Here is a 72,089-nt window from a genome sequence, read left to right on the forward strand (position 1 = left end):
ACCGACCAATCAAAACCAAATCTAGGTCAACTGTGAGGAACCAATGGCTGCCTAGGAGTCAGAGCTTTTGATGCTGACTGACATAAAAACTGACCAATCAGAACCAAATCTGGATGAAGTGCAAGGAGCCAATGGCTGCCTAGGAGGTGGAGCTTTTGACGCTGACTGGCATAGAAACTGACCAATCAGAACAAATTCTGGGTGAACTGCGAAGGCAGAACCTAAGGTGGGGGCTGAGGAGGGTTTTTAAGGGCAACAGCTGTTTGGTGTAAGGTGTAAGAAAATGATTCAATTTTTTAATAACCGGTTTGGCAGTATAGTGCATATGGCTAGCTATCAGTCCAGATATAGGGATTATGTATTTTTGTCTGACAAGAGTATCTCCTTTTACTGAAAAAGGCTTTTCCTTCCCATTTAAGCAATCCTATCCTATATAATCTATCTATACTACTAAAAGGGTAATATGCTAATTAGACCAGGTCAACCAGCCATCTTCCCGATGTCCAACTTCCTTCTCGACAAAGCCATGGTGGTGGGGGCGAGATCAAGCCAGCAGGGCAGGGTAGTTAGGGGCGATCAGGCAGGCAGAGGCAGTTAGGGATGATCAGGAAGGCAGGGGAGGGCAGTTGGGGGTGAGATCAGGCTGGCAGGAGAGAGCAGTTAGGGGCAAGATCAGGCCAGAAGGGGAGGGCAGTTAGGGGCAATCAGGGAGGCAGGCAGGTGAGCGGTTAGGAACCAGCTGTCTCAAATTGCAAGAAGGATGTCTGAACCTAGACCAGCGGTTGGACATCCCACAAGGGGTCCCCAATTGGAGAGGGTGCAGGCTGGGCTGAGGGAACCCCCCCATGCACGAATTTCATGCACCGTACCATTAGTGTATATATAAAACCCTAATATGCAAATAGACTGAATGATGGAACAACCGAAAAACCGGTCGCTATGACGTACACTGACCACCAGGGGCGCGCATGGAACATGGTGGGCATTGGCCATGGCGGGATGCTGGAGCAGGTGAGTAGGGGCACCAGACCAAGGCAGGGCACTGGTCACTGTCATCAGGGCGAGTTTTTGGTGGTTACTGAAAATTCTTTGCTCCTGCACACCGCAGTCCTGCAGGGCACTAGAACCTGCTGCCACGTTGGCCCCACTCGCACCCACAGCCGGTGCCCAGCTCTGGCCCCAATCGCTCGGCACCATCAGCAGGTGTGAGTGGCGGCTGCCAGCTCTAATTGTCCCTCAGGGCTTCTCTACCTCCCTCTGCTCCTGAGGGGCAATTGGGGCAGCAGCCACTGCTCGCAGCCACTGATAGTGCTGGCCCCACTCACACCTGCTGCTGGCGCCGGCCCCAATCACTCTGCGCCATCAGCAGGTGTGAGCTGGGTTGGCGCTGTCAGCACTTGGGAGCAGTGGTGGCAGGAGCAGGGCTGTCGGCAGATAGGGGACCAGGGGCTGCAGTGGGAGGGTCCAGGTGGGGGCGCAGAGGATGGGCCAAGAACCTCCCCTGTGCCCACTGCAGTCTCGCGGCCGGCCCACAGTTCCTTTCAAGGTGCATGAATTCGTGCACTTTGCCCCTAGTACAATTATAAATATTGCCATAGTCAATTTTAAAGATTTTTTATCACCACAAAAAAGAAAGCCCATCCCATTAGCTATTAACACCTTTATTATATCCTTCCTTTTGCTTGTTGTAGGTTTAGTTTGGTCTTCCTTTTCCAGTTTTGTAATTTGAAAAGTTAGGTTATTGATTTCAGATTTTTCTTTTTCATTAATATAGGTATTTACTGATATGAATGTCACTCCAAACACTGTTATAGCTGCACCCCATACATTTTGGTGTGTTGTGTCTTCATTTTTATTAAGCTCAAAATATTTTCTAATGTCCTTTTTGTTTTCTCATTTCACCCATTGGTTATTTATAACTACGTTGTTTAATTTCCCTATATTTGTGAGTTTACCACATTTCTTTTTGCTATTGATTTCCAAATTAATTTCTCTCTGGTCAGAGAACATATTCTATATTTTTCCATCTTTTTAAATTAATTGAGGTTTGTTTGATGGTCTAGGGAAGCAATTTTCAACCAGTGTGCCGAGCACACTATTAGGGGCACTGACCTCGTTTACCTTAGATTATCAAATAAAAAACGGCAACAGCCAACACAAGAGCTGTCCGATGTGAATGAGTAAATATTATACCTATTATTTTTGTCAGGTAGGCAAAACATTATATTTTTTGGTGTGCCACAGAATTTTAGTAATTAGCTCATGTGTACCATGAAATGAAACAAGTTGGAAATCACTGGTCTAAGGTATCATCTATACTGAATAATATTTCATGTGCACTTAAGAAGAATGTATCTTCTGGTGCTAGTGGGTTTGGAATTCTATTGAGGTGTGTCAGGTCTAAGTGGCTTATAACATTGGTCAAGTGTTCTCTTTTCTGTGTGTTTTGTTGTTTTTTTCTTAGTTATTGCATCTATTATTGGAAATGGGGTATTTAGGTATCTATTATTGTTAAATTATCATTTTTTCCTTCATTTCTTCCAATTTTTGCTTCCTGAATTTTGGTGGTAACTTATTATGTGCATATATCTTTTGAATTGCTATCTGTTGTTCAGATTTCCCTCTTTCTCTTTATAAATGTCCTTCTTTATCTCTAGTAATATTTTCGTATTAAATTCACTTTTATCTGACACTAATATAATTCCTCCAGTTTTTTTGTGTGGTTTTTATTTTCATAATATATCTTTGTTTCCATTCATTTACTTTTAATCTGTTTGTATTTTTTAATCTAAAGTGTATCTTCTATTGACACCATACTGTGTCTTATTACTTTATCCAGTCTGATAATCTCTGCCTCTTAATTGAATTGTTTAATATATTACATTTATCATTAGCTACATTAAATTTATAAGCCTGCCTGATGAAATTCATGGAATCTACTATGTAGGACATCTAGGGATAGCCTTTACAAAATGAAGCATTATCCCACCAAATACTTACAATACTAGGTGACCCTCTAAAGGAAATATAGACTGCTTTTATTTTTTATGGTCTAACTAAGGGCTCAATTTTTTTTTTCTAGGAGAGAGAGAATATTTAAAATGTGTTGGCTATATCCTCTGACAGTACTATTCAACTTTCATTGTAATGTGTAATCAGCCATAGACAAAAAATAAAACTTTATTAACAAGAACAGATGGCCCAACCATGGTTCAAGTGAGCTATGAACCCTATTCTACCTAATTTACTATCTAATCGTTGATGCTTTCCAGAATATGAAATGGATTTGAAGCTGGTCCAAGAGGCCCTTTTGACTTTAATACCCAATAGATTCATTGGTGCAAGAAATGTTTCTGCATGTGTGGATATTGTATGAAGTCTCTGACATGCCTCAATAATATAAGCCAGAGTATAATAATCAAGAAGTTTGAGATTGAAATCAAGCTATATTCTACAAGTAACTCTCTCTGTGTGTCTCTTTTTATAATAGCGTCTAAATAAATAAACCACGAGGAACCAAATAACTGTGTGCACTGAACTGCTCATCCTGAACTGGCAATAAAAAGACTCACCAACCCATTCAATTCGTTATGTGCATCATAATCATCCCTAGTATTTATTGATTATGTGGAAATGTGTGCGTGTGCATTTTCTGAGCAAATTTAGAAGGCATAATAAACTGTATGAGCAGGTGATTGATTCACAATTTCAAATATCTAATCCTCCTGAAGTATAGTGTATGCACATACATAGATGTATGGAAAATCCTCTTTATGGCTAAAGCGTTAAAAAATATTGATTTTGCTTTTCCTATGATTAAGTGGCATATTATAGACTTAAGATTTCTCCTGAATGACAGTGCAGAAGGAAAACTGTACCAGCGGGAAAGACTTAGAACAATATATCTCATCGCCCAGTTCCTGGATGGGAAAATAGCCAGTGGTATGAATTAACACGGATTTATAAACAATGGCTGAACATTGACAATGTAATGGATATGGGAATGGTTCTTCTATAACATTCAATTTTAGAACAAAACGTATAAAATAATTTTAGACAAAATTTAAGTTAAAACAATAGGCAATAGAAAACATATAGAGAGGTTTTATATTTGAGAAAGGAAAACACATGATATGCGCAATATATCAATTTCATCTTTATGCTTAGGGCACTTTAGGGACCGCAGCACAGAGACAAGGAGCACAAACAGAGAGCAGTGGGTGCAGTGGGCAAAGAAAATAGACAACTGACTTGATGGCCATGGACATGAGGGAATTGCAAGGCAGAGAATTGAGAGTGGCATGAAGTAGGAGATCCAGAAATCTGGATAAGGATTACTTTGACTCTTTGGGCAAATAATAAACTCTAAGTGGCCAGACAGAACTACACAGGATCTGGCAGAGAGCACATATGTGGTACTCTGAGCTCAACACAGAAGGCACTGGTGGAACAGTTTTTAGAAATAATGGAGTTCTACCAACCAGAAACAAAAACAATACAAAACAAAACAAAACAAAACAAAAAAACACCACAATTTTGTTAAACACTCCACCAGACATTCAGTTGAGGTGCTTGAAAGGCTAACCCTTTGGAGTATGGTTATCCTCCTCATGGAGGCAGGGCTATCTCAGCCTGCTCTAACAAATCTGGAAGCCAAGCCACAACAGTATCAAGATGAACCACCTGCCCTAACCGGTTTGGCTCAGTGGATAGAGCGTCAGCCTGCATACTGAAGGGTCCCAAGTTCGATCCCGGTCAAGGGCATGTACCTTGGTTGTGGGCACATACCCAGTAGGGAGTGTGCAGGAGGCAGCTGATAGATGTTTCTAACTCTCTATCCTTCTCCCCTTCCTCTCTGTAAAAAAATCAATAAAATACATATTTTTAAAAAAAGATGAACCACCTATAAATAAACTGCCCATCAAAACAAACTCAATACTTTTTATTAACGTAACACAAATAAAGCTTTGAACAATGGAGCATCCACAATGTCATACATACAATCAGATATAATATATGAAAAAGCAGGAAAAAAATAGTCAATTAGTAGTAGAAAAGAAAATGAGGCCAGGAGAGGGAGAAATGAGGGGTTGTTGAACTTGTATAAAATTTTAGTTATGCAGGATGAATTAGTCTAGAAAACTGTTGTACAGCAAGTGCCAATAGTCAACAGTACTGCTCTTAAAAATTAATTAGGAGGGCAGTTCTCATGGGAAGTGTTCTTACAAAAGCAAAATCCACAAGGGGACACAGGAAACTTTTGGAGCTGATGTTATATCTATTATTTCATGGTGATGGTTTCACAGGTATATGCATATGTCCATACTTACCAAATTGTATACATTATACACATGCAGTTTTTTGTATTTGATATACTTTAGTAATATGTTAAGAAAAAGAAAAATTTAATAGAAATAGATCAAGAATCACATATATTGAAACGAAGACAATTAATTCAAAAGGTGATGAAGAGGTATGTCTGAAACCCAAGGAATTCTCTGATGCTCTTCTTAATGCTTCTGTATTCAAAGGTAAACTAAAGGAATATCATAGCATTCCAACACAGGCAGGACCACTAAGATTCAGAGTCTTTTAGTATGAAGTTTTAATTCAACCTACCAGGTAAATATTCCTAGCCAATTTAGGTGTTGGCTAGGGGCAAAGAACACATGGAATAATTAATATGAGAAGAAAATATAAATATGGTACATGCATATTTTTCCTCATTATAATATTAACCACTTTTTTCTCCTTTACACTTCACTATTCTATTTAAATAACATTAGTTTTGATTAACATATACAGATGGGATTAGGACTAAATAGGAAAAGTAATTATCAACCAGAAATAGATATAGTGAATGAACTTTGTGTTTCTTTTTCTAAGGGAAATGCCGAGAACACTGTCATTTTCCAAATCAGCTACAGTGAAGTACAGTTTACATACAATAAAATGTACCAAGTTTATGAATACAATTTGATGAGTTTTAATGTACAGTGTAGTAAGCACCACCATAATCAATATATGAAATACTTTTATCACAGCAAAAGTTCCATTTAAAACTGTATAGAACAGAAGCATACTAAATCCCAAACACGGGGTAGCAAAGAGTGGGAATGTTTTACAGCTTATTTTATTTTTTCCCCAAATGATGATCTGTCCTTTCATACAAAATAAAACTTCAATTCTAAAGTTGTAAGAATGTCTAAAATTCCTTTCCCACTCCTTTGCTTATTTGTAACTTTTACTTTTTAAATATTTCAGTTTTTAACTTAAGTATAGTTGGCATATGATATTATATTAGTTTCAGGTATCCTATATAATAAAGAGGTAATATGCAAATTGACTGTCACTCCTATATAATAAACTGGTAATATGCAAATTGACCATCACTCCAACACACAAGATGGCTGCCCCATGTGGTCAAAGATGGCTGCCCCCATGTGGACACAAGATGGCCAGCAGAGGAGGGAAGTTGTGGGCAATCAGGCCAGCAGGGCAGGGCAGTTAGGAGTGATGGTGCCGGCAGAGGAGGGCAGTTGGAGGTGACCAGGCCTGCAGGGGAGGGCATTTAGGGGTGACCGGGCCAGCAGGGGAGGGCAGTTAGGGGCAATTGGGCTGGCAGGGGAGCAGTTAGGCGTCAATCAGGCTGGCAGGGGAGTGGTTAGGGGGTGATCAAGCTGGCAGGCAGAAGTGGTTAGGGACTATCAGGCAGGCAGGCAGGCAAGCAGCTGGGAGCCAGCAGTCCTGGATTTTGAGAGGGCAGTTGGACATCCCTCAAGGGGTCCCAGGTTGGAAAGGGTGCAGGCTGGGCTGAGGGACACCCCCCATCCACAAATTCCGTGCACCAGGCCTCTAGTACTATATAAAGATTTGACATTTGTATACCTTACAATGTAATTGTCACACCAAGTCTAGTAATAATCTCTCACCAAACAAACTTATTAGAATATTATTGACTATATTTCCTACACCCTTTTCACCCAATTTTACAGTGTTTAAGTATTTTTTTATTTCAAAATATATGATGGAAAATTATGTTCTATATACCAACATTTTGCAAGTTTAGTTTACAACTTTAACTAATATTAAATGATCAATATTTCCTCAATTTAACGATTACTTTTTTATCATGTCTATTGACAATACTGCAGATGAAATAGTTTTTAAGGTTTTACTTCAAAATAAAACCACTTTGCTTTGCTGGTGCAGTTCAGTGGTTGAGCATCAACCCATGAACCAGGTGGTCACAGTTTGATTCCCAGTCAGGGCACATGCCTGGGTTGTGGGCTCCATCCCCATTAGGGGGTGTGTAGGAGGCAGCCAATTAATGATTCTCTCTTATAATTGATGCTTCTGTCAATCTCTCACTCTACCTTCCTCTCTCTGAAATAAACAAAAACATATTTAAAAAATAAAATAAAATAAAGTCATTTTAGTTAATAATGATCTTAAGGATTGGGATACATTTAAATTAATTACACTAATTCTAATATTATATTGTTTTATGTACTTCTTTTACTATTGTTTTTACCTTTATAGTAATCTAATAAATTGAAGATAATATCCATGCTCCTATACATTAGTTAAACTAAGGCTTATAGATAGTGTGTAACTTGAACAAAGCCTATTAAATGGCAGAGGCAACTCTCAACCAGCTAGTCTTATTCTAAATATAATTCTACTCTACTAGGATGCCTCCATTTAAATGTCATTAGTTATTAATCATCATCTTAATGAAAAAATATTGATTCTTTTGTTGATTATGTATAAGCCCCAAGACATCCTTGATATAACATCAGCATTTTTGATAACTTGACTTGCAAAATAATTTTAAATCACACCCACCATATCATTATTTTTGAAAGTATCACTGAAGATTTTTTAGGGGGGGGTCAGAAAAAGTGCATATGATTTCATTTAAAACCTATCATTATGTATATTTTCTTTCCCAAAGGTCCTCTACTCCCTGACCCTGTTTTTTTCTTTTTCTTTGTCCAGTCTTTGGCCCTACTCCTTTGTTCCTTCTGCTCTCTTTATTACTTAGCAATCTAGCTTCCATCTGCCTTGTCAAACCTCAAGTCCAATGCACTAAATATGCTCAAAAGATTCCCTTAAAACTTTCTGGGATTTAAACATATTCTAAACAACACTCTATACTGATTAAAAGGGATATTCATACCAGCTTCTATGAATATATACCCCACATACAAGTAGATTTGGGAAAACTAATAAACGCCTCTGGTTCTTCTGGAAATCCATGATGGAAGCACTTACTTGCCTAAAGGGCACCTTTACTGGTCCTCACCTTGTGGTGTCTTTTGAGTAGTAGCAACAGGCATCATCTAACATTACTACTATCTATCACTGTGTAAGATTACCAAAAACTGAGCACCTTAAAACAACACATTTATCATCTCATGATTTCTTTGGGTCAGGAATTTGAGCACATCTTAGCTATGTCCTTTGCTTAAGTTTTATTAAACTACTAGAGGCCCGGTGCATGAAAATTCATGCACTGGAGGGGTGTCCCTCAGCCCAGCCTGCGCCTCTCACAGTCCAGGAGCCCTCAGGGGAGGGAGGCAACCCAGCGATCAGGGTAAGGTGACCCCCCCATCACACCTCTGATGCTGCCACTGCTGGCAGCGCTAGCCTCGGCCAGCTCTGGTTACCTGAGCCTCGGGCAGCCCTGGGCAGCTGGGCAGCCACCATATGAAGCTTTCCTGTGCCTCGGGCCGCTCGGGCAGCCACCACCGAGGCTTGCCTGCACCTCAGACCAGCCCTGGGAGGCTGGGCAGCCGACATCCGAGGCTTGCCTGCACTTCGGGCCAGCCGTGGGCAGCTGGGGGGCTGAGGGGACGGGGGGACTCTGGAGGCAGGTGGGCCCATCCTTGCCGCATGCCTGCCACCACAGCGGGGCTGAGGGTACTGGGCACCACCATCTTGTGGCTGTGGGTGCCGCCATCTTTGAGGGCATGACAGTCAATTAGCATATTTCCTCCTTATTGACTGTGGGCATCGCGATCTTTGCAACGGCATGAGGGTCAATTAGCATATTCCCACTTTATTAGATAGGACTAGAGGCCCGTTGCACGAAATTCGTGCAAGAGTAGTCCTTTCTTTCCCCAGCTGCCAGCACTGGCTTCCCTCTGGCACCTGGGACTGGGCTTCCCTCTGGCCACCAGCAGGCACCCGGGACCCTGGCTTCCCTTGCAGCCCCAGCTTCATCCAGAAGGTCGCCCAGAAGGAAGTCCGGAAGGACATCAGGTCTAATTAGCTTTTATTACTATAGATAATCTACATACATATTAGCTGGCACTATGGTTTCATCTGAGGTTTGACTGGGAGAGGACCTGCTTCTGAGACCATATGGCTATTAGCAGAATTAAGCATTTTGTGGGGTCTTAGCTGAACTGCCCTAAATTTTTAACTCTTATGTCTGTTTGCTTTCTCAAAACCAGCAAGGGAGATAGTTTCATCAAGCAAGATAGACATTACAATCTATGTAATATAATTGCATATATCCCATCACCTTTACTATATTTTATTCATCATCAGTAAATTCCAGCTTCAGTTAAAGAAAGAGAACCATACAAGGACATGAATACCAGGAGGTTGGGATTGCCAGAAACCACCATAGAGTTTGTTGGCCACAGTTGCTCATGTATTAGAATTGAGTGCTTCTAATAAGCAAATGTATTCTCATAAAAATTTACCCCATGGTTTTAACGCATTTTACTTATTAAAAGAGGTAATTTGTACCCAACATTAAAAATAAATAGCAGCAATGTGTGGCATGCTTTGAAAAACTAAAAGAACAAATTTAAGCAAGAATTTCAGAAAGCAGCCGAAACCGGTTTGGCTCAGTGGATAGAGCGTTGGTCTGCGGACTGGAAGGTCCCAGGTTCGATTCCAGTCAAGGGCATGTACATTGGTTGCGGGCACATCTCCAGTGGGGGGTGTGCAGGAGGCAGCTGGTCGATGTCTCTCTCTCATCGATGTTTCTAGCTCTCTATCCCTCTCCCTTCCTCTGTGAAAAATCAATAAAATATATTTTTAAAAAAAAAGAATTTCAGAAAGCAAATGAGAACAGTTTTAAAGTGGAAATGGAAGTCTCTGTTCTCCTACCCAAATCTAACTGGGTTTACAAATATCAGCATCATGGATTCAAAAATCATTACTCTACCAAATTACCACAAATTCAGCAGTTTAAAACCATGTTGACCTATCATCTCCAGTGTGTAGCTCAGAACTCCAGGCGTAGCATAGCTCAGCTGGTTCTCTGTCCAGGTTTCACAAGGTGGAAATCAAGGTATCAACAGGACTGTGCTCATTTGGGAGGCTCTGAGGATGAAACCCCTTCTGAGCTCATTCCAGTTGTTGGCCTAATTCAGTTCCTTATGGTTGTAAGACTGTGGTTTCCATTTCTTGACTGTAAGCTAAGGCTGAGTCTCAGCTTCCAGAGGCTACACACTTTCTTGCTTCATGTTCAAAGCTGGAAACAGCAAGTCAAGTCCTTTACATTCTTCATCTCTAAGCTCTCCATCCGCCTCATTCCTCCTCTGTTTTGAGTCAGGTAAAGCTTTTGGATTTTAAGGGCTCAGGTTATTAGATTGGTCCTTCCAGGATAACATCCCTATTTTTAAGGTCTACAACCATAATCACATCTATAAAATACCTACTCAAAGGTTGTGGGGATGAGGGCATGAGCATCTTTGTTGGGGCCATCTTTTTGTCTATCACAATAAACTATAAAATGACATTAAAGTCATAATGAGATTTCTTTTGTTATAAACATAAAAGAGAATGTTTTATTAGTTTGCTATCTTAGAGCGCTGCATAAACTACATGGCAGAGATATAAGAACTTTTAAGAGCTTTAAGCTGTAATCTGCTTTATTCAAGAAAATACAATTTCTCCAGAAGACTGTTTCATTGTAACTAATCTCAGTGACAACATTATTTTTATGGCAGATAAATATGAGCTGATTATTAAGCATTTTGGCATCTCCTATGAAATCTTTGAGCAATTCTTGGAGATAGAAGAAAAAAAATTGAGGAGGCCAAAATCTTTCCATGCAAAATAATCTATTACCTTAGTCACACTGGAATAGTCCATATTTCACAAAAGCAAAGGAATTTAGAAGTGTTCATTTGCTTTTGGTGGTTTTGTTTTATCCGAGTTCTCAAAGGCATCAAAGAGTCAATACATTTTGTATGTTTGTATTTGGTGGACTCTTAAGTATGTGCAGCAACAGTATGCCAATTCAGGATGAGATTCATAGAACAAAGTTAAGCACTCACTGACCCTGAGAACGATTTTAACTAAAACAGCAATAACAGCTTATGTTATCTGAATGCTTCCTCTATAATACACTGTGGGAAACACTTTCATGAATAATCACACTTAATTCTGATGGAATATTAGGCACCATCATTGTCCCAAGTTCAAATATGAAAATAAACTGAGGCTAAAATTAAAATTCATACTTCTAGTGTCTAATTGAGCCACGTGTCAAATGATGAATATCTAGTTTTAGCACCTACGACTTTCATTTTTTACCTTCTATGCACACACATACAGTGTATATAGAACATCTAAAAAAGTATACACTACCACACACATTTTAAGATATTTATGTTTGTCCCCAGCTCAAATCATGGTGCATGATGTTAAAAGTTAAAAAAAAAAAATGTTGGAATGATTAAATATGATTGGTTTTAGAAATAATTCTAAACCTTTATTTTCTTTTATGAGGCATTTACTTTTATGATTTTCATTTTATCATCTTCTAATTTTACAGTAAATTTGTGCTGCTACTTTGGGCAGGACCTCTGATTATGGCAATTTAGCTTAAAGTGAAGCCATGATTAAGATAGGTTGATAAGGCAAAACATAGTAAATGGCAAATTAAGTTATATCACCAGTCCTATAGATTCTAGAGGCCATAAGGGGCATTTTGTTAAAAGAGATGTTAAATGAGTTCCTGAAGGTTTGAAATATTTGGGACAAAATACACTGGCTGAACTCCAAGATATCAGATAATTGAACTTAGTTCCTTTACTGGGAGTAATTAGGCCTAATTTGCATAGGTAAGGTCATTTGAACAACTTTCTGGTGAAAAATAAAGCTAATTGAGATTAATGATTCTTAAACACATTGCTTCTCTACTTAGCATATCAAGGCAATATTTTCTGGAGAATAGAAAATGCTTTAGGAACTCTATTAGGAAAGCAGAGGTTATAGGCTTTTTATTCTTTCACTCATTTTATCACATAACATTGTTATAGGTTGCCATAACAGAATCCAAATTATTTTATAAAACAATTTTTAAAGCAGCCTTATAAAAACAACCATTTCTTTTTTATTTTTAACTACTTTCCACCCCTTCACCTTAATTTTTCTACACTCATTTGCTTTTTCATATATTCACACCACCACCACCACCATCACCACCACCACCACCCCCCCCCCCCCCACACACACACACACACGCAGAACTCCTACAAGTCTAGCATGGTTTTCTCCTCTTTTAAAGAGGAAGACACTGCTATACAGAGGAATGACATTGCTTACTGAAGACAATACAACTAGTCAAGCCAGGAACTGAGACCAGGTCTCTTCAACCTCCCAAACCATTTGATACCGGGTTTAGTTAGTGCAGACCATTCTCAGTCCTGTGCCAGGAGCAACTGGTAAACCAAGAGACTGTGGCTAAGAGGGGGAAATAGAGCAATGAAAGCCATTTTGGCTTCTCAAAGGAAGGGCATTTTCATGATCTGTTGCTACATAAGATCCTCTCTAATAAAACGGTAATATGCAAATTAACCATCACTCCGCTACATAAGCCACTCCCACCACCCAAGCCACGCCCACCAGCCAATCAGGGCGAGTATGCAAATTAACCCAAATCCAAGATGGCTACAGCCACAGAGAGCCAAGGTTTCCCAGGTAACAGAGCAAGCCAAGCTTTCCATAGCCGTTGCAGGCCTAAGCCTCCACTCAAGCTACAAAGTTTCAATTATAGAAGGTAAACAAATTCAAACAAATGGTGGCAGAATGGAGCTTGAGAGAGCAGGCCAGGGTTGCCGGCGGCAACAGGGGAAGCAAAGCTTTCCGCACACCCTGGCCGGGCTCACCCGCTTAAGGCTACAAAGTTTCAATTGTAGAAGGTGAATTAACTGCCACAGAAATGGCTGCCGCCCCAGAAATGGCTGCCGCCCCAGGCTACAAAGTTTCAACTGTAGAAGGAAAATAAATTCCAGATACCAGGGCCTCCCCTTGGGTTGCCAGGGGGCGTGGCGGCCTGCAAACCACCACAGGCCCCTCGCTCAGGCCGCCCCACACCCCAAGGGAACCCCCACCCTTATCTGTGACACCCTTCAGGGCAAACCAGCTGGCCCCCACCTGTGCAACAGGCCTCTATCCTATCTAATAAAAGAGTAATATACAGATTGATCATCACTGCAACACACAATATAGCTGCCCCCATGTGGTCAAAGATCCTGCCCCCATGTGGACACAAGATGGCCACTACAAGATGGCCAGCAGGAGAGGGCAATTGTGAGGCACCCGGCCTGCAAGGGAGGGCAGTTGAGAGGGACCAGGCTTGCAAGGGAGGGCAGTTGGAGGTGAAAATCCTGCAGGAAAGGGCAGTTAGGAGTGACCAGGCTGGCAGAGGAGGGAAGTTGGGGGCAAACAGGCTGGCAGGGGAGCAGTTAAGCATCAACCAGGCTGGCAGCGGAGTGGTTAGGGGGTGATCAGGCTGGCAGGCAGAAGCGGTTAGGGGCAATCAGGAAGGCAGGCAGGCAAGCAGTTGGGAGCCAGCAGTCCTGGATTGTGAGAGGGCAGTCGGACATCCCTCCAGGAGTCCCAGATTGGAGAGGGTACAGGCTGGGCTGAGGGACAACCCCCCGCCGTGCACGAATTTCGTGCACCGGGCTTCTAGTATTGCTATAAAATTCAGTGGCTATTATTTCACAGTTTCTGTAGGTCAGGAATGGAGGTGCTGTTTGGCTAGGCTCATCTAGCTCTAGCTCGAGGCCTTTCCCAAAGCAGCAATTGAGATTTTGCCCACGGCTGCAGCCATCACAAACCTTGACTGAGGGAGCATCCACATTCAAGCTTGAGGTAGCGTGGGCAGGACTCTAGTCCGCTCTGGGTTTTGGCAGGTGACATCAGTACTTGCCATGGGAGTGACTCCATAGGGCTCCTCAAAGTGTGGCAGCTGGATTATAGTCAACAATACTGTATTAAAAACTTCGAAGCTGTTGCTAAGAGGCTAGATCTGATCTTTCTCACCCCAAACACAAAATGATAATTATGTGACTTGATTGAGTTGTTAGCCAAGTTTATAATGTTAATCATATTGGAATACATTCATGTATCAAAACAACACATTGTATACCTTAAACTTATACAATGTTATATGTCATATTTCAAAAAAAAAAAAAAGAAGAAAGAAAGAAACATGACAGCTAACTTCTCTTAGAGCAAGTGAAAATTGAGAGACAGAGCAAAACAGGAGTCACAGTATCTTGAGTAACTCAGTCTCAGACGTGGCATAACATCACTTTCATCATATTCCTTTCATTATAATCAAGTCACCAGTTCCAGACTACATTCAGGGGAGGGTGTTGCCTGACTGTGTAAATACCAGGAGGTGAGAATTACTGAGGACCTTGTAGAGGCTGCTTATGACACGGCATTAGTTAGGTCAGTGTTATTGGACTCTCCCCTATCTTAACGTAACATTATTAATACAGCTTTTAAAAACTGCTGAATATTATTTCACACATAAACAATTTCATTATTGTTATTGTTAAAAATGCTAATAAATATCTAAATTCTCCAGGATATAATCAATTGTTCTGCCGAAGCATAAAGATGGGACAGTCAAGTAAGGGGTAGGAATTTCCAAACCAAACGCTCATTCTGATGCTTTTCATAGGAATTCCAGGAAGTAGAAGTTTTTGGGTTTTGTTTTGTGTGTGTGTGTGTGTGTGTGTGTGTGTGTGTGTGTGTGTGTTTTCTTTCTTGCATGCAAGGCAAAGTTTACATACAAATTCCAAAGAATTTTAATAAATAAAATATAATATCAGTATTTTTAATCTAAATAATTTTTATTCTTTCTGCCTACCCCCCTTCTTTCTTCTTACCTTCTTTCTTCTCTTTTCAGTAAAATGACTTAATTTTCACATGCATCCTTTATTTTGCCGAGTAACTCTCTAGGAATACTTTCTCTAAGCAAGACGTATTAACAACAACAAAAATATCACAGAGGCCTAAGCATGGTACAGAGCAGCTTTCACCTAAGGGTCCAACCTCACCGCCTGCTGAGTCCTCCTCTTTATAGATGGTGGAAGATTGCCATGAACTTTTATAGCTCAGGGCACTGAGTCTGTTGTTAGCTCTGCTTAAAGCCCTTTCTCTTCATCTCCATACAATTAAAACAAATGCAAACAAAAATTACTGAATTTTGAAGGCTTAGCTCAAAAGTCTACACCACAGCAAAGCATTTCCTTATCAGGACTTCACCTTAAGCAGAATTAACTACTCCCTTCTTTGGTGACTAAAAACATGTTCATTATAGCACTACCACAGTACTAACCATATTACATTATAACCAGGATTCATTTTTAATTGTTGCAATTGTTTCACTTGTTCAAAATTTTTGAGGACAGAACTTGAAAATTCTTTTTTTTTTTTTTTACCTTCAGTTCCTATGATAATGTCTTGAACTGACGGCTGACGTCTTGTTTAAGTATTTAGTTAAAAGGTAGAAAAGTCAGATATGAATTCAGTTGTGTGGCTCTGGATGGCTTTGAATGCACTAAGGATTTCAGCAATTATAGTGTTGGGAGGAGTATTACTTCCTCATGGCTTGACGATTGACACCTCAATGCCCATACAGAAGAAGGCAGGAAACACAGTAAATAACCCTGGGAAAAACAGATTATTTGTTGACACTGTTATTGAAAAAGAAAGGGAAATTCAAGAGGAAAACTTTATGTCAAAAATCTTTGTTCAACTACCTTCTGACCTTCTATTTTTGTTATTAATAAGTTATACTAATAAATTATGTTAATAATTATAAAGAATATAATTTTTTTCTGCTCAGCATTTGAAAAATATTCTTATCCCTTTCATGTCATTAGTTTTAAGCAAGGTGGATGACCTCTCTGTGTTGGCATGTGACGAGGAGTTTATTTGTTTTTAAAGCTTAATGGCTTTTTAAAAAATCTTTATTGTTGAAAGTATTACATATGTCCCCTTCCTTCCCTCCCCACCCCACCCCCACATTTTATCTCTTCCAGCCCACTCCACCTCCTGCCCCAGGCCTTCACCATCCTATTGTCAATGTCCATGGGTTATGCATATATGCATACAAGTTCTTTGGTTGATCTCTTCCCAACCACCCTCCCCTACCATTTTTTACTATTAAATTTACTAGAGGCCCGGTGCATGAAATTCATGCACTGCAGGGGTTGCGGGGTGGGGGGGTCCCTCAGCAAGGCCTGTACCCTCTTTCAGTTTGGGACCCCTCCAGGGATGTCTGCCTGCCAGCTTAGGCCCATTCCCCATGGGGAGTGGGCCTAAGCCGGCAGTGAGACCTCCTTCTCGCAGTCTGGGACCCCTTGTCCTTACAGCCCACCTGCTCTCTGCTCCTTACCACTGGGCTTGCTGCTCCTTAGCACTGCCGTGGAGGTGGGAGAGGCTCCCGCCATCACCAATGCACTCGCCAGCCATGAGCCTGGCTTCTGGCTGAGCAGCGCTCCCCTGTGGGAGCGCACTGACCACCAGGGGGCAGCTCCTGTGTTGAGTGTCTACCCCTTGGTGGTCAGTTGCATCATAGCAATTGGTCGTTCTGGTAGGTCCACCGTAATGGTCACTTAGGCTTTTATTATATAGATTAGTGTGACATCTACACTAATAAAAAAGAAACATGCAAATTGACTGGCCCTCCGCTACGCCCACCAGCCAATCAGAGCTAGTATGCAAATTAACCCAACAAAGATGGTGGTTAATTTGCATACACAGGCACAGAGCGAAGATTGAAGACAGCGTAGAAGGAAGCCAAGCACTATAGAAGGGAGCGAAGTGGCGGAGACAGGAGGGAGCCGAGGCAGCAGAGATGGGAGGGAGCGAGGCAGCGGAGAAGGGAGTGAAGCCCGACTCGCAGGAAGCCCTATTCTTGCAGGAATCTTCCTGCAAAGGGCCTCTAGTTGGGTAATAAAATTATATAGGTTTCAAATGTACAATTCTATAACACATTTTCTGTATATTGCATTGAATGTTGACTGCCCAAAGTCAAATCTCCTTTTGTCACCATACTGGGTGTACTGGTTAATAATGCAGATTTTGTAATCAAAGAAAACATGATAATTTCAAGAGAAACATCAAAAGTGCTTTACTCAAAGCACTAGCTACACATTTCCCCCATCTTTCGGGTAATTTGTGGATACCGTCACAATAGAAATTTTCTTGTTTTGAGGAAAACCATTCAGAGACCCAATTTTCCACTTCTTCTTATGTTTTGAAGTGCTGCTCAGAAAGTGTATGTGCCATCGATTGGAACAAGTGGTAATCTGAAGGCGCAAGGTCTGGTGAATATGGCGGGTAGGTTAATCCTTCCCAGGCAAGACCTTTTAACGTGTTTTTAACTGTTTTTCACACAACTCTGTATTCAGCTCTCTCAGGTATTGCTTTTTCTTTTAAAAGTTAGTGAATTGGTCCACTGTAGGCCAGACTGTAACATATCCTGAATTTTTACAAACATGCACTTATGGTCTGGGCTTCTGAGACTTACATTAAAATGATAACATTTTATTGACCCCTTGATTACTTTATATACCTGTCGCTTTGTGTTCTTAATTATAACAATTAAAAATCTGTCTGCAGTGTTTCATTCCTCAGACTAAGTAGCTCCAGATGTTTGAGGTAAACAACATTCTGAAGATATGTGATTTATTTTTCTTTTATGTAAGAATTGGGATTCAATTTTTTCTTTATTCGGCACCTTTTATTCATAGGTGCGGTTTAACAGTTATTATCTTCCACCCACCATATTCAAAGATAATTGACAAAACAAACCTACATGCTAAGCTAATTAAAATATATTCTCCTTTAGTTTTTTCAGTGTGAAACTATAAATAAATAAGTGATAATAATACAGATAAACTGATTATGTTTCAGTTTAAGCATAAAATTTTGAGGGAGGTTAATGGCTACACCAAAAGCAGGTCAGTTTCACATTTAAAAATAGTTCATAACAGATAAAAAATGATCTTTAAAGTTAGGCAAATCAAAGTAAGATAGTGAGAAGACAGAAAGACGCTAGGTAGTCAGGAATTGGGCCAAGGGGGCAGGGAAATAGAACAGGGCACCCAACGAGATGGAGGTTCTTAGACACCCCAATTGGGCGGGGAAGGAAAGGTGTCCACAAGAAGCATGAGCTTTAAAATGTGTGGGTGTTACTAAGACAGACAGCTTGCAGATAACCAATCACAAGACAATAAGTCATAGAAACCAGTCCTAAGAATATAATTGAGGCAAAATTCTTTAAAAGGACCAATCACAAACTAACCAGCATATATACAAAAAAAATGCGTGCACTTCTTCCTCTCTCTCTCTCCCTCTCCCCCAGCACAGAGCACAGGAGACACCTGGCATTCCTGCTGTGGGGGAGGGAGCACATCCCCTGTGCCCATGTGGCTTATGGCCATGTGGGCCTGCACACAGGGACCATTAGACTTGAATTAGCTTGGAGACTGAACTACTCCCAACTGTGACATGGAGAAGAAGCTCTGGACACTGGCCTGCTCCTGGAACCCCAGCTGCACCTTTTCCAGGACTGGCTTCTCTCAATAAACTTTGCCTCCATTAACCATTTTTTTGTCTGCGACTCCATTCTTCAATTTTGTGAACCAATGAACTCTGACTCAAACACCCACATTCTGGTTTCAATAGGACTAGTGCAGTGGTCGGCAAACTCATTAGTCAACACAGCCAAATATCAACAGTACAACGACTGAAATTTCTTTTGAGAGCCAAATTTTTTAAACTTAAACTTCTTCTAACGCCACTTCTTCAAAATAGACTCGCCCAGGCCGTGGTATTTTGTGGAAGAGCCACCCTCAAGGGGCCAAAGAGCCGCATGTGGCTCGCGAGCCGCAGTTTGCCGACCACTGGACTAGTGCATTGATCTGGCTCTGTCAATTACAAGTTAATTTAAGGTTAATTTTTCATTAGAAAATTAGAAAAATAATAGAATCCATGTAAAAGCCATTATAAAGATAAAATATATCTTGCAAAATAATAGTGTTATTACTTTCTAGCAAACACCAATATATTAAGCCCTTACTATGTGATTATCAATATTGTATCAATACAAAAACATATAGGTCTTTTTAGATATACTGGGGGCTCAGTGCACAAATTCATGCACCTTGAAAGGAACTGTGGGCAACGAGGTTGTGGTGGGCACAGGGGTGGGTCTCAGGCCATCCTCCGCACCCCTGTCCAGCCCCTCCCACCATGGCCCCAGGTCCCCTGTCTGCTGGCAGCCCCGCTCCCGCCACCACTGCTTCCACGCGCTGACGGTGCCGGCCCTGCTTGCACCCACCGATTGGGGATGGGGATGGCCAGCCAACCACCCATGGCCCCTCCCCCCAGCCAGCCCCGCCCCCTGTCGCCCCCCCACCAACCCCAGTTGGCTGTCCAACCTCCTGCGTCCCCTCCCCCTGGCTGGCCTGGCCCAATCAACCTCAATCGGGGTGGGCTGGCCAGACCCTACCCATACTCAAATTCATGCACTGGGCCTCTAGTATAAACTATAAACTTTGAAGATAATTATATTTACCATAATAAACATTTTATCTTTCTTAAAATGTTGTTACTGGAATAACCTATTTTATTATCAATTCCTTTTAAAAACAGTTAAAATAACTAGAAAAAAATTGTAAAAGTAAACATCTAATTAGTGAGAAATTCTATTTGCATAATGCTTATTGCATATATTATAGCATTACTGTTAACACTACATACTGCAGTAACTCATTTATCTTTATTTTTTAATAACTCATTTATCTTTCAAAACATTGTTGACATTGGAGAAAATATCATGAAGTAAAGAAATGTGATGTGGGTTATCTAGAGCAGCAATTCACTGGTATTCTAGAAAAAGGGCAAAAGAAAAGGAAAAAAATAAGTTATCTGAGTTTCTCCTTCTTAATCTAGTTTCCATCATTTAGCCCCATGTATAGATGGGCTCATCAGCAGCCATGGTTTGGAATAAACTCTGTGTTAAGCAGGTCATCTTTAGCAAAGACATCTAATTTGGCACCGAGCATCAGGCCAGCACTGCTTTTGATCCTCCTCTGAATATAACATGAGCTCTGGCGTTGCTTTATACATACCTGTTCTTTTCCCCTACCTGACCCCCTGACTTCCCCCAGCCACCCTCTTGCTGGAGTGTCTGTCACTGCCCATACCTTAGCACTAATGACTCATTAAAAACACTATTAAAAGACCTAAAACTAAAACCAATTTTCTATTTCCTCTAAGGATTATCTCAATTAATCTCATCATGTTTTATGTATCTTTTTATATCAATAACCATCAAAATAATCAATCTTCCAGGTCAGCCATCATTATCTTATCGCATGTCACCATAGTTTTAATTTATCCTTCTAGCAGACATTACCTTCTACTCTAATCTTATCTCCCCACAAATCACACTATGTCCCCAGGAACTCGTAGAATACTATTTATAAAATCTCCTGTATTAATTCTCCAGTTTCCTATGTTTTTCTTGCTATACCTGAACCCAAGCTGCCCACTAAAGAAACTGGGTCCAGCCTTCACAAGGTGATACCTACATCATTTTTCTCCCCCACATTACCTACGACGTGGTCTGAAGATGTGCCGATTATTCTCTGTGCCTCTACTCCCCCAGTTCCATCATTTTACTTCTCCAACCTCAAAATATACACGTGGTTTGAAACCATTCGACATCTATGAAGAAGATACAGCCAATACCCCGGGTGCCTCTGCTCCTTGTAGCTGATCACTTCTAAACATCTTTTTCTTCACATTTACTTCGTTTTTCTCCTGGACGCTCATAGACAAATGTAAGGACACCATCTCAGAAAATAGCATTTCTAGCATCTCATTCTCTCAATAGCACCTCCTACATTTCCAGCTATTGTTCACTCCTTCTAGCATGTCTAAATTTCTTCAAATTCTTGGTGAATTCTAGTTGACATCCACCTCATGGGCTTTCCTCATTCCTTAAACATCTTATATTTCATAATCTATTACTGTAGCCATTTCATTACAGTCTCTCTTCATTGGCCTCTGTCTCTTCTTCATGCCAAGAACTCTAGTTAAACTAAAATCTTTATTCTAAATTACAGAATACATCAATCAGGCTACACCAACTCACATGAATGTATGTACAGGAACACACAACTAAGCAGAACACTCTCACTTCACTTTCAAAGCCACAGATTTCAAGTGAGCTCTCAGAAGAGATCATACTGCCCTAATAGTTGACTTCCTCACTCTGGTAAAGGCGCCTGACTTGAACATCCCAGCATCTTATGCTTAGTCAATGACTTCCCTCCTTACTTCTCCAAGAAAGTAAAATCAACCTAATTGTTCATAAAAACTTCTTCATTTTGGTACACTATATTGCTATATATTTGGCCTTTCCTCCTTTTGCAAAGTAGGAACAGCTCTTTCTGCCTACCTCCAAATTTTTAAAAATTCACTTAGTCCTTAACAATTTGACTCTTGTACTTATTTCTTTTTCTTTTGCATCATTGTTTAGGTTTTCTACAGCACACATTAAATGTATTATAAATACACTAGAGGCCTGGTGCACAAAATTTGTGCACTTGAGGGGAGGGTCGCTCAGCCCAGCCTGTGCCCTCTTACAGTCCGGCAGCCCCACAATCGATTGCCCCACAGAGGGAGGCCCCACCCACCCGTCATAGCGCCACCACCAGGTAGACTGGGCCTCCCTCTTTGGGGCAATCATGGAGCCCCCCCGATTGATCGATCGCCCTGCTGGTTGGTGGCCTGGGCCTCCCTCTGCAGGGCAATCATGGGGCAATGGCCAGGCCCCCGACCAATCGCATTACACCCACCTTAGCTGGCCTGGCACCAGTGGGTGTCATAGTGTGGTCGTCCAGAAGGTCATCCGGATGGTCATTCTGCTGTTCGGTCATTTGGTCCATTTGCATATTATGCTTTTATTATTATAGACAATAATTCTTCAATATTATAAAACATTCCCTCAACCGTATACTTTAGACAGCTCTAACAATTGGCCAACTATCTGTTCCATTTTATAGGCAGTCTCCACAAAAGTCGTTTGTATTTACTGCTTCCAAATCCCATGTTCCATTCTGTTTTTAATCCTCTCTAATCAGGCTTTCATTTCCTTGTGACATCATTCTATTTAAGACTATGAATGGCTACTATCTTGACTCAAAAGGCATCATTCTTACCAAGTTCATCAATGACTTCACTCCAAATGCTTTCTTTTCAAGTTTATCAATGACTCCCAATTATTGATATGTTTTCATCTTACCTAGACTCTCAACAGCTTTGACAAAATCATTATTCCCACCTTATTAAAGCACTTTAATGTCTTAGCTAAACAACTCTATTAAACTCACAGAACCTTAGTTTCTCATTTATAAATGAGGACAATTGCCTTCCAAGATCACTATGATGTTTCAGTGAAGTAATATACATATCTATCTACCAGGGACTGGCTTAAAATGGACTCAGTCAGGAGAAGCAGATGTAATAATAATGAAATCCTCAAGTATTCTAATCTGGGCTTTATCTATGCTTTATGAGGTGCCAGTTAGCAGAAAGCATTCCTATTTTACATACTCTTTCAAACCCAAATCTGAGTACAAACAGAGAAAAAAACCCTGGAACATAAAAATAAGTATTTATTATAATAATAAACGAATTCTACTGTTGACTTAATTTTTTTTTTTTTAACAAAGAAGATAATTAAATCACACTACCCATCTTCTCTAGTAGAACAGGAGGAATATTGCCCATGTTCTCACCCCCATGCAGAATGTGGCCTATTGTCAATGTGGTCCGAAGGATATTTTACCATCCACCTAACAGATGATAATGAAAACTTAATTTTTTCAGACAGTGGAGCAGAAACTTAGTGCTGAGGAGTCAGTAATGAATTCCCTGAATACTTTCATAAGCCTCTGCACTCAAACTGTCTTAATTCACCGTGTTTTGGTATTACTAAATTTATTATATTAGCGATTTCATTATAGGAAAATTGTTAAATTGGTTGTTCGTATATAGACACCCTTTCCTAAAAGGGAAAATACAAAATGCATATATGTCAAGTTTCAATATGTTCTTTCATTGACATCCTCCAGTACAAATTGCTAATATACCCCCAAATACACATTTGTGTGGTTTATATTACCCATATGTAGCTCTAATTCTAATCTGTATGTGTGAGAGCTATGGATACTTGAAGTCTTTCATGAACTTCCATTTCATTCTTTATTATTTCTTATTAAAGGTAGACTCCCTAGACTCAACCCATTACAAGAAATTATGTCTGTTATTTCCTCCATCCCTTTTAATCAATTGATGTGATATTCACATCAATGCTGAAATAGGAAATTAGTTTTATAGTAGTAAAGTCATTATATGATAATTATTTCTTATGAGGCTATAACCTTGAAAAGAGAATAGTAGAAAGCAGCTTTATTGCTTTAAAATCCAACATATGTATGATTTTTTTTACAGTGATCAATCTGCATTTTATTTCATTTGGGACATAGCTCCTCACTCCTTTTCATAAGCTTCGCTTTTATTCACTTGACCTCAGACATAACACAATCTCTTGAATTTCCTTTTTTATTTCACGTGTAGTATCTTCTTGATCTTTGCTGAATTTTCCTCTATTTTCTGAACTTTAAGCTTTAGAAAGCCTCAGGGCTGGGTCATGTTCTTTTTTATCACAACATCCACTCCCTGAGCAAGCTGATTTACCTACTCCTTTCACTTTAAATACTATCCATATGAAGGTGACACAAATTTTGTTTAAAAACATATTTTTATTGATTTCAGAGAGGAAGTGAGAAGGAGAGAGAGAGAAACATCTGAGAAAGAATCATTGATCAGCTGCCTCCTGCATGCCTCCCCACTGGGGATCAAACCTGCAATCCGGGCATGTGCCCAAACGGGAATCAAACCCAGGACCCTTCAGTCTGCAGGCCGATGCTCTATCCACTGAGCCAAAGCAGCCAGGGAGGTGACACAAATTTTAATCTCTAGCTCCTCCCTACTACCTGAGTTTCAGACCCTTATATTCAACTGACTATTTGATAGCTAACATGTGTAAAACTATACTATTGATTTCCTATTTCTTCAATTATACCTCCACATTGGTGGCTCTCCACTCATTAAATTTTAACACCATTCATGCAGTTGCTTAGGCTAAGACATTTGATTTCATCTTTTTTTTTTTTTACACCAGTGCTCTTCACCTCAATAAGCAGCAGTACCACCATTTACTCAGTAAATGCATCATCATTCAGTACTATCTTTTGCAGTACCTTGAATTAGTCTCCCTGCTTCCATTTTTGTCTACTCCCATAGCCACAGTTATCCTTAAAAGGAAAACTTGCCTTCTACTTTTCCCTTTCATTCTATTCTGACCACAGGGGTTTTCTTATTGCTCCTTGAACTTGTAAACACAACCTCACCTCAGAGTATTTGCTAACCCTTATACAGAATACACTCATCTATTAGATCAAGGATACTGAGTGCTAATCTCAATGAAGTAAGGAGGTTGAGCTGAAATGAAATTTAAGGGATTGCTTCCTTAATGGAGAGATCATGCCTGGTGTCATCTTTGATTGACATTGGGATACAAGCTCCTTCTCTTATTGTTGGCTGGTGAAAGTTCACACAATTGACCATAATGTTCTATGTTACACACTTCAGTTAATACTAACATGACGCATGACTTCACTTCGTTAAAATATCTGCCCAAATATCACCTCACAGAAAGGCCTTTGCTCAAAACCTTATATAAAATGGCACATTTTCTATCCCTTTTCTCAACTTTGTTCAGCAACATATCAATACGACTTAGAAGAGTGCCAGGTTTATAAAGTTATTCAATAAATATTCATTGAATAACTCTTATTATTTTTGTTTATTTTACAATCATTTATGTTTTATAAAATCCCTATAATGTTATGTATTCAATGTGAATCTTTATCAAAATGCATAATTAAGTGTAAATATTAATAATCTCTGACAGTATAATCATAAAATGTTCCATTAATGTAATCTATACAAATTTAAAATAATTTATTTGAAAATTGTCCCTGAGACTTACAATTTCTACTTCAAACTGTCTTCTAACTTTTGTATTCATTTTAGACACAAACAAAATTAAATCTTCCTTTTCTTTTATTTTTTGTCATTTTCTTATATAACTTTACGCATCCCCTCAAATTTGTAAAGAAGAAAAAAAATCACAAAGCTCTGAAAATGTCTGTCTTGTTCTTGATGTCATCTAATATTCCAAATGATTATACTCTCATGCACCAGGAATGTTTATTAAACAATATCAGTTCTACTGACCACAACCAATTGGAAAAACAATCAATAGATAAGCAAGAGTCAATTATTTATGTATTTGATATATTAGAAGCTATTATTATCCCAAATAAACACAATCATATGTTAGAAGCTATTGTTATCTTAAATAAACACAATGAAATGTTTTATGTCTTTGTCTGGTTTACTTTTTATAAGTAATGCTATACTTTTTAAAAAGCAAACATTTTTGTCACAAAAAGATTAGCAACCCTGCAAACTTGTCATGTACCCTCACTTTCAAAGCTTTTTATAGAAAAAAACTAGAGGTCCAGTGCACGAATTCATGCACAGGTGGGGTCCAGCCGGCCTGCCCCCGATTGGAGTGGGGAGGATGATCCGGGGAGGGGACGCAGGCAATTGGCTGGCCCTGCCCCCTGGTCGAACTCCCAGTCAAGGGGACAATTTGCATATTAGCCTTTTATTATGTAAGATATTTTAAATTACTTTGGGGAATTTCAAATTTTTTAACTCCATACTAAATTTAAAAAATAAATGTAAAAAAAAGTTGACATTATTCAGCTATGAATAATGAGGTATTAAGCCATGAAAAGACATGGAGGAAACAACGCATATTAATAAGTGAAATAAGTCCATTTAAAAAGGCTACAATACATATAGACTACATATAATACTGTATGATTCCAACTATATAACATTCTGGAAAAGGCAAAACTATGGACACAGTAAGAAAGATCATTGTGATGGGGGAGCCAGGTGGGTGAAGTAGGGGGGTGCAAACCACAGAGGACTTTTAGGGGAATAAAAAAAATGGACATATGTCATTATACATCTGTCTAATCTATAAAATGTACAATACCAACAGTGAATCCTGAGGTGAACTGTGAACTGTGGGTGATTATAATGTGTCAGTGTTGGCTCATCCTTGGTCAAAGAATTTACTCTTCTGGTTTGTGATGTTACTAATGGCAGAGGTACCCTGACCAGTGTGGCTCAGTTGGTTGGAGTGTTGTCCTACATGCCAAAAGGTGGCAGGTTCAATTCCAGTCACGGCACATACCCAGGTTGCAGTTTGATCCCCAGTCGGAGCACGTATGAGACACAGCCAATTGATGTTTCTCTCTCACATCGATGTTTCTCTCTCTCTCTCTCTAAATCAATTATTAAAATAATATATATTTTTTAAATAATAGTAATGGCAGAGGCTACACATGTGTGGGGCAGGGAGTAATTGGGAAATCTCTCCGCGACCTCTCAGTTTTGTTAAAAACCTAAATATTCTATTAAAAACAGCCTTTAAAAACAAAGTTTACTGAAATTAAAAATAAAAACTAGGATAAGAATAATCACTTGTGATTTTAGTTACTCTTTTGCCATATTTTTTTTTGCAATTTTAAACAGTTTAGAGACACTGCCTTTATTAGAAAAATAGCAATGCCATGTCATTCAGCCTTGTTTTGTTACAACATTCATGAGGAAAAGAAATGAATTTCTGGGGCAGGAGGCAGGATGGAGAAGGTCAATGGGGAAACAAGGGGGATATCCACAATACTTTCAACAATAAAGATAAATTTAAACAAAAAGTGTGTGTGTAGGGGGGGCAATAAGAAATGGATTTCTGCCACACCACTGTCTGTATGGAGTTTGCACCTTCTCCCCACGTTTGCATGGGTTTCTCTGGGGGCTCCAGTCTCTTTTCACATTGCACAGATGTACACGTGAGCTGAATTCTGTCTCCATTGTCCCCGTCTGAGTGAGGGTGGATGGGTGTGCATGCACCCTGTGACGGACAGACATCCTGTCCAGGGTTGGTCCCACCTTGCACCCCAAGCACTCAAGGATGGGGCCTGGGCACCTGAAAACCTAAACTGGAATAAGCAGGTTAGAAAATAATTATCTTACTAGTTTTTATTAATCTTTTAAAAATGTATGTAGAGCTAACATTTACTTAACTGTTTAATATTATAATTGTTTGGTATTTTTATTTAGAAGTTTGGTGATTTTTTTATGACCAAAAATAGTCGTAGGCACTTCACTCTTGTTTATCCTAAGGTGAAACTGGATTTGTTATATGTTGTTTCCAAAAGCCTATCAAAGACATTAAGTGAGGGATAACTATATTCCTCATTTAATGTAACTGAAAAAAATTGAGGCAACAAAGGTAGAGGAAGCCATTAGAGGATCTAGAAGATCCATCTCAGACTAGAGCACCAAGGTGAGTGGCTCTCAATGGCTGCTCTGGAACTGTAAATCCCACACCTGCATAGCTGTCTGGCTGCAACATACTCCAGAGAATAATGGTTTCTCCGTTGATTTAGCCTTCCAGATATTATCCAGTGCCTCTCCTTGGCTGACTCTATCCCAGAACTTTACTAGGAAGGGGATTTATTTTACTTTACTGGGAAATGTAGTTTAGTTGTGTTTCTGAAGAGAATTATTAAATACTAGAGGCCTGGTGCACGAAATTTGTGCACTCAGGGAGGTTCCTCAGCCTGGCCTGCACCCTCCCGCAGTCGGGGAACTCCGGGGCTCCCACCACCGACGCTGTGCTCGCCATTGGCCTGGCTTTTGGCTGAGCGATGCTCCCCTTGTGGGAGCTCACTGACCACCAGGGGGCAGCTCCTGCATTGAGTATCTGCTCCCTGGTGGTCAGTGCACATCATAGCAACCAGTCATTCCTCTGTTCGGTCTATTTGCATATTATTCTTTTATTATATAGGATAGTGGCAGTGATTTTTGACTTTACAGCAGACATTTCAGGACACTCTCAACACACACACACAGAGAAAGGGGAGGGCGGGGGCGGGGGGGCGGGGGGGGAGAGAGAGGGAGTTGTAAATTTGTTCATCAGATCCAGATACCAGAGAAGGCTTGTCTTGTCTGGAACCTATCTTTCTGTCTTGTCCTTTTTTTCTCCCTTGCTTCTTTGCAGAAGGAACTGGACTAAGTCAGATGAGAAACCACAATACGCCAAGGGGTAGAAACAGAAGCCTCACCCACGTAGTTGCATCACTTTATCTTTTAGATGTTTCTAATTTACTGTGGTTCTTAAAAATAATTTGGGTTCTTGAAAAAATCAAAATGTAAGAAGTAAACAGATTTGAAATTTGTTATTAGAGTCTTTGCTCTTTGTATGCTGATTCTGGTTAGTTGGAACTTAGAGTTAAATGGAAGCATCTGACTTCTACATACAGAGGCTACATTTTGGCCTAGGAATTTTCTCAAAGGGATGCTTATTGTTTGATAACCAACTGACCAAGTGAAATTCTTTGACTTGTAACCGAGTAAACAGAGAAAGAAAACCTTAAGTTCAAATAATACCCCAGATAACACTCACTAAAAAGTTTTTGCATGTCTCCATCTGGAAAATACTATGACCCTGATTTCCAAAATTGTTAAGATATTCTTTTCATTCCTGTCTTCTCTTTGCAAACCCTAAATCACTTAACTTATTCAAAAGATTCACAAAGGCCTGTGGGAGGGAGAATCAAGTCGAATCAATGTTTTACCAGCAAACTTCGGGGGGGGGGGGGAAATTGATCTAAATCATACCTTTTCCTCAGTGCCACTACTTAATTTCTATTATTCACTTGAATTATCTTTGCAGCCCAGCAAGAACTATTATGAAAATTATTTCTAATGTAGAAGAGAGGGTAGTCCTTCACAGAAAAGACATCATTATATGATAATCCACAGAATAGTAATAAGTATTGACAAAATTAAACATCAAAAATGTATTCCAAATCATGTAGTAATTTTCATTCTAACAGTTACATTTCAATTCTAAATTACTTGAAAGTCCTCAATTCCTCTTAAGTGTAGAAGAGTGGTTTTAAGCCACAGACAACCTTGCCACTCCAGCAGACACCTAGAGACGTTCTTAGTTGTTACAGTGTCAGGGGAGGTGGGTGTCACTGGCATCAAGTGGGTAGAGGTCAGGAGTGCTGCTCAATTCCTCCAATGCATCCCCCACACAGAGAATTATCTGTCCCTAAATGCCACTAGTGCCAAGTTAAAACACCATAATCTACAGTTAGAAAAGAAAATAGCACAAAGTTCAATGGTATTATTCTCTTTTAGAACTGTTGTCTTTTTCACTCTATGCCTTCCAACTTGTTTTAGTGGGATATAGTAAATTAAAGTATAAAACTGAATTTTTTAAAGTAAGACATCATGGTGAAATACAATTAAATGTTACTTTAAAAATTAATATGATGTTAAGTCTCAGAGGGAAGGGAAAAGATCAACCTAAGAACTTGTATGCATATATGCCTAACCCATGGACACAGACAATAGGGTGGTGAAGGCCTGTGGGTGGGGGGTATGCTAGAAGAGCTGAATGGGGGAAAGGGGAGCATATGTAAAACTTTTAACAATAAAGATTTAAAAATATGAAATAAAAATATTTATATTTTAGAAAAAAGTAGACATGAAAGATAATTGTTTTTTTCTAACATCTTTCTAAAATTTTCATGTATTTGTCTCTATTTGAAGAATTGTATCTTACCTAATAATAGACAAACATGTAAATTGATCATACCTCTGCTACGCCACCAGCCAATCAAGAGTTATATGCAAATTAACCCAACAAAGATGGTGGTTAATTTGCATACACAGGCACCTAGTGACCAGGGGGAGGGGGGGGCAGGACACAGGCGTTCTGCCCCACCCCCGGTCCCTCAGGGCCATTGGGCAGTGTGGGAAGATGGGGCCAGAGCGGAAAGAGGCAGCTTTGGGGCCTGAGCAGAAAGGGGCGGGGCCGGAGTGGAAAGGCAGTGCCAGCAGCCAGGGAAAGGAAAGCCCATTCCAGCACGAATCTTCATGCATCGGGCTTCTAGTTTTGAATTAAATAGTAATTATAAATTTTATCTTATATATATGTCTCTAAAAACATAGAATGTATTTTAAAGAATCATAAATATTCATAACTTTCCAATAATAAAACAGTAGTCATTTATAAAATCTTTATGAAAATATTAAACAGTTAAGAGGCTATCTGAAAATATAACTAAGTTCAAAGCCAAAGGGAAGTTTGAATTAAAGATTGTGAATGGAAGCGCCAATTATAGAACCATAAGGCCAGAGGAGGAACCGTTTACTGAACATAACACTGATTTTTCTGGAGAGAGTCACTGTAAAATGAGTAATATTGTCCTCAGCAACCTTCTTTCAGTTATTTTCCCTTCTTACACAACCAAATCCTTTCCAAGGAGACTTGACTCACTAACACCTTTCCTCTCTGCCTGTATGCTGATTTCACTAAAATATATAACCCTCCTTGCTTCTCTTCTCCTAAATTCTAGACATAAAACTACAACTGGCTAGATAATCCAAATGGAAACACCAGAGAGAATTCAGAACATGGGTCAGGCCTGGCTTCAAGGGCCACTGACCTGGGCAGTCACACAGAGGCCCACACTCAAAGGAGCACATTCGTTTTGCACCAGATCCCAAGTTGGCACTGTTCCGCATTCTCCTATAGGTCAAAGTCTAAATCCATCTTTCAAACAGACCATTTCCTCCTCCTAGCCAACAGCCCTCGGGACATCTCTTTCCTCTATGTTTTATGCCCTCCAGTGGGTATGGTTTATTATACTATTTTTCTTTTTTACTTGATACTGTTTAAAAAAACTCTTGAGTTAATTATACATTCGCTGGAAGTTGCAAAAGTAGAATAGAGAAGTACTGCTTAATCCTTCACCCAGTTCCTCCCAATGGTTACCTTTTTCCTAAGTAGAATACAATTCCAAAACCAGGAACCTGACATTGGTATAATGTGTGTGTGTATAGCTCTAGATCATTGTGTCATGTATAGATTCCTATAGCCACCACTGCAATCAACGTGCAGAACTGTCCCATCATCACAAATATCTCCTTGATTCTATCCTTTAGTCACATACCCCTCCCTGTCATCCCTCAACACTGGCAGCCATACTCTGTTCTCTATCTCTATAACTTGTCCTTTTTAGACTTTGTAAATGTTTCTATTCATGTTTTCCTACTTCAGATTATCTAAAAATGAAGGATTAGCATCAGGACACCCACTCAAACACATAATTTCCCTTTGTCTGTGCACCCATAATAATTCTCTTAGAGGCTTTGGTTAAATCAATATCCAGAGTGCATATTATTAGCCAAGATGAGTACTATTCACAGAGAAGCCACATTTTGCATGTTGGATATATTTGCTTTCTTATACTATTTTTTATTTTCTCTTCACTTAAAGATCTGAGTCATATTAAAACACTTTATTTGAAACATCCCTTCTGAAGACGTTGTCTTCCCACTTTAACCTGGCTGTTTCACATCTATGCTCTAAGGGCTCTCCCTCCAACATCATCATGGGGATTCCCTTACCCTTTTCCCTGTTAATTCACTTGTTTCATAACTCTATGAGTATTTATTTCTTTGTTTACTTCTCATTTGGTAATGCATACTCTCCAGCATTTTCCTGAGAAGGAGAAACAGAAGATAACTATTTGGGAATCTTGGGTAGTGGCTATCCCAAGTTGGCACTGTTCCGCATCTACTCCTGCCACCTTCCAATGCGCTCTCCTTTACTGCAGAGCCAAGATAATTGAAAACACTTCACAGATTCCTTTGCAGGGAGGGTTCTCAAGATAATTCATATTTTATCAATCTGCTGCACTTTTTGTCAGATTTCGTTACTAGAAAGCTTTACTTCAACTGGTTCTTGTTTTATTGTTTGTTTGTCTTGTTTTGTTCTTGTTTCTTGGCTTTTTCTGTGTTTCCTGGTTAGCATGGTCAGAGGAGATTTGGGACTTTCCATAGCATGGTGAGAAGACATATCATTGTCCTGTCACTCGTTTTATACTTGCCCATAGAACAGTGGGTCCAGTGTAGTAGTGAATCCAGGTAAAACAACAGTGGTCACAGTCACTGGTGAGTATCCAATCTGCCAGGAGCAGAATCCAAAGCTCAGTGGCACTAGGCACTGGTGTCAGCCCAATTACACTGAACACCTTCCAAAATGTAGAGGAGAACAATTTGTTTTCACTCTAGTGGGCATTTATTCCAGGTATGATTTTCCCTGCCTGCCAGGTATCTGCTGGCAACACCATCCAAGGACTTACTGAACATCTGATTTGTTGTTTATTAAACCTACAAATCATTACTATTGACCAAAGAATGAACCTTAATATATAAAATAGCTTGATATTCACTGGCCATTCCTTGTGTCCCGGCATCCAGAAAGAGTTGACCTGAAACATGTGGAATCGCCTATTGAAGAATCACATCCTATAGTGAGCCAAGAGATAGCACAAGTTTAGTGTCAACCTAGAAAATTTGGTATATGCTTTGAAGCTGTGACTTTAATATGGTACTGTCTCTCCCACTACCATAATACAGACAGTGCTCGGGTTACATCGGACTCAACATAAGTCGTTTTGTGGTTACGTCGCCATCTCCCCTTTATTTATAAAAAAAAAAAGTTCCGTCATTTCAACATATGTACATATGTGCTTTATGTTTTTTATTATTCATTTACCACAAGTAAAGGTCAGGAATTGTTTTCTTTTAATTTTTTTTTTACTGTTTCACTTCATTACTGCTGTGTATGTGCTCCATGTGAGTGATGTAGGTACTTACGTAGGTGGGTGCCGACTTAAGGCGAAAATCGCATTACGTCGCACCTTAGGAACAGATCTCTGACATAACTCAAGGACCTACTGTATATGCATCAAAGAAAAAAGTTTAAGAAGGGAAGAGAGACTTTTCCCTATGATAAACTGGGAAAAGTTTTGCTTGCAGTTTCAGAGGTTTTAAAACCTCTCAAGAAATACACCAAATTTTTCACTGAATGTTCACACTGCCTCCTTTCTTATAGGTACTCTTTATGCCACTGATCAAAAAGAGGAAAAAAAAAAGATATTCTATCATTTGTGATGATTATCCAGATGATCAACAGGAAATTGGGATTGATGCTATACAATAAGAAATACATTATATCTAAAACCTAACTCCCAATACCTATAAGCTGGTGTTCTGAATGAGACCAAAGGTAATATGGAATGGATAAGAAAAGAAGAATGTTATGAACCAAAAACGCAGCTTTATGACTAGCTGCAGAAATGAAGATTAAAGCAAGGCCTCATGTTTCCCTTTTTCTCTTTCTGCTCTCCATTTCTACTATTTGATGGTATATTTTGTGATGACTGTGGTTAGTTTTATCGTTTATTTCGTGGTCTATAGGTTACCAAGTTGGGATTTTGACTGAACCAGAGAGAAATAAATGCTAATAAACATGGAGTCTATGTCTGAAGGATTTGGGTCTTTCCCTCTGGGGCGATTATGAGCACATTTGTGTTTGAGCCCGGGATAGCTGTACTACGTCATACAGGCACACATTGGTGATGTTGATCATTTTAGATGCTTAAGTGTGGGAAGATGCTTGTGTATGGATGTGGATGAGGACTACCATAGAGGAGGACTGTAGTGAATTGACACACAGACATGGAAGTCAGAAGTAATGCTTTGACCGTCTTCATACTTCAGGTGGCAAATAAAGTCACAAAGGAGTTTAGATCTTTTTGGTATTGCTCTTCCTGTGACCACATTCAAAAAGGTTTTAGTAGACAGTCTCTATTTTCATATTAACAAGAGTCCAGAGGTTTCTGGCTCTGCATGATTCTAGAGCCCACAACTTTCCAACGGAGCAGGCAGAGTTGTGAGATTGTGAAAGTAGCTCCCTTGATTACTTGGTTTTGTGAGTTAGTGTAAGAGTTAATTTTATGTGTTGAACTGACTTTGCCACAGGCCACCCTGACATTTGTGAAGTGTCTGCGAGGTGCTGGAGGATGAGATTAATATTTGAATTGGTAGATGGTGTGAAGCAGATTGCCCTCTCCCGTGTGGGTGGGCCTCATCCAATCAGTTGAAGACCTGAATAGAACGAATGTCAGAATTTCTCCTGCCTGCCTGTCTTTGAACTGTGAAATTGGCTTTTTCCTGCCTTTGAACTTCAACTGAACCATCAGCTCTTGTTTGGTCTGGAGCCTGCCAGCCTTTACCCTGGAACACCTTTGACCTTCCTTGGTCTCCAGCTTGCTGACTCACCCTGAAAATCCCTAATTTCATGAGCCAATTCTTCACTATAAGCCTCTTCTGTGTATATAGACATCTTTCTGGTTCTGCTTCTCGAGAGAGTGCTGACTAATATACTTGGATTTAGATAGTATTACTTAAAGTCAACGCCTACATTTTTTTCAATAGCACTTTCAATACTTTTTGGCAGTTCAGTAATCATCATTAATCGCTTCATGCCTAAAGTAGATAGAAAAGAGTCTCTTCTGTGAAAGTAAACCCTGAATGATGTAGTATGCATGTCTAAAATTGTCTTCTTTTTACCCATATGCTCGATTAAATGTTTGGTTATTTGATTGCATACTTTTAAGTTGAAAATTAATTTCCTTTAGAATTTTAAAGATTTCCCCCATTGTCTTCTATAGTTGGGGGTTGGTTTGTTGCAAGAATTAATAGATACCAATCTAATGTCAACCATACAAGTGACTTTTGATATATTTTCATTCTTTCTCTGGAAACAATTAGGATTTTGTTTTTGTTTATTTTATTTTTTTTTACTATCCTATATAATTAAAGCCTAATATGCAAATTGTTCCCTTGATCAGGAATTCTGCCAGGAGTTCGACTGCTTGTTATGATGTTTGCTGACCACCAGGGGGCGGCACGGAACATGGCGGGCGTTGGCGATGCAGTGCTGGCAGCAGGCAGCAGTGGAGGCACTGCAGGCTCAGATGGGCCCTGATGAGAGCGGGACCAGGGCAGGATGGTGGAGCAGGTGAGTGGGTGGGGCCAGGCCAAGGCAGGTGCAAGCCACTGGTCACCAGGCAGGGGCCAATGGCCCCACCGCCACCGGGTTCCCAGGCACTGAGGGAGCCGGTCAGAAGGAGTCCGATGCCCTGCCGATCCAATTGCAGGGTGACCAGCGATGGCAGTGGCGGGCGGGGCTGCCACCCAGCTCCCTCAGCACCTGGGAGCCAGGCAGTGGCAGGGCGATCAGCGAGGCAATCGGGCCCCACAGGCAGCAACCAATGACAGCAGCGGGGGGCAGGCAGCCTGGGGAAGGGAGGGAGTACCCGGCCGGCACCCAGCATCCTCTAGGGACCCTACCAGTACACGAAATTTTGTACACTGGGCCTCTAGTTGTTTAATAACTTAAAATGATGTCTTGATGTTATTCCTTTTCCTAATGTGATTAATCAAAAAGGTACATTCAGTCTGAAAATTCCTCTTCTTTATTTCTGGGTACTTAGTTCAATAAATTCATTTAAAAATTCATTTCCTTCTTGTTTTCATTTTCTCTGTTATATCTTTTTTTGTTGTTAATGCTTACCTGAGGATATTTTTTCATTGCTTTTTAGAGAGAGGGGAAGGGATGGAAGGAGAGAGAAAAAGAGAGAGAGATTGATATGAAAATACATCAATTGGTTGCCTCCCTCCCACACATGTCCCAACCAGGACCAGGGATTGAACCTTCAACCCAGATATGTGCCCTTGACGAGGAATCGAATCTGAGCCCCTTTGGTGAGGGGCTGACACTCTAACCACTGAGCAACACAGGCCAAGACTCTCTGTTATATCTTTATAGAATTTCTATTAACGACATCCTATATTATAGCATTTATTTAAAACTAGAGGCCTGATGCACAAAATTTGTGCATGGGTAGGGTGATCAGGGCCGATCTGTGGGATGACCAGTGGGGCGACTGGCAGGGCGATCGGGGGGCCCTTGCTGGCACCCGCCTTGGCTGGTCTGGGGTCTGTGGGCTGAGGGCAGCTCCTGCATTGAGCGTCTACCCCCTGGTAGTCAGTGCACATCATAGCAATCAGTCATTCCATCAGTCATTCCACCGTTTGGTCAATTTGCATATTAAGCTTTTATTATATAGGATAGTGTGTGTGTTTGTTATTCTAAACAGTCAATTATACTTAGAAGAAATTAAAAAGAGAAAAACTTTTACATTTATCTATATATTGATAATTTGGGGAGTTCTCATATTGTGCGTGTATGGGTTCAAGTTTTCATCTGGTGTAAACTCTGAAGAACATTTCTTATAGTACAGTGCTGTGAGTAACAAAATCTGTAAGTGCTTGTTTACTTGAAAAACACCTTTATATTAGTTTGAAAAGCATGTGCCTTTAGCTTTCATTTTTGAAGGATATTTTCACCTAAACAAAATTCTCTGTTGGCCAGTTTTTATTTGTTTATACTGCCTTTCTTTTAGTATGTTAAAGGCATTGCTTCATGGTCTTCTGAGTGACATCTTTTCTGAGGAGAAACTAGTAATAACTCCTATTTTTGTTCTCCTGTATGTAATGTCTCCATTTTTTTGAGAGATTTTAATATTTTCACTTTATGGTTGCAATAATTTAATTATATAAAAGCCTAATTATGCAAAGTGTCCCCTCGGGAGTTCAACCAGGAGAGTGGTTGCTCGCTATGATGTGTGCTGACCACCAGGGGGTAAATAATGATTTTCTCTTTTGCATAGGTATAGTTTACACAGGAGGAAAGATCTGAAGAAAATCCTAGTTTGCTTTCAAATGGTTCCTTTTAATCACTGCCTTATCACCAGTCATCTTTCCCTCCTGAATCTCACTTTTCTAACCTAAAGCTACTGTAAACTATATTTTTTCAGTATACAGATCACTTATGAACACTATTGAGACTATTTGATAAGTTAACAGCATGAAACACAATTCCATTCATAGAAGGTTCTCATACAAAATCAAATTAAATGCTCCATCTAATTCAGTGTTACCAGGAGTTCCTGGAATGATAGGATGTGAGATCAGCCAGAGGTAAATAGAACTCTTTTGCCAAACAGGAACTCCAAGTGTTTTTTAATCAAATTTGGAGTCCATGCTCCAACTGAGATTCATACACTAATATACACTGGAAACAACTTTGATGGAGCAGGCTTGAAAAAGCATTGAGAGTTAAGCTGTTGAGTTTTGTTTGTTGCTATTATTTTTAAGGGCTAAGGGAGGAGGGAAGACATTAACATTGCTCTTGGTTCTTTCTGTTCCAGCAGAAAGTGGACTTTAACATTCTTAAACTCTTAAAATCTCCCATTTGTTCTATGCCTCCTGATCTCCTCTTTATCCTCATAATCACCTTTACATTATTTGCTCTGTATTGGGCTCTTCCAATGGACTAAATTGTGTTCTTTGTAAAAATTAACTGTCTTTTTTATTTCTTACTCATTTCTTATTGTTAAAACTTTGCTCATTCTAGTAATTACAAAACTGCCCACCTTATCATCTTTGGACACTGTTCCCAATGTTACTGCTTTTCTCGACTAACCGTCCTCCAACTTCACCTTCCAGGTAGATCTTATTTGAGGATCAAAACATCCATCCTCTGCTTGTCACTGACTTCTGTCCCTGTTAGCCTTTACTAGATTTGAATTTAGACGTGCATGCTTCATCTCCCCCCACCACCCCTCACCCTCTAACTTTACCCTCCAACTTCCCGTCACCACCAATCTTGGCCTTATTCAGTTCCTAAATGTCTGCAGGACAAATTTAATAATAGAAATGCAGCTAACCTATATACATTTTTAAACCTCAGATATTGTGCTTATGTATTTTATTTTTTAATATATTTTCATTGATTTCAGAGAGGAAGAGAGAGGGAAAGAGAGATAGAAACATCAGTGATGACAGAGAATCATTGAACTGCTGCCTCCCATACACCCACCCTGAGGAATGGGACCCTGACCTCCTGCATTCATAGGCCAATGCTCACCATTTAGCAACGCCGGCTTGGCTGTGCTGATGTATTTTAAAAGGCATGTAAACAGTTTCATCCTCAGCTAGAGACAGTTCTTTCTATAATACCTATGAATCAATCCATAAAGGAGACTACTCTTGAAGGACATTTGTGCCCCACCTTGGTTTACTTTTGTTTACAGAACTAGGGAAGATTCCCCCGTTAAAGGATGACACACTGTTATCTACATAGCTGGTGAATGGAAGGACTCTGTCTGTCGGAAGAATCTATTACTCCCATATCCGTACATAAAAAATCTTTGCCCATCCATGGAGAAAATCACTTTACTGGCCCATTTCAACAAGCCCAAAAGCAAATCATTAGATCCAAAAGAGAGATGCTGCCTGGTTATAATGATAGCATAGGACAAAGTACACTCAACATATTAATACCAAGTGCCCAAGTACACATTAATAGAGATATGATCATAAACTTGTCCGTTACCATAGGATAAATAGTGGAGGAAAAGGCCAACTACAAATCTTGGAGCCCAATAGAAATCTCCAGGTTCTCCCGTGTGAGTAGTCCTTGACAATCATATAGCACCAGATTATCTGCTGGCCAAACCAGGTGGAGTTTATGCTGCTCCCAACACTACTTGCTATACTTATATAAACACTTCCGGAGAAACAGAAACTTAATTAGAAAAAAATCACTCAACAAGCCAAATGGCTATAGGAAGTAAGGAAAAATGGCCCCTTGAAGGACTTTTTCATTGGCTACCTTCCAGATAGGGACTTTCTTCTAATCTTTGTTACAAATTATTGCCATGACTTTGGTAGGTTTACTAATCCTGTTCAAAGTGTTTAAGCTAAAAACCTAACATGTTCCCCCCTATTTAAAATTAACTGCAAAGACTAAAATAATGGTAGCACAAAGAATAGACAGTTCTCAGAGTGAAGGGTGGGGGAGAGATTAACCAAACAACTTATATGTATGTATACAAGAGACCCAGTGCATGAAGTTCGTGCATGGGGAGGTGTCCCTCAGCCCAGCCTGCACCCTCTCCAATCTGGGACCCCTCGAGGGATGTCCGACTGCCCGTTTAGGCCTGATCCTACCAGGACATCCCTCTCACAGTCCAGGACTGCTGGCTCCCAACTGCTCGCCTGCCTGCCTTCCTGATTGCCAATAACCACTTCTGCCTGCCAGCCTGATCACCCCCTAACCACACCCCTGCCAGCCTAATTGATGCCTAACTGCTCCCCTGCCAGCCTGATTGCCCCTTACTCCCCTCCCCTGTAGGCCCAGTCGCCCCCAACTTCCCTCCTCTGCCGGCCTGATCACCCCTAACTGCCCTCCCCTGCAGGCTTGATCGCCCCCAACTGCCCTCCCTTGCAGGCCTGGTCCCTCCCAACTGTCCTCCTCTGCTGGCCATCTTGTGGTGGCCATCTGTGTCCACATGGGGGCAGCCATCTTTGACCACATAGGGGCAGCCATCTTGTGTGTTGGAGTGATGGTCAATTTGCATATTACTCTTTTATTAGATAGGATATGCATAGCCCTTGGGCACAGACAATAGTGTGGTGAAGGTCTGGGGTGGGAGAAATAGGTGACATCTGTAATACTCTCAACAATGAAAATAAATTTTAAAAAAGAATAGATGCAATCCATCAAGCTACTGCATCTATCTAATCTTTGAAAACCTGAACAATAGGTACTCCTGTCTTATTGTTTTTACATTACAACTACCAACTATTTTTACTTAAAATAGTACTCATATATATTTCTTATGTTTTTATTGACTTTTGAGAGAGAGAGAGGAAGGGAGAGGGATGGAGAAATAGAAACATCAGCTGCCTCCTAAACATTCCCTCCTAAACATTCCCTGGGGATCATGCCTGCAACCCAGGCCTGTTCCCTGACCAGGAATTGAACCAGGGACCTCTTGGTCCATGATACAACACTCAATCCACTGAGCCATACCATCCAGACAATACTCATATATTTTAATAAATGTTTACATTAAAGCACTCCAACCACTCACATCCTACTTAACCAACACTTCCAGACCATGACCACAGGGGGAGAGGTCCTCATTGAATTTTTACCTAAATTCCCTCTCCTGTGGAGCAAGAGGGACCCACTGAGAGCAGGGAGCCATCTATAGTGGCAAGGACAGGGGGACTTAAGAAGAACTGGAATTCTTCAGCACCATCATATCCTGTGAGGCTTGATGATAAGGGGGAAATGAGGAGTTTAATATCATAACATCTGGACTTCTTGCAGTTCGATCACTGACTGCTTATGTGATTAACAGCTTTTCAATTCTGACTCTGCTATCCTGACAAACTGCACTCTCTGTATCATCTATTTAACCACAAAACGTGTTTTGCAAGTTTATTTGGCAAGCTCTAAGGAAAACTGAGGTCCTGGCTCAGGTCTTGTGGCACCGCCTGCTCACCTGTCTTATGACACCACCCATGCTCCCTGTCTAGTGATGCCACCTGCGAATCCTAAGACATCTAAGATTGGAAAGCCCCACTGCTACCCTTTCAACCAGTCCCCTTGTGGTCAGCTTCTTGCGGTCTTTGCCTTTAAAAACTCTGCCTTAACTTGAAAAACTCTGCAGTGGTTTGTTCTTTCAGTTTATGTCAAAGGCTATGTCGACCTCATTTACAAACTATATATGAATAAAGCTTTATTCTGCCTTTTAGAAGGGTCTTCTGGAGTTTTTGTTGATAAGAACAATGGGCTTATCAAATAATTATTTTCTGCTTAACCATTGGATTCTTTTTCCTGGTATCTGAGGCTTTTATTTTTGCTCAAGATTCAGCAAAATTCATGTAGCACACATATTCAAGAGTCAACAACAAACTGCTTGAAATACATAGTGTGTATATCCTATCCTATATAATAAAAGGGTAATATGCAAATTTACCAAACAGTGGACCAACTGGTCGCTCTGACCTGGACTGACCACCAGGGGGCAGATACTCAATGCAGGAGCTGCCCCCTGGTGGTCATTGTGCTCCCATAGGGGGAGAACCGCTCAGCCAGAAGCCCAAAAGCTGGGCTCACAGTTGGTGAGCACAGCGGTGGTGGCAGGAGCCTCTCCCGCCTCTGCAGCAGCACTAAAGATGTCCGACTGATGGCTTAGGCCTGATCTCTGTCAGTTGGACATTCCTCGAGGGCTCCCGGACTGCAAGAGGGCACAGGCCAAGCTGAGTGACACCCCTGAGTGCATGAATCTCATGCACTGGACCTCTAGTATATATATGTATATATATCATATATATATCAGATATATGATATATATATGATATATATAGATGGTATATATATACTATATATATGGAGTATACATATAGTATATATATATATGCATATATATATATATATACATATTTTGTGTATATATATGTATACAAATATCTGAGAGAGATATATATATATCTCCATTGTCTATCCAGATTCTTGTATTCAGGTACATTTTTAAAAATATATTTTTATTGATTTCAAAGAGGAAGGGAGAGAGGGAGAGAGAGAGAGAGAGAAACATCAATGATGAGAGAGAATCATTGATCAGCTGCCTAGCTGCCTCCTCCACGCCCCCTACTGGGGATCAAACTCACAACCTGGGCATGTGCCCTTGAACAGAATCAAACCTAGGACCCTTCAGTCTACAGGCCAATGCTCTAGCCACTGAGCCAAACTGGCTAGGGCCCAGTACATTTTTTTTTGTCCTTTCTGTAATCACTTATATAAAAATATGATTAACCATTTATCTTTTGGGTGAACTATCCTTTGTCTTTAGTTAGAAGCCTTTATAAATAAGAAAATGTTTCCTATTGGAAAACAAACACATAAAACCATCTACCCACTAAATGGGGTTATACCATGCTTGAATTACCAGGGAAGTTATGGCTTCCGTCATGCCAGTGGAGAGGAATGAATCTATCCCTCTATCCCAGTGTTTCTAAGTGTTTGTAAATGACACTTTTAGACAACTTCTACCTTAGGTGCCATCCATATTCAGACATGCTGATGCCAAAGTGACTTTCCTTCCCTTGAAAGTTTGCTTCTGTGCTCATGAGACAGGAGACCAATGGGAAAGTAGGAAAAAGATTCCTCCCCACTTGACCACAAACCCACTTACTGAACATATCCAGCAAAAGGCCCAGACCATGGCATGTCCATAGAATAATGCAAGAATGAGGGGCTCATTCCTATCTCTTCATATCTCATCATATTCCTTTTCTTGCTGATCTATCGCTTGTAATTTTATTTTTTCCACATGAAAATATCTAACTTAAGTTGTGAAACATTGTGGAGTTATTGCTGAGTTCTGTGTACAACAGGTGGCCACCAAGAAAAGAGCTATTGGTAGTTCTACTGAAGGTATGCATAATGCCTTCCCATAGTAACATATTTGAAGTAAACAGAAATATTAAATATTCTAAATGTGAGGGCATTAAGATTATTGATATTTTTGTTTGGCATTCCTGATTTTTCAGGTGCTTTTAAAAAAACAGTAAAGATAGAACATATGTTTAATGTGCCCATCGATCAACTTATTTGCTGCTTTAATTTGAGCTTAACGTTATTCTGTTTATATAAATTGGAAGTTGTGAATTATAAAAATTATGCTAGCCATCTGGAATATTTTGTACTTAATTCTTACTGACATCTGTCTATTTTGAATACTTGTATAGAAGAGTTTGAAAGAGAGAAGCCATTTATTAAAGCCCTTTAGGCTATGTTCAATTTATTTATATCAGGAATCATTAAGATATACACAAAGTGTATGTATGTATATACATACATAATGCTCGGTACTTCTTGCAGTTAATTCAGTGCAGGAAAATTCAATACTGAGATTCTTCTTAGAGAAATCCTATATTTTTGTCTTAATATTAACTTTCATCTCATCAAGAAGTAATAGTCATGTAACATTCAAAACTTTAGGAAATAATAATAATAGCAAATTGTATCTTCTCTTTCAAATCCTATATAATAAAGAGGTAATATGCAAATTGACCATCACTCCAACACACAAGATGGCCGCCCCCATATGGTCAAAGATGGCAGCCCCATGTGAACACAAGATGGCCGCCACATGATGGCCAGCAGGGAAGGGCAGTTGTGGGCGATCAGGCCTGCAGGGGAGGGCAGTTAGGGGTGACCGGGCCAGCAGAGGAGGACAGTTAGGGGTCCCCCAGGCCTGAAGTGGAGGGCAGTTGGGGGGAACCAGGCCTGCAGGGGAGGGAAGTTGGGGGGACCAGGCCTGCAGGGGAGGACAGTTAGGGGCAATCGGCCCAGCAGGGGAGTAGTTAGGTGTCGATCAGGCTGGCAGGGGAATGGTTAGGGGGTGATCAGGCTGGCAGGCAGAAGCGGTTAGGGGCAATCAGGCAGGCAGGTAGGCAAGCAGCTGGGAGCCAGTAGTCCTGGATTTGGAGAGGGATGCCCCAGATTGGAGAGGGTGCAGGCTGGGCTTTGGGACATCCTCCCCCACCTGCACGAATTGTGCACTGGGTCTCTAGTATTTTATAATCAAGCATTGTCACCACCATCTATGCCAACAACAATAACAACAACAAAGAGTAACACTGCATAACCAATTTAAACTCTCAACTGCATGAGAGGGCTTCCTAACACTCACTCAGAAGGTCACAACAAAGGCAGCATCAAGTTGGAAAGCATGATTTTTTTTTGCAAAACAGGTTAGAGAAGCTTTGTGAGTCTGATTATTCTCTTCTTCACATTACTTGATCGAACACAGATTCCAAATCAAGGCTTTGCCATTAATTTCAAAGGCTTTAATGAGAAGAATGCTGGTAAGTTTGACAATCTAGGCTCCAGAGTCTTCCCATGACCTCAGATGAATCATCACCTGCAGCCACAGGAAGATTTTTAAAGGACATTCTGATATGAAGAAAAAGAAATGATGAAACCAAATAAGATCTGACCTGCAGTAGAGGCAGTTGCTGAGTGATGCTTTTGCTCTTGCAGTAGTAACTGTTATTGTACTTGGTCATCAATATATTTAGTCTGGGGTTCAACTCCTTGTTTGAACACAATTTCAGGAATGAAAATAAATTATGTTGAATCAAGATTCATTTAGTCCTCAAACTTCTGCACAAGAACTGTTCACGTGAGATCTGCCTAAACCTTATTCGAAATGCTGCTTTGCTTCTATTTAATAAAAAAAAGCTTTAGTCCATCTGAAGCCCTCATTAAGTGTGAGGAGGAGAATTGGGTGTCTTTTAGTTAAAATAAATAAAAGGCTTTAAAAGACTCCCAAGGTGCATTAGATGTACATCGCAGAATGAAAAACATTCCCTGCCACCCATAAATTAATTAGATTCAACATTAGATAGAGTAAGGCAATATTTTTACTTTCTATGCATTTGTGGCTACAAGCTTTTTGTGGCCAGGGTACCTATGATTATAATGCACAATATAGTTCTTCATGTAATTCTGTTTATTAGCAAACATTAAGTACATTCTATCCAGTGTTCCAAACAAGCAATCTATTAGACAAGGGAGCTGCTCCCCTGCCAGCCTGATTGCCCCCAATTTCCCTCCTCTGCCAGCCTGGTCACCCCTAACTGCCCTCCTCTGCAGGGTTGATAGCCTCCAACCTCCCTCCCTTGCAGGCCTGGTCCCTCTCAACTGCCTTCCCTTGCAGGCCTGGTTCCTCCCAACTGCCCTCCCCTGCTGGCCATCTTGTGGTGGCTATCTTGTGTCCACATGGGGGCAGGATCTTTGACCACATAGGGGCAGCTATCTTGATCTTGTGTGTTGGAGTGATGGTCAATCTGCATATTACTCTTTTATTAGATAGGATAGAGGCCTGTTGCACCGGTGGGGACCAGCTGGTTTGCCCTGAAGGGTGTCCTGGATCAGGGTGGGGTTCCCTTGGGGCATGGAGAGTCCTGGGTGAGGGGCCTGTGGTGGTTTGCAGGCCAGCCACGCCCCTGGCGACCCAAGCAGAGGCCCTGGTATCTGGAATTTATTTACCTTCTACAATTGAAACTTTGTAGCCTGGAGCGGAGCCAAGCCTCCTGCTCAATCCGTGGCTGCCACCATCTGTTTGGATTTGTTTACCTTCTATAATTGAAACTTTGTATTCTTGAGTGGAGGCCTGGGCCCGCCAGAGTGTGTGGAAAGCTTGGCTTCCTCTGTTGCCGGGGAAACCCAAGCCTCCCTTCTGGTAGCCATCTTAGTTGGGGTTAATTTGCATACTTGCCCTGATTGGCTGTTGGGCGTGGCTTATGTGGTGCCATGATGGTTAATTTGCATATTACTCTTTTACTAGAGAGGATTAGTTTCAGATGTACAGCAAAGTGGCTAGAAAATCATGTACTTTACAGAGTGGTCCCCAGTTGCTACAAGTACCCACCTGGCCCCAGACCTATTTATCTTGATATTATTAACTATATTCCCTTTGCTGTAATACACATCTGTGGCTATTCTGCAACTACCTGCCCAGTCCTTTCACCTTTTTCACCCAGCTACCCAATCCCTCTCCCCTCTGACAGCTGTCAGTCTATTCTCTGTATCTATGAGTCTGTTTCTCTTACTTTGTTCATTAGATTCCACATATAAATAAAATCATATGGGATTTCTCTCTCTGACTGGCTTTTTTCGCTTAGCATAATACTCTCTAAGTACCTCCATGCAGTTGCAAAAAGTAAGACTTCCTTCTTTTTACAGCCAAGTAGTATTCCATTGTGTAAACGTACCACAGGTCTTTATCCACTCATCTACTGATGAGCACTTTGGTTACTTCCAAATCATGGCTACTGTAAATAATGCTGCAATGAACATAGGGGTGCATATGTTTTTTTTAATTCATGTTCTGGGTTTTGTCAGGTATATTCCAAGAAGTAGAATTGCTGGGTTCTAAGGCAGTTCCATTTTTAATTTTCTGATGAACCTCCACACTGGTCTCTAGTTGTTGCACCAATCTGCATTCCCACCAACAGTGCTGGAGGGTTCCCTTTTCTCCACATCCTCACCAACGTTTGTTTTCTGTTAATTTATTGATAGCCTTTCTGACAGGTGTGCAATACTAGCTCATTGTGGTTTTGATTTGCATCTCTCGGATGATGAGTCAAACTAATTATTTTGGCCTTTGTATTGTTTACTTAGTCTGGTCATGCAGTTTGGGACAAAGTTCTTCAATTGTGAATAAACTTGTAAGCATAACACATGGGGCTGGGGCAGGAAGTGGAGGTGGTCTGGAGGGGGTTAATGGGGGGGCATATGTAATATTTTCAACAATAAAGATTTTAAAACAATAAATAAAAGAGTAAAAATAAATAAATAAGTAGGTTGAGATTTATTTTAAAGCTCAAATTAGAATTTTCTATGTTGAAATCTCTGAATTTAATTTTTTGTTTGTTTCTTTATTTCCCCAAATTATTTATTACAACATTTTAAGATTGAGTTTCAGAAAACAGTACCTTAAATTTTTCAATGCCAATGGACTTCTGTTGTGGCAATATTGTAAATCAGATATTATAAAATGCGCCTGTTACAAAAACACTTAAGTGTCAGAACAAATATTGTAGCAATTCCCTTTAATGTGTGCATGAGTGGACAAGAAGATAACTCTTCCAAGGCCAGAAGATTTACAGGAGCATCAGACTGGAAAGGTCATGGGCATCAGTGTTATTAATGCTTCACCAATAGCCCAGAGCTTCAGTTTAATGGCCCCCTAAACCTAAGGCTTATTAAGTAAAAAGCTTTCAGTCTAAGATCAGATGTTTACATTCTCAGATAAAGAAAACAAACAAACAACAAAAATGATAGTAATAAATATACCACAGGCTGGAAGACAGCAAAGACATACATCTGTGTCAGATGTGAATCTGAATGATTAGGAGAACAATTATAAAGGTGTCTTTTAAGAATTTGAGTAATAGGCTGGATTACATGTTAGCTTGTGGCTAGAATTAATACCATGTTCAAGTTCTAAAAACAAACAAAAAAAATCTATAATTTAATGTAAATTAGACCTCTGCTGATGGTAAAACCATTACCAAAACCTAAGCAGAAAGTAAGTGGTAAGTTATAATGGTAACCCAAAATAACTTACCTTCAAATATAAGGTGGAAATTATATAATTTCAGACAAACTAAAATTTAAAAAAATTTAAACCTAGAAACTCATTTATGTCACTTTGGAGGCATATATACTTCAATAACTAGAAAAGTCAAAAAGAAACACTAAAATGAAACACTGAGAAGACAAAGAGCTGCACAGAATGATAAACATGTGGATAAGTATTGACCATATAACATTAATTATAATTATAAATTACATTACTATATTACTATTATTCATTACTTATCTGTTGCTGCCTAATCACTGAAAAACTTGGCAAGCATAAAATAATGGTAATGATTTATTATCTCTCACATTTTTTGTGGGTTAGGAAATCAGGCATCGTTCAACTGGGCAGCTCTGCTAAGAGTCTCTCATGAGGTTGCAGTTAGATGTTGGCTGGGGCTACAGTCTTAATGGACTTCCAAGATTTTTTACTCACATTGTTGATAAGTTAGTTCCTTCCAGTGGGTCCCTCCACTGTGCTGCTTGAGCATCCTCATAGCATGGCAGCTGGCTACTATAGAGACTGCAATGTCTTTTTTAGAACCTAGCCTTGGAAATCTCACACTTCACATGGTTTTCTATAGTTATACAACTATAACTGAAACCCTAAAACTGTAAAAAAAATCACCCTGTTTTTATAAAGACTCAAGATTATGAAGATGTTAGTTTTTCCCCCAATTCATTCAAAGCCTCACTGGGGTCCTGTATATATTTCAAATAGTTGATTCGAAATGTATCTGAAGGTAAAGGACATCTGAGACATTCCTGGAGAAAGAGAACATGTGGGGAAAACTGCTTAACTTATAGCAATTACATTAATAGAAACCCTATGGGAACTGATAAATCATCCAATGAAACTGAAAGGGAACTGATAAGTAGACCCACTCATACATGAAAACTTGATCTCAAACAGAACTGACATTGCAGACAAGTGGGAAAATGATGGACTGTTCAACAAATTGTGATTATCGATATGAAAGAATAAGAATCCTTGCTTCATGCAAAAATAAATCCATTCCAGGAAGAATGAAGATGTATATGTGAAAGATAAAACTTTAAAGGTTTAAAAAGGATAACATAGAAAAAATGCCTTTATTAATTTTGTGTAGAGAAATTCTTAAGCAAATTACAAAAAAGTGAAAAGTACTAAAAAGAGATGATAGATGATCAATAGACAGATATTGACAACATTGAAATAATGGTTATTCATAAAGGGAGGAAATATTTAAAACACAGAGTGTAAGTTCGACACTCATATAACTGACAAAGTATTAGTAACCAGAATATACTAAAAACCGTACAAATAAGAAAATAGTAAAATAGACTAAATAAATTATTGTGTAACTGAATAAAAATAGAAAATTGTCAAGAAACTTATGAGAAATCCTCAGCCTTGTTGACAACATGGGAATGCTAATAAAAAACTACAATAAAATGTAGTTGAACATGTATACTTTACTCATAGGAGAGAATGTTGGTACAAGGTTAGAAAATTAATTTTACTGGTTAAGTTGAAAATATTCATACTCCACTCAGCAACACCATTTAAGAGAGAAACTTTCTAGAGAAGAGCATGTACAGGTACACCAGGCAAGATACGTGTGTGTGTTTGGGTGAGCGTGTATAAAATTCACAAGAGAAACACTACTTTTACATATTTAATGACAGTGCATTAAAACTTCCAATAAGTGAAAAAATGATAGCTTAGTGAATATATATTGAACAGCTGACTAGACTATTTGATATTCTCAAATTCCAGGTGTGCTTTGTTTCTTTGTGGTCTTTAAACTTCAGATTAGGATACAGTTCCTAATCACTTGGGAGTTGTTAGGAATTCAGAATATCAGGCCCTGTCCTACAGAATTAGGATCTGTATTTTACCAAGATGTCCTGGATTTCACATGCACATTTTGCACAGTTTGAGAAACCTTGCTGTAGTAGAGATGAATGAATCATCCACCCACAAGTTCTTAACGCTATCTAGGGATATCACCCACTGGTCTCTCTTTTTTTAATTCCAAGCTCTAAGAAATGTCTCTTTATGAAACAATTTGGCTTCCTGGGAGAAGGTCCTTGAAAGACCACACAGTCTATTCTGGTTGGAAGTTGGTTCTTGTTATTTAGTAATGATTATTACATTTTATTAGTTTGTCGTGAATCTGTTTCATAGGAGTCTCTGATGTCCCTCTTTTGGGGGGCAATGTAAAAACTCAGTTACTGAAAGTGGTAAATTCGAGAAAAATCCCTAGGCTAGTGTTTCTCTAACATCATCATCAGACTCAAACGTGGTACTAGTTCAAAAGCAAACTATTAAGCTGTGTGCAACATGTAATGAGTCAGAATTTGTCACTGAATTTCTACCACCGGTATTTTTAACAAGCTCCACGTTCTAAAGGTGATGAAGCACTGGAGCCTTTCCCTAATGAACTCAGCGAGAGGCATGTACTCCTAAGTTTTTGGTTTTTCCATTTTGTTTGTTTTGTTTTTGTAGTCATGATATTTAACCCATTGCTTTTATTGTAAACACCTGTATGAAAGACTAACACTAAGGAATTAATGCTCATGACTCCCTGGTCTGAGAAGGCTTCTGCGTACTATTGTATTTCCCATTGTTTTACTTCTTCTTTATAACTTTGAAGAGTTGAAAGCTAGACTTACACTCAGAGCTATGTGCAGAAACAATAAATGAAAAGATATATCAGACCTAAATAAACTATACCGATATTTATCAGATTACAAGGATAATTATTTGTTATTCCACTTCATTCCTATCTGCATAGACTCATGGAGATGAGATGATTCCTATTTCACTTTTATTATCAACTATTTTACTTTTCTTTAATAAACTGAGTTCTTAATAGAACATTAGTCTGCCGTGTGCTATTAGAATGACACAGTAAAAGCAAATTGGCAAAACTTTAGACTTCAGAGAAAAACATATTCATTTATGTCAGGCACACAAAGGACAATAAGGACATTGAAGTTATGGTAAAAAAAAAAAGACTATGTAAGTAGATATCTATTAGTGATAGGTAATATTCTTTTAGTATTGAAATTCAGCTACTAAAAATTACTAACAAATAGTTAAATATGTTAATATGCACCTTTGCAAAGAGCTGGTGTGTAGTTAAGATTCTATAATTATTTTATTAAAACTACAGTGTCTAAGAAGTTTCTAGTAGCATAGGAAAATAAAAATTAATAATAAGATTAGGTTATCAGCTATGCATATTCAACTATGTCACTATTAAAAACAACAAAAAGTAAAACAACCACCACAATAAAACCTTCCTGACCCACAGGTTACTTAAAGGACTGAATCTGCATTCTAGGAAAAGGGAAATAATGGTAAAAATCAATGAGAGGTGAGAGAAGTCAAAGTCACAAGAAATAATTTGATGTTTGAGAACCCAAGATACCATTATCATTACAGTAAGAACATTCCCCATTTAATGAAAATTTTTCAAACCTAGGTTCTCTACTTAATGTCATTGACACGCATATTAGTAGTCTTGAAATTCAGAGTAAATTGAAGAAAGAAACAGCAGCTAATTACAAAGCTTTCCATCACGGCAATGCATGCTAATCTGGACTAATCAGAACAGAACTGAAATCCCCCCTTGCTTCACCTCCATTTGTCTGCGTTCCAGAAGAAAGCTTCATTTGTCACATGCTGATGATTTTAGAATAAATGGCCTTAGATATTGTCGACACTGTTACTGCTGCAGTACGAAGGAAATAAAAGGTGTTATATGAAACCATGTAAAAAACATAGTCAAAGTAAAAAGTTGACAATTACTCTCTGGAGTTACATAAATCTGAATTATTTATGCTTAAAAATCCATTCTGGGCTTGAGCCACCTGGATGGAGATTATTTCTTTTTGTCTCACAATCTGGAGAACAGCCCATGTTATTTTCAATACCTAATGTTCAATTATTCACTTCAATTTAGTTCTAAATACCTCATTTGTTTTGTTACTGTCGCTGCTTCTAGATCTCATCAGAAACAAAGTTCTTCCTTGAGCCATTCAAAAACAGCCCCCAATTCAGAAGTTTTAAATTAAATTAAATGCCCAAGGGAACTATTTTGTTTTCAAATTTTGTATTCTATGTAAGGAGACCACAGTTTTGCCCTAGGCTAAATGTAGAAATAGGAGTTAAGAATATTTTATTAAATACTATTAAAAGTCATACTTGTACTAATGTTAGGATCTCTACCCCCCCCTTAATTTATAAACAATAGAACTCAATACCATTATTGTTGACCATATTTATGTTAAATTTAAAAAATTTAATTGCCTTTTTACTTCAAACTACTCATGATTATCATTTTTAGACCAAAATATTAGTCATTGAGACTTATGATAATGTTTTTCCAAGGAAATGGTAACAAACAAATGTAACATCTTTAAGTATAATCAAAAGCATGGCTGTGAAATATAATGAATATGGAACAAGAAATCTGTGACATGACTGATGTAAAAATGTACAAGTTTTCATGTAAAACAAATATTAAAAGACAAATTATTTAAGAAAGTTTTGATAATTTTTAAGTACTCTCTTTAAATATACTTTATACAAGCTATGGCTAAATAAAATGAAAACGGACCTATGTTAGATAATGAAAGTAAACTCTGTCCCATGGTTAATGACAAACGGGATGAGTAGTAGTCTGTGCATGTGTGCATATGTTTATGGGTGTATCATCCCAGAAATGGCCCATACACATATACACATCTTCTTTACAGAAATTAAAGCTTATCATACATGTTCTTCTATACCTGCTGTCTTCACTTACAGTATGGTTTAGTCCATATCAGCATACACAGACCTATTTCACTCCTGCTATCTCATTACTCCAAGTTCAGTTACAGTCCTGTGTATAAATGCTTCCAAATTAATTTATTTATTGTCCTCCTATGATCATGGGCAATTTTCCTTTTGCTTTCCTAACTGTATCCAACAGAAAAATATTAAATAATAATGTAATAATGGCATCCTGACCTAATGGAAGTTCTTCCAAAATTTCACCATTAAGCATGCTGATGGCTTTTTACTCATACACATATACACAGACATCATGATAAGGCAAGTTCCATCTATTCATCTGGTTCTATTTTACTCATATTTTTGGCAGTTGTTATATTTTAGTTTGCTTAGTTTCATTTGTAAATATGAGTTTTTAGCAATAATGACTACTGAATTTTATGAAGTACTTTATCTAAAATGATACAATTATGGAGATAATCTTTGTTCTTGACTTAGTAATATTATGATTTATAGTTATAGACTTCCTAACATTCAGCTATTCCTATAAATCTAGAATGAATCACATAAGTAGTGACATTGATATGCTACAATATTTTCTTTCTATTTTTTTTTTTAGAATTTTGGCAAAATATATATGACTGTATTGGTTTGTAGGTGTTTTTCAAAATACTAGATTTTTCATTTTTAAAATACATGCTGTCTTTGTTAATTAAAAACACACACAAAAGTATTTCCTTGTTCTCTTTACTGGAGTCTTGCAAATGATATTAAAATTGTATGATTTTGAGAGTATGTTAATATTAACTTATATAATCATCTGGGTTGGTGAATTTATCAAGATAGAAGGGGGCTTTTCAATAAGTTGTTCAATTTCTATGATAATTAGTCTGTTTCGAATTTATATAACTTATATGACTCTGGGCCCTATCCTAAAATACATCTTTAAATATTCTAATAACAAAATCATTTTTCTTAGGTGATAATCAGAGCAAAAAGAAAGGAAAACTTCATCAAATTATTTCCCAGTGTAAACTCCATTAATTCCAAGTGTGTTTAGAATGAAATACTGACCACAGCACACTTGGATTTTCATATTCTAGCTCCTGTCCACTTTAGTCATATCTTTCACCAGTCAGTCCCACTCAGACAGTCCAGTCTTAAGCAAATACCTGTATATTGCAGACATGTAATGTTGGCCCATGACCCTGTGGATTTGCATTATCATTCCCTCAAGCCTATAATTCAAAAACTCATATTTACAAATGAAACTAAGCTAACGTTAAACCATTCCCTGAACACTTAGGAGATCAGTCTGGTTTTATTTCTCCTCCTTAGTATTTTTCTTAGCATTCTTCAGTGATTTCTATCAAGCAATTATCATACTGTTTATGACTGATGACAAGTAAACTATTTTTTTCTTATCTTTAGTCCTTTGCCTGTGGTATAATAGGGTAGTCTAAATTAATGTAGAATGCAAAAGTTTAGTTGATAAACATAAAAAAAAATTTCACAAATTTTACTATTAAAATGAGCATTGATGTCATGTTGAAAAAATAATGTTTTAAATTTTTATTATTTCGTTCCACAATTTTATCTTCAACTTCTAATATTATTTAATACAAAATTTCTTTATATAAAACCTTTCAAAAATTACCAAGTCTCCCCCCCTCCAAAAGAAAAAAATAAAACAAAAAACCTGCAAACCAAGTCAAGCAAAACAAAGGTAAGGTCACTAATTTCTCAATTACAGTCATGCATTGCTTAATGACAGAAATGCCTTGTTAGGCAATTTCATCGTTGTGAGAACATCAGAGAGTACACTTACCCTGATGGTGTAACCTTCTGTAGCCTATTTGTCTTAGACTACACACCTGTACAGCTTGTTACTGTACTGAATAATACTGGCAATCTTAAGACATGATAATTATTTGTGTATCTAAACATAGAAAAGGTACAGTAAAAAACACATTATAAAGGTTAAAAATTATACACCTGTATATGGCACCTGCAGAACTGTAGATTGCTCTGGGTGAGTCAGAGAGTAAGTAGTGAGTGAATGTGAAGTCCTATAGGACATTGTTTTACACTACTGCAGACTTTATAAATACTGTACCCTTAGGCTGCACTCAATTTATTTAAAATTGTCTTTCTTTAATAACAAATTTAGGTTACATTTCTATAACTTTTTACTTTATAAACTTAATTTTGTAACTTTTCAATACTTTTGTAATAACACTTAGCTTAAAACATAAACACGCTGTACATGTATGTTTTCTTTCTTTACATCCTTATCCTATAAGCTTTTTTCTTTTTTTTATTTCAATTTTTTTATTTTTTAAATTTTTGTTAAAAACTAAGACATCAGCCTATGGTCAGGATCATCAATATAACTGCCTTGCCTATCCACACCTTGTCCCACTGGAAAGTCTTCAGGGGCAATAACACAATGAGCTTTTCATGTCCTATAATAATGAGATTCACTCTTTTTAGAAAAATGTCCTTGGTGGTTTACTTGTTTTTGTTTTTGTGATTTTTATTTTTCATCATAGGTTTACTTGTAAGCAGAAAATGCACTGTGAACATTCCTCTCTATTAATGAAAACCTTTGGGTGCTGAGGGTCTATGTTTTCAAACTTTTTAGGTCTGCAAAAGCTTCTGCTAAGCTTTTCACTGTGAATTTTCATGGGGATTCTTCTTTTTATTCCCCTGCAGTTTCCTTTTTCCCTGGCCTCTTCTGCAGCTACGCAAGCTTGCTCCAGTTCCCAGCTCATCAGTTTCCCAGGAACCAACTCTAGTGCTCCTTAATGTCATCCTCACCCACACCCAGGATAAATATTTTTAGCATCTCATACACAGCCTTGGTGATTTCTGCACACTTCTCATCCTTACTTAACAACTACTTCAAAATCATGGACAAACCTCTTTAGTGTCTTCTTCTAGATGCCATTCATACACTCCTTGGTGACATCACCCCAGCTCAAGCAAGGTTCTAGATACAGTCACTGTAATCCTTCCAGAACTGCATCAGTGTCTCCCTCGGCTGCAGCAATAGCCTGGACCAAGATCCTCCTCAGGAAGTTGGCCATAAAAGCTGCTGTAACTTCTTGATCTACTGGTTGTAAAGAGAGGTTGCATTTGGAGGGAAAACACCATTTTGATACAAGGATGAATATCACCAATGAAAAATGATGTCTGGGGGGGCATTACAAACAATAGGCAAAAAATCTTGAAATGTATGTTATTTTGAGAAGGCTAAAAAGGGCTAATTCCATTGAAACCCTGAATCCATGCCAGCAAGCTCAGTGTACATTCTTGATAACCTATAATTAAGTCACTACCTTTTTCCCAGATATTGGTCTTGCAGAACTGGTTACAGAGGCTATGGAGCTGTGGACAGTGCACTGCCCCAGAGGGAGAATTATTAATGTTGACGGCCAGGCCAGACCATCAGATATGGCCTGGAGACCCCCAACACCTGGGGGCCTTCTTGCAACGCCCGCGAAAAGGACTGGAAGCATAATCCATATTTGTGGGTCAAAGACCACAGGGAGATATAAAGGAAAGCCCCATGCATGTTCCTTCACTCAGATTTGGAAGGCTGTTGCTGAGTCCGCCGGTGTATTAAACAGTGTCTCTCCTCTTCTTTGAAGCATCCTTGGTTTTCTTAGGTCTTCTGCAACCATTTTTCAAACAGTACTTCTCAATTTTAGTGACATAGCAATTCAGGAGGGCATCTTGGAAGACAAGGTGGGTCATCCATACCTTTTTATTCCTGGCAGTGTGTGGCTTTCTTGATGCTTGATGGCTCTGAGGTTCTCACTATGCCAGATCACAAAGGGTTTCCATTTGTAGCCTAAAACATTGCCCCCGAGGAAGCACTGACACCTTGCATTACCTTGATCTTCTGATGGACGAGGGCCCATCAAACATCTGTTTCCAGAACGGGGAGGTTTGGAAACATCCCTATTAAATATTTGCTCTGGGAGGTAATTTTTCTCTAATATATGCTTATCTGGAGTTTCCAAAAATTCATCAGCTACCTTCACATCAGCACTCACAGACATGCCACCCCCTTTTCTTTTGGGGAATGAATAATGTTTCTTGAACTGATTAAAGCACCCAAAGCTAGCAGTGAATCCGACAGCACGGTCAGGTCCAGCCTTTTCTTTCAACGTTGCTTTGGTAGTGACTGTCATGGTGCTGAGAGGGATGCACTTCTGTGTCTGGTCTTTGGTCCAGGCCGTCAGTGTCTCTCCATGGCGGATAAAGTCCCTTTTCAAATTGTTGTTAGTCTCATTGCTTCAGTGAAGCAGGGCCTTTAACAGCTTCTCTCACTTTGTTCTTGTTCTTTAAGATCACAGCTCCTCGTGGAATGGGACATGCTTGACTGGCAAGCAATAACCACCACTGATTTTTCTACTTTTGTATTTCTTACTCACTTTTAATTTCCTCTTCAGGCCAGTCACTTGATGTGGCCTCTTCTTGGCAACATTAGCAGTGGGTTTTGCATGCTTAGATGCCATGATGAACAAAACAACACAAGCTTAAAGCAAGCACATGAGAAAATGATGCAATCAAGGTTGTGGCCATTGTAACATGGCACACTGTTTTCCAGAAACCTATATTTTTATTAAATAAGTACAAAAGGCATACTCTGACATAATAAAAGTATAGTATAGTAAATATATAAACCAGTAACATAGTTGTTTATGATCATTATCAAGTATTATGTGTAGTACATAATTGCATTTGCTATACTTTTATACAGCTGGCAGTACAGTAGGCGAGTTTACACCAGCATCACCATAAACTCATGAATAATGCATGATATCACAATACAGAATGCTACAACTTCACTAGGCGATAGCCATTTTTCACCTCCATTATAATCTGATGAGACCACCATCATAAATGCAGCCTTTTTTTGACCGAAACATGAAGCCCCACATGACTACATAGAAATTTCAATCACACCCTCTATTAACCACCTAGTAATTCCCTGCCAACCCCAAAAGACGGCATGGCGACTAGATACTTTATCTCTATTTTATAAGTGAAGAAAATAAATGTGGCTAACTAAAGTGCTTAAGATTCCATTGTAAAACAAATTAAAGTTGATACACTTGGCTTTCAGCTTCATAATTTTCTTACTGAGAATTAGCTATTATCTTTCACTTGAAAAGGTTATATATAGTAAGGTGACCAGACATCCCGATTTTGGCGGGACAGTCCTGATTTTTAACAATTTGTCCCGCGTCCCGCGGTGTTTTAAAAAAGTCCCAATTTTTGGAAAGAATGCACGACAAGCTAGGGAACGGCGGGAGAACGGGAAGGGAATACACGGTTTTCGGTGGCCATGTGGCTATTTAGCCAGGATATGAGTTTTATATTATTTTTGTTAATTTTATAATGTTAAACTTTAATAATAACAAATAATTGTTGAGAACTGATTATCGAGAACTGCTTATCAAAGTTCACATTGTTGATCAGTTGTTAGAATTCGACCACCATTGTTTGGACTTAATGAACAATGGCATTTTTGGGGATTGGCAACGACGAAAACATTTTGTAACTGTCTCTCAGATGATACACATCGTACTGCGTGCTAGTAAGCTAGTTAAACAAGTGATGTCATTACAAATCAGCTATTCAGATAATTTAGGTAAGTAATTTATTTATTTATTTCATAAATACATAAATTTTCTTGAATTTAGCAGACAGTACTCGTATTATTTATATTTTATAGTGGCGGCAAAAAGTCTAGTGCCGGCCTTGAAAGTGACACTTGCGACTTAAGTTATGGCAAATTCAGAGGAAAAATAATACAAGTTAGTATTGTTATTATTTAGAAAGAAATATAGGATTAAAATTAAAATAATTTTTAAAATATAGTTACTTTATAACAAATTAATTTAATTTATAAACTAACAATAAAATATGTTCATGTAATTATGTACCTACTTATTTTTTTTAGATTTTTAACATAATGAGTAAGAAAAGAGGATGCAAATTCAACGATGATCTAAGAAGTGAATTTCCTTTTATTAAAAAAACCAAAAGCGATTACAATATAGACCAAATTTTAATCAAGAACCCCACCCCCACCCCCCAACCCCAGTCAATGGTGTCCCGCTTTACCAATGTTAAAATCTGGTCACTTTAGCTTATATGCATGCATACAAGTCCTTTGGTTGATCTCTCCCCCTTACCCCCACCTTGCCCTACTTTCCCTCTGAGGTTTGACAGTCTGATCAATGCTTCCCTGTCTCTGGGTCTGTTCTTGTTCATCAGTTCAGGTTGTTCATTATTTCCCCTAGATGAGTGAGATCATGTGATACTAGAAATACACTTATAAGAACCGAAAATTAAATAAGCAATAATGGTTATGCTGAGAGGCATATGAATCAGTCTGTAGTGAGTTTCTTTCTGGGCCAACAGTTCTTTTGAGACCCAATTTCAATGTCAAACAGTTCCTTATGTGTACATGTCAGCAATGATATTTCAGTTTTGGATGGTGGACAAATGGTGGTAATGCAGGTCCGACCCTCTCTGGTTTGGTCCTGGGCAATATATAAATAAATGGAAGATGGCGACGTAACCATGAAACGAGGTACATTGAGTCCGACGTAACCTGAGGACTGCCTGTATTGCAGTCATACCTGAGAGGCTGCTTGGATGCATACCAGAAAAACAACAACAAAGCTCACATTTCATTCTTTGTTTTACTTAAAAGTGAGGGAAATGTGTCTGAGAGAGTCACAGAAAGGAAATACCTATTTTAACTATCAAAACCCTCCAGGAAAGAAAATAGAATCTGAACTCAAGGAAATAAAGGTGAGGAGATGAGGTTTTACTCTATCCTAGCAATTGGATTTACTCAGTGAAATGATATAGTAGAAATGATTTTTTAACATACTGACAGTGACCTATGCTCTGCATGTAAGAAATTTTCATTTCTCACCTGATGCAATTTATTTTCTAGGCTAACCTTAAGTCTCCTATATCTCCAGTAGTTCAGCTAGATATATTTTGATGATATATAATACCAACTATTTCTTCAATATCAATAACACATATATCTTTAAGCCCAGTTGTTACACTTTTCTTCCTTAATTTCTCACCTGTCTATAGAAGGTTGGGAATAAGGGAGGAAAGGAAAAAGGCAAAAAGGCAGGAGTATTATTTATTCAACAATTGGAATAATTCAGAACAGTATCTAAAAAGTCTAGAGAATCCATATAACTATTTTCTCTTTAGGTCAAATATAGAACTTGAAAAATACTGAAGACATTTAAATATTTTTTTTTGTCTTCTCCCTAGCAGTAACTTCGTAGTCTTCATGTGGGCAGTGCCGAATGCATATATATATATATATATATATATATATATATATATATATATATATATATATATATATATATATATGGAGAGAGAGATTGTGAGGGTAGAATCATTTATGTCAGGGGAACACATACACAGCTGTGAGATGAAGAAGGTAGTCTTACAAATATTCCACCAGCATGTTTCACCATAAACTTCTGAACTTCTCAGCTAGGCCTGGACCTTACATCTTTCTCACCATGACAACCAGGTCATCGACATTATTTATTTTGAAAAAGCTAGCCCAGTTTTGCCAACCAGCATTGTCTGTTAGCATGTTGAACTCAACCAATTCCAATTAACCTAACCAGAGCCCTTTGTTTACATAAAGAGGGCGGGACGTTACATGTGGTGACACACGTAGCCCGAGGCTTTATAAGCCCTGCCTTCCTGTTCTCTTCAGAGCACGTTTCAGACTACTACCTGAATCTGGGTGTCCTGGTTGCAACCTCTGACACTGAAATAAATACACTTTATTTCTCTTTTACTTAAGCCTCTTTCTTTGTTTACACATAAAACTGATTTGTGTTGTTTATGATAGTAAAAAAAGACATGGGATGTTTTAATTCCTACAATGCATTCATCCTGTGTTAGTTTTAAGTATCACTTAGCCATGACTATATTCAAAGTGTTAAACTTACTCTTATGGAGTTCAACATTCTAATCTCTGGAGAAAAATATATATTTAATAGAGGCTATACTGATGCTTCATATACCACCAGTAGAAATAAGAAATTAGTATAACTTGGATTTATTTGAACAATCACCAAAATAGAAATTACTAGGAACTTCAGAGCCCATTTAGAATTCAGTTGCAAGAACAGATTCTCTAATTATTTTTTTTCCTTTCAGTAATAAATTCCCTGTACAGCAAAAATAATTTGAAAATGGATAGTTTTAATCTAATTTTCTACTTTAAGCTTAATAACTTTATCTAATGTTGAGAACCACATGAATTGCCAATGAAAAGAATCTGTATTCTTCATTCTTGTTTGGAAGGGATACTGATGGCACAGAAAAATGAAACTGTGATTGTAAAATAAACGAATACAGGTCATCCCTTTCTTGCTAATATACCAGCACAATTGTGTGCATCACATAATAAATAGTTTTATATGCACATTATAGAAAATACTTAGCATATAGTTCATTTGCCATTATAAACATACCAGGAAACCTTGGATGACAGGTAATTCACAAACACAATATCCTATACTAATTGAACCAGGGTGGAATAGGAGAACAGCAATCAGAAGTGATTTCACATGCTGCTAACTTTCGGAATTGAAAATAGTATCTTCCCCCTGGGGGAGATGTATTGTGGCAGTCTTAAGCCAACAAAACCTATATTGTTCTATGTCTCACGAGAAAGAGGGATCTAACAGCACAGCTTTCCATTATCAAGTAAAAATACCTAGGAAGAAAGGGATAATCGGAAATGAAAGAGGCTACAAAGGCAAGGACAAATAGAACTTCATATCTAGTTTTCTGTTTTAACTTATTTATACGTTTATTTCCTTCACTTCTGCCACACCCTAATCTTCCCCCCTGAACATTTATCAAATGCGTCTTGATAAATATTTTGCATAGATCCAAAAAGCACCCCATGGACATCTATATATATAAAAGCCTAAGCGACTGAACTACCAAACGACCAGTAGACCTGTCACTATGATGCACACTGACCACCAAGGGGCAGATGCTCAATGCAGGAGCTGTTCCCTGGTGGTCAGTGCACTCCCACAGCAGGAGTGCCGCTCAGCTGACCGACCCATCCCGGTGGCCCATCAGCCCGGCAGCAGCCACTCACTCTCTCAGTAGTCCTGCAGGTCCAATCTCCAGAGAACGGGCCAGGCACCGATGGACCAATGCTGCCAGCACGATCCCAACAGTGCCACCAGCCTTCTGGAAGCCGGCCTCGGGCACCACAGCTGCTTCCTCTCCCTAGATCAGTGATGGGCAACCTTTTGAGCTTGGTGTGTCAAACTTCGCCAAAAATCTGAGCATAACTCAGGTAGTGTGTCACTTTGAGGAAAAAACTAACTCCAAGACTCTAGTCGCAAATGTTTCATCCTCAGAAGCAGCAAATGTTTCATCCTCGGCATGCGGCCGCGTGTCATCAGAAATGGCTACGCGTGTCAGTGCTGACACGCATGTCATAGGTTCACCATCACTGCCCTAGATGCTCTGCAATGAAGACATGATATAAAAGTGGCCGCCAGGTGGCTCCCGACAACCGGCGCAAACATCAGCAGGACAGATCCAGATCCCAGGATGGCAAGGGCATCCCACCGCCCACCCAGAGGGCCAATCACTTCCCGGCCCCCAACCCCCAACCCTCTCGGGACGGGTGCCAGATACAGGGCTCACGGCTGGCAAGTGCCACTGCTGGGCTGGGATGAGCAGGCGCGGCAGGCAGGAGCTGCTGGTTTCTGCCCAATCCCCACAGGCCACACTGAGGGACAGGCCTCTAGTTAGTAAATAATGTTGATGTTGAATTCCCTTATTTCATGTAGAGCATTCAAACATTACTTTACTTCCTTTGTAAAATATAATGTATAATTACCTTGGTATAGAAAATGAGATACACATGAAAATTATCTAATCATTAAGTGATTTATACTGTGTGAAGTGGCTTATTCCAGAGGGCACTATTTGATACTAGACACCTGGTGCACAAAATTCATGCACAGAGGGGGGTTGTCCCTCAGCTCAGCCTGCACCCTCTCCAATCTGGGACCCCTTGAGGAATGTCACAATCTAGGACTGCTGGCTCCAAACCACTCACCTGCCTCTGCCTGATTGCCCCTAACCGCTTCTGCCTGCTAGCCTGATCACCCCCTAACCACTCCCCTGCCAGACTGACGCCTAACTGCTCCCCAGCCGGCCCGATTGCCCCTAACTGCCCTCCCCTGATGGCCTAGTCACCCCTAATGGCCCTCCCCTGCCAGTCTGGTCGCCCCTAACTGTCCTCCCCTGCTGGCCTGGTCACCCCTAACTGCCCTCCCCTGCAAGCCTGCCCCCCGCCCCCCGCAACTGAACTCCTTTGAGGGCCTGGGTCCCTGTCCCAACTGTCCTCCTCTGCAGGCCTGATCCCCCCCAACTGCCCTCCCCTGCAGGCCTGGGTCCCCCCCAACTGCCATCCCTTGCTGACCTGGTCACCCCCAACTGCCCTCCTCTGCTGGCCTGGTCACCCCCAACTGCCTACAATTGCCCTCCCCTGCAGGCCATCTTGTGGCGGCCATCTTGTGTCCACATGGGGCAGCCATCTTGTCTCTTGGAGTGATGGTCAATTAGCATATTATTCTTTTATTAGATAGGATAATCTGTGGCATCCTATATAATAAAGAGGTAATATGCAAATTAACCCTCATGCCCTTACAAGATGGCTGCCTACGACCAGGCCGGCAAGGGGGGCTAGTGAGGGGGAACCAGACCGGCGGGGTGGGGGGGCAGTTGGGGGCGACCACGCCAGCAGGGGGGGCAGTTGGGGGCAACCAGGTTGGCAGGGGGGAAGTTAAGGGCAACCAGGCCAGTGGGGGGGCGGGCAGTTAGGGTTGACCAGGTGGGCAGGCAAGTGAGCAATTAGGAGCCAGCGGTCCAGGATTGTGAGAGGGATGTCCCTGGGATCGGGCCTAAACCAACAGTCAGACATACCCCAAGGGGTCCCAGATTGGAGAGGGTAGGCTGGGCTGAGGGAACCGCCCCTCCCCCCCCCACACCCATGCACGAATTCCGTGCACTGGGCCTCTAGTATATTAATAAACAAGACATATAATATAGTTTTACTATTTTAGGTAAACTGAAGTCAAAGCATTGGAGAAATTTTGGATATTAAGGACAGAAATAATAGGAATAAGCAGTGGGTTCCATCATTCAGTATAGCCATAGTTCATCTCCTAGAACAGCAAAAATTGGATACATGCTACTAAATGTAAAACCTGCATGTGGGTGATAAACAATTCCATGGCCTGCCATCATGGTACTTATAGTCTACAGAAAAAAAGAATATTAAATAGTCATTGTATGAATAAATAAGTGATAGGAGTGCACAAATTTTACTAATAAGGGAAATATGCATGCGAATGTGAAATATAACCAGAAAGTTTAAGTTAGATTATTCAAAGACTTTCTGTGGAAGTGACATTTAGGCTGACATCCCAAAGATAAGCAGGATTTAGACACATGAAAGGAATGCTGGCTTGATAGAATATTTTCCCTAAATAACACACTGGGTTACAAATGAAAAAGATTATATGGTTATTTTAAAATTTGGGGTAGAAGAGGAATAGAAATGTGGTGTTATATTACAACAAGAGGCCCGGTGTGCGAAATCGTGCATGGGTGGGGTCCCTCGGCTTAGCCAGCAATCAGGGCTCATCGGGGCCCATTGGGACTGGCCAAGGGGAGGGATCGTAGGAGGTTGGCTGGCTTCAGGAGGTTAGCTGTGGGAGCACACTGACCACCAGGGGGCAGCTCCTGCATTGAGCGTCTACCCTCTGGTGGTCAGTGCACATCATAGTTACTGACCGGTCGTCCAGTCGTCTGGTGGTAAGGGTCGCTTAGGCTTTTATATATAGAGATGGAGTCAGGAAGGTTAGGAACAGGAGCAGTTATATCTCATTTCTGTGGAGTGTGGAATGGTCTTCCTTCCAGCAGCATTTGAACAATACACACTTCATGATCTAATCCACTCTTATATGAAGACATCTCAACTATCCAGGCAGTTTGCCTCAGTGCCTTATTCAGTGTTCACTTATGTGGGGACCCTGACCAGAGTACGCCGGATGTTAAAGGCCCACGTGCCACACGCATGCACAAAGGCAAGGACACAGCAGCTTTACTGTACGCACTGCACAGGTGCACCTTTATAGTGTGTTACTAGTTCGTGGAACACTAATGTCCCTATTCGGCAAGAATCCTCTTTGTCTGAGTGAGTATAAAACGCACTGCTGAACCGCCAGTGGCTGGCTGCTTTGTCTGCAATAAAGCATGTCCCATCGACCTGCGGCTGCTTGTGTCTTCTTCCAGTTCCAGCATCTAAGGGGGGTCCCACCCCTGGCAGAGGAGCTCGGACCCAACAGCTTGCCTGCCGTAACACGCCATAACACTTGCTACGTTGTGCTATTTTCCCAATAGGCAAAGTTTCCACTTGCCTGGAGAGTAATTTATCGCTCATTGAATTCTAGAGTCAAAGCTACCTCTGGGCCCACTGGAGTTGGGCGTTAATATTTATGGAACAACTCTGACACTACATTCATTATTGAAAGAGTGTTCTAGAGGAAAGGAGTGGCAGGATACAAAAAGGATGTCCTGCCTCTACTCCAGTGATTCTCCTGCCCCCACCTTCATCGCTTACTGTGCAGCCAGGACCTCAGAACTTCCTTCCCCAGACCAAGGAGGCAGAGGGGCAGCGAAGAGAGACACCCCGTTTCCTGAGCAGTAGAAGGAGGGAGCGTAAGTATATTTCAAAAGGGAAAATTGAATATATTCCTCACTATAAAATGATGAGTTTCAGCAAGGGCTTCAGCACATTACATTATTTCAGGGGATACGTATGAGGTGCCTTGAGACTAACCAGGATTCTATATAATAAATTTCATTTCTCGTTTTCATAAATGTGAAATTCCCCTTCAGAATAGAATACAATTGTGTACCTGTATTCCTGTACCTACTTTTGTTTTGCATCGGTGCAACTTTGGCTCTGGAACCTTTTAGACTAGAAATAGAAATGATAGTTACCATTTTCTAAGTTACGGAGTTCCTCCGATGGCATGCCTGTTGATATGCTGTGGTACATGGTGATATGTAATATGGAAATAGATGGGTTAAAAAAGGTAAATGAATCAGAAGCTCAGCGCCTACAGTTTAATGTAATATTGAAGGAGAGAAGTATCAGATGAGATGCACTCTGTAACAGCCAAGTTTAATATTAAAAAGGAGAGTTCATCATATACAAGAAGTATCAAGAGAGATTTCTATAGCTATGTGGTAGGTGAGCTGGAAGGATAGACCAGCAGATTTTCATTTTAAAATATGAACCAACTTTTGTGCTTTTTTTCCTTTAAACCTACATTTCAAACTGGTTTAGATAAGATTTTAGCATGCGGTGAAAAGTCGCTAAGTTCCTGCTCATTATTTCTAAATGGATTAATTTTCTTCCAGTTGTCCTAGGTGGAATTTTTCTTACAGGGCTACAGGAAAATGGTTCAGTCCATAAAAAGAGTGACTGCTGTTTGACAATCCCTTGGCAATCAGTTCAATTTGTCACAATTAAGTTGATCACAAGTAGATAAATAAGAATTCAAAACAATTACCTAGAGTAGATAGTTTTCGATCTCAATTGCTTTGTAATAAAAACAAGACAAACAAACGAAAACCTCACCTTTAATGTCTGCTGGGGGAAAAAAAACAAAAAACACAACTTAAGGACAGGATTAACTTAGCCTGTCTCCTTTACCCATTTCTCTCTTTAAGATAACTTTGTCCCTTTAACTGTGAACCTGGCAAGCGGTTGTTATATTTCACTTTGTGTCAAGTTCTTCTGTCCCTGGGAATTGAGAGTCACTTTGTGTAAGCGAATTTTGAAAGAACAGAGGCATCCCTTTCTTCAGTTGGTTTGTCAGATATTGAGGCTGATATTGGTAGTAACAACTAAAATTACACACTCACTTTGAAAACTGTTAATCCTCAGGATTTAAATTTAGATTTTAAAGACTCATTTCCCTTTTATCTGCTTCTGTGTTTTTGTTTTTTTTTAAACAACCATCTATTGGTAAGAGCCATTATATATGTATGCATTTGTGTGTGTATACATGTAGGTATGTGTGTGGAAATCAGGTAGAATTACATTATTCACCTAGATTCATGCCTTGGTGTTATCCTGGCAAAAGCTTCTTCATATATATGGGGAGAGTGAGTACAAGTAAACCTCAATATTATAAAGCATGGGTACTGATCAATAATGTATTCTTTCCTTCCTAGACTTTAAACTTTTTGAAGACTGGGCTGTTTCCCACTCACTGTCTGAAATCATGTATGAGCTCAAAAACTGTTTGTTGAAGATGTATATTCTGGAAATAGAATGTCACCATTTTTAGAAGTCTCTAAGTACATTTCATTGTGTTACCCTCTGTTCCCCACTCCCCCCCAAAAAAAATGTTTTCATAGGTTAAATAGCTAACTGTTTTCTGAAAACTAGCAGCTTAAAGAAAAAATCAGATTGTTTATTTGGGCTGGTGCTGAACCGAGACTTCTAGAAACTCCTCTCAGGCTGCTTCTGAGATGCTTTCTTCAAAGTCTTCGTCAAAGCCTTGGTAGAAGGCAGCTGGCCTTTGAAAATGCACTATCTGAAGCGCTGAAGCTCACAGGCACCTGCGAGGTAGAGGCAGCCCTTTTCAGTGTGAATTATAGGGGGCAGGCATGCCAGCATTTTTTAGTACCAAGACTTACAAAGAAGCAGGCTCCCATTGAGCAGGAGCCACGGGGTCTGACCACCTTCAAGTCTCATATTTCAGGCACTATGCTCCTGACATAAAAGGATTTGGGCGGGGCAAGTGCTTGCAAAGGGAAGGAGAGATTGTGGTATCCTATCTCCTTTAGGTTTCGCCCTGTGTGTGTTTTAGTGTGATAGGCTCTCGCTGAAAAAAGTTATTGTATTGCTTAAAACTGCTGTATTTTATTCCGAGTTCAAATATCGGTGGCGTTCAGTCTAACATAACTTAGAGCAAGAGGCTTAGGGAAATGTCTTGAGCAAATTCCTAAGAATAAGAAAAACTGGATTTTGACAGATTTACTGACAGAATATAAAAGGAGTCCTGCAGGAGGCTACAATTCTGACAGTTTTGATGTGGTGGGAGAGGGGGTCAGAATTCTGAAAGGTTCCTGAAAAGCCAAATTCTTACTTTCTCATCTTTTAGCATAGTTTCTGATCTAATATTAAATAACAGTGCTGGGCATAATCCCCAAGATTATTGCATTTCAGGCAAAGAGTGGATGCTTTGTAAAATACAAGGTTTCCAATCTGAGCATTTATAAAAATCACAGACGTGCAAAGTTTTAACCACACATCATAATGTGGAAGTTTTCATGAATATTTTATTATTTCTTTTTTTTTAGAAAATAATGTTGATTGCTAAAAACCTATTAAAGCAATGGAATTTTAAGATATACTCCCCACCTTCTAGTCAGCTAGAGAAATAAATGTCCATTTGTGCATGTAATTTTTAGACACTGTTCTTAACCATATATTATATTTCAAGCAATATGTTTGATAGGATTTTATATTGTATTTTTCACTGGCTAAAATCCCACCCAAACCCTAGCCCTTTCATTTGAATAGGTAGTGGGTCCAATATAGTGATACTCTTCCTATATTTTTATTATACTACTGAATAAAATAGTAATATGCTAATTGACCGTACCTTCGCTATGCCCACAGCCAATCAGGGGGCTATGCAAATTAACCCAGCAAAGATGGCGGGGGGAGGGGGCAGTGCCCGCCACCAACAGGATCCAAGCCAAGATGGCAGACCGGGGCAGGTGGCATGGGTTAGCACCTGTAGCCGCCTGCCCAGGTCCCCGATCACGCATCATGGACCGGGGCAGGTGGCGTGGGTTAGCACCCGCAGCCGCCTGACCAGGTCCCCAATCGGGGCTTGGAGTATAGCATAACAAAAAGAATATTCAGCAAAAGCAGGAGACAAGGTTTCATAAGTTCTCCCCCAGGTCACCACTGTTCTCTTATACATTTTAATTATCCCAGACTTTGCCTGATGGGATTTGATTTGAATTATGCCTGATAGAGGCATGAACTGTAGGCTCATTCTTTCTTTTTGTGGTGGCCTGACTGAGAAAGGCCTTGGAATGAGACGGCACTTTTATTTTCCTTTTTCATTCTTTAGAGGCTGAGGAATTACAGTTATATGAAGAAGTTAGTGAGAGAATGAAAGTCTCATGCTGTATTTTTCTGTAAGTTTTATCATGTGGACTATCAAAAACTTGGTGGGATCCTTTTCAAGAGGTGTTACAAAAATTATGTTGGAATTAACATTCAAGAGTAAAAGGAGAGAAGTGAGTGGTGGGTAAAGGAAAGAACTTTGTCCTAGAAACCAAATAGAAGCCACATAAACCTTCAGATTTTTACTCATTGTGCTTTGGAGGTATTAAAGGATAATTTTTTAAAAAGGTAAAATCATGACTCATAATCTGTATAGATAAAAGGCTAAGTGACCGACATTTGTCCATCTGTCCAACCAACCGGTACATATGACGCACACTGGAAATTTAAAAATAAACTTTGACTCACACACGTGCCATACATAAAAAGCTCTCGCTGGCGCTAATTTGAATGTTGCATTTGGTGGGAAAGTTCTTTTCAGAGGGGATTTGTGTCACCATGCTATACGATTGGCCATAGTACAAATAAGTTTAAAGTACTGTAGTGTTTGGCGATGTTTCAGACAGTTGTCTCTTAAAACAAATATGAGATCAGAGGATTCTGCTTATAGTGAATGGTTAGTAAAACTTGGAGATGGCAAACTTGATAGCAGTTTTCATTTAGGAATGGATATTATTGAAATTCCCCATGAAATGATTTTTAATGGATCTATTATTGAAGCCACCTTTGGAAATAGTATATCTACAAATAATATTAAAAATATATCTAAACGTGCAATTCTTTGTCCAAAAAATGAGCACGTTCAAAAATTAAATGAAGAAATTTTGGATATACTTGATGGAGATTTTCACACCTATTTGAGTGATGATTCCATTGACTCAACAGATGATGCTGAAAAGGAAAATTTTCCCACTGAATTTCTTAATAGTATTACTCCTTCGGAAATGCTGTGTCATAAATTAAAATTGAAAGTTGATGCAATCATCATGCTATTGAGAAATCTTAATAGTAAATGGGGTCTTTGTAATGGTACCAGATTTATTATCAAAAGATTGCTACCTAACATTATCGAAGCTGAAGTATTAACAGGATCTGCAGAGGGAGAGGTTGTTCTGATTCCAAGAATTGATTTGTCCCCATCTGACACTGGCCTCCCATTTAAATTAATTCGACGACAGTTTCCCGTGATGCCAGCATTTGCAATGACTATTAATAAATCACAAGGACAAACTCTAGACAGAGTAGGAATATTCCTACTTGAACCCGTTTTCGCACATGGTCAATTATATGTTGCTTTCTCTCGAGTTCGAAGAGGATGTGACATTAAAGTTAAAGTTGTAAATACTTTATCTCAAGGGAAGTTAGTCAAGCACTCTGAAAGTGTTTTCACTCTTAATGTGGTATACACAGAGATATTAGAATAAATTTAATCACTTTATCAGTCATTATTTGCATCAATGTTGTTTTTATATTATGAGTTTGTTATTGTTGTTATATCATTTTGTTGTTTATTTATTAATAAAATTATGTATTATTTTCATATACATTGTACTCATTTCCTTTTATCTCACACTTTTATTATAGAGAAAGGGCAAATAACAATATTAAAATATTTCCTCTAATTAATTCCCTTTCAATGTGCACGGATTTCGTGCACTGGGCCACTAGTTAGCATATAATTCTATACATGCGTATGTATGCAACCATATTATAATTGACTTATTTAAAGATTCTTCCATGTACACATTACCGCATAACTTCCTCTAATAATACTACAGTACATGTATAGTAAAATTTGAGATATTAAAGTCAATTATTATAGTTTATTGCCAGTGAAATCAAATATGTATTGCCTTACACACTAGTGCTTTTAATTCTATAAGATGGATTCCATAGGCATAATTTATAGTATAATTAAATGATAATAATGTTGTCATATCATATTTCAAATACTGTGTGTAAACTCATTTTTTAAAATCTTCACCAGAGGATGTTTTCATTGATTTTAGAGAGAGGAAGGAGGGAGCGAGAAACATCAATGTGAGAGAGAAACATCAATTGTCTGTACCCCCTTGGTATACAGGACAGTGCTCTGACCAACTGAGCCACCTGATCAGGCAAGGCTATAATCTTCTTCTTCCAGAAGAATAAGGTTCCAAACCACTCACATTCTTGCCAGAACTGGGTCTGATCACATATAATTTTCACTTTTGAAGGTCAAAATATACCTTTGGATTTATTCTTATTTTGGTGTCAAAATTTGTCAGATTAAGAGAAAAATACTAGTTTATATAAATACTAACATGTTTGGTGTTTGACATCAGTTATAATAAACTATTAAATTTGATTAAAAAATAACTGTCTTTCTGTAGGAAAGTTTACAGTGTCTTGTGAAAAAGAACTATATAAAGGCAAAGACGAAGGTTGAGAACAGGCATATATAGTTTTGCTCTGAACTACGGAGAGTGATTTTATGTAAATACCACTTTATGCCATGGGAATATGCTCACTGCTTTCTTGAAAACTGATCTAAGACATGGTCAGTCTCCAGTTTAGTGCCTGACAACTTGATCATTCCAAGCTTTCCATTAGTCCTCATGTAGACATCTTGATACTACGTTCATTATTCTTAAAGTTACTTATAAATGCTTTTACTAAGTCATCCTTACAGCAAGATACTCCTACATAGGGCAAAGAGGCTTTTTATTGGGAAGAACACACGAAGAAGACAACTTCTCTGTGTTTAGACTGCATTGCACAATCTTCACCACTTACCGATTTTGTTACTAGAAATATTTAAACTGTTTCACATCATTTGGCAGAGACAATGCTAGGTGCCCATTACACCGCATCTTCCTCTTGGACATAGAAGCTACATTCCCCATCCTACCTCGCCATCATATCCAGATGACAGGAAGTAATATTGTATTGGGAGGCAGGCAGAAGCAAGGCAAGTAAGGCAGGCAAGCCTCTTCTAAGCTTGGCTATTTAAACACATAACAGTCCTCTAGCTGTCTTCCTCCTCTGTGGCTCCTGCAGCCCTGTGCTCCAGAGGAGAAGGTACAAGGAAGACGAGGACTGCCTCACTTACAGGAGACTAAAATGTGAGTGAGAAATAAACTTTTATTGTGTTCATCTGCAGGTGCCCCACGTTGGGCTGTCAGTTGCGAATGTACCCCCGACATCCCGCGTGGTTCAGGGTTCAGGTTCAGGGTTCGGGCTCTGGAGGAGGCCACACGCAAATGAAAGAGACTAGACAAGAAAATATTAATTTGGGAATTGGGGGCCAGGTACAAGCCCACGAGAGGACTTCGCTTTGCTCTGGCCTTGCCATCCTTTTTATTCAGGTCTGGGGTACACCCATAGCCCTTTGGCAGGCAATTCCAGTAATAGCTCCATGATAGCCCATCAGCAAGGATTTACATAAGACTAAAAGGTGGAAGTTGCTTCAGCTACCTTTGTCTCACTAGCCAGAGCCTCAAGGTTGACCAGCCTTCAGGGTTCCTAGTCCACACCTCTCTGCTAGT

The sequence above is a fragment of the Cnephaeus nilssonii genome, assembly GCF_951640355.1.
Source record: "Cnephaeus nilssonii genome assembly, chromosome: 13".
NCBI lineage: Eukaryota > Metazoa > Chordata > Mammalia > Chiroptera > Vespertilionidae > Cnephaeus > Cnephaeus nilssonii.